Consider the following 72,089-nt stretch of genomic DNA (forward strand, 5'->3'; position numbering starts at 1 on the left):
GCTGTTACTTATTCAAATCTGTGAAAATGGGTGATTTGACCACTTTGATGCCAGTTCTGATGCCCAGAACCCATTTGTGCCAGGCTGGAGAGACATGGATTTCATGTGGGGCATTAGTGGCACAAAGTAATTTAACCCCTTCAATACCATACCTCAGTGCCCACTTTGGTGCCCATTTTTGTGCCAGCCTTCTATTTTTTTTTATCTGTTTTTAAGTTTATTCACTAAAGGACACATGATTACATATTATTATACACTTAGAATGTTTTATTTTTATTGAAAAACCTGAAAAAAAACATAAAATAAAAAATAGACGAATAAGAAACTGCCGAATAAGAAACCAACTTCAGCCCGAATAAGAAACTGAACGAATAAGGAACCAACTTCAGCATCGTGCCCCTGTCATGGCGCCGTGCGGTCCCGGGCTCTCGGTGCACGGGTGCCTGGCTAGCAGTGCCCTTATTGTTTATTATAGGTTTGTGTTGGGCAGAGGACAGCGCCATGGAGGAAATCGTGACAGAGAAGCAGGTGGAGGCCATTCACCGCCTAGACAGTACCAACCTCCTGATCTTCATCCTGCTGCTCACCCTCACCATCTGGCTGTTCAAACACCGCAGGTTTCGCTTCCTCCATGAGACTGGCTTGGCCATGATCTATGGTAGGTGCCAGCCCGGGTGGGGCAGTGCAGGAGGGGGGCGACGATGGAGGGTCAGTCACTGCCACCACTCCTTCCAGGCGTCATGCCCCTGCACTCACACCAGACAATGGAGGTGACGGGCAGTGACTGCACAGTGTAGACCCAGGGGCAAGTGCTGTGCATGGCCTGTGCTACAGATATGTATAGTATGGGAGCAACACCGGGCCCTGACCACATGTCCTCCTGTAATAATACATGCCAGCCACAGGTCCTCCTGTAATAATACACGCCGGCCACAGGTCATCCTGTAATAATACACCCCGGTCACAGGTATCCTGTAATAACACACGCCGGCCACAGGTCCTCCTGTAATAACACACGCCGGCCACAGTTCCTCCTGTAATAATACACGCCGGCCACAGGTCCTCCTGTAATAATACACGCCAGCCACAGGTCCTCCTGTAATAACACACGCCGGCCACAGTTCCTCCTGTAACAATACACGCCGGCCACAGGTCCTCCTGTAATAATACACGCCGGCTACAGGTCCTCCTGTAATAACACACGCCGGCCACAGTTCCTCCTGTAATAACACACGCCGGCCACAGGTCCTCCTGTAATAACACACGCCGGCCACAGGTCCTCCTGTAATAATACACGCCGGCCGCAGTTCCTCCTGTAATAATACACGCCGGCCACAGGTCCTCCTGTAATAATACACGCCGGCCACAGTTCCTCCTGTAATAACACACGCCGGCCACAGTTCCTCCTGTAATAACACACTCCGGCCACAGTTCCTCCTGTAATAACACACTCCGGCCACAGGTCCTCCTGTAATAACACACGCCGGCCACAGGTCCTCCTGTAATAATACACGCCGGTCACAGGTCCTCCTGTAATAACACACGCCGGCCACAGGTATCCTGTAATAACACACGCCGGCCACAGTTCCTCCTGTAATAACACACGCCGGCCACAGGTATCCTGTAATAACACACGCCGGCCACAGGTCCTCCTGTAATAACACACGCCGGCCACAGGTCCTCCTGTAATAACACACGCCGGCCACAGTTCCTCCTGTAATAATACACGCCGGCCACAGGTCCTCCTGTAATAACACACGCCGGCCACAGTTCCTCCTGTAATAACACACGCCGGCCACAGTTCCTCCTGTAATAACACACGCCGGCCACAGTTCCTCCTGTAATAACACACTCCGGCCACAGGTCCTCCTGTAATAACACACGCCGGCCACAGGTCCTCCTGTAATAACACACGCCGGCCACAGTTCCTCCTGTAATAACACACGCCGGCCACAGGTCCTCCTGTAATAACACACGCCGGCCACAGGTCCTCCTGTAATAACACACGCCGGCCACAGGTCCTCCTGTAATAATACACGCCGGTCACAGGTCCTCCTGTAATAACACACGCCGGCCACAGGTATCCTGTAATAACACACGCCGGCCACAGTTCCTCCTGTAATAATACACGCCGGCCACAGGTCCTCCTGTAATAACACACGCCGGTCACAGGTCCTCCTGTAATAACACACGCCGGCCACAGGTCCTCCTGTAATAACACACGCCGGCCACAGTTCCTCCTGTAATAACACACACCGGCCACAGGTCCTCCTGTAATAATACACGCCGGCCACAGGTCCTCCTGTAATAACACACACCGGCCACAGGTCCTCCTGTAATAATACACGCCGGCCACAGGTCCTCCTGTAATAATACACACCGGCCACAGTTGTCGAATTGACACTCCAGGGAGATATAAATTCATTTTCCTCCTGTAACCGCTGCTGGCTACACAAGCTTTCAACCCTATATCTACATGTAAGTAGTGTTTGTGGAGGTGATAAGTTTATTTAAAAGACAAAAAGATTGAAAAAGTTAAGAAGAGGAGCCATGGACGCCGCAGGTAGTAGGAGATCTGCAGGGTTCTGGTCTCGTCACTCTGTCTGGTCAAGCCTGCTGTATTCACCTTCACAGCCACATTATTCCTAAACATCTGAATTGAAAAATTATACAATTTACTCCAGGATCTTCTACATTTCTCACTGTTTTGTCTCTGCAGCTTCTCTGCAGCCAATGCATCTCCGTGGTAACAAAGATATGTCTGCAGTGTCTTCCTGTATACTTCTACTTTCTTCCATTTATCCCTCCTTTGGGCTAATTTAGTAAGCATGCCCAGAAGTAAAAGATCGATAGATGGTAATATAGCTGCAGGATGAGACTGCACAGCTTTTATCTGTTACCATGGAGATCCATCGTTTGCTTTGGAGCTGTGGACACAAAACTGTAAACCCTTATGTGCATTATTTTATACTAGCTGAAGAATCCCGGCGCTGCCCGGGCATAGTAACTAACTACGGTTAGTTATAACAAAATATAATGATTATATATATATATAAAGCTGAGTGTATAGCCCCGCCCACTCTGCATAGCCACATTCACTATAATATCCCACATCATCCCGTCAGCCAGAGCTACCGGACTGCTACCCCTAATATCCCACATCGTCCCGTCAGCCAGAGCCACCGGACTACTACCCCTAATATCCCACATCGTCCCGTCAGCCATAGCCACCGGACAACTGCCACTAATATCCCACATCATCCCGTCACAGCCGCCGGACTACTACCCCTAATATCCCACATCATCCCGTCAGCCAGAGCTACCGGCCTACTACCCCTAATATCCCACATCGTCCCGTCAGCCAGAGCCACCGGACTACTACCCCTAATATCCCACATCGTCCCGTCAGCCAGAGCCATCGGACAACTGCCACTAATATCCCACATCATCCCGTCACAGCCGCCGGACTACTACCCCTAATATCCCACATCATCCCGTCAGCCAGAGCTACCGGACTACTACCCCTAATATCCCACATCGTCCCGTCAGCCAGAGCCATCGGACAACTGCCACTAATATCCCACATCATCCCGTCACAGCCGCCGGACTACTACCCCTAATATCCCACATCATCCCGTCAGCCAGAGCCACCGGACTACTACCCCTAATATCCCACATCGTCCCGTCAGCCAGAGCCACCGGACAACTACCACTAATATCCAACATCATCCCATCACAGCCGCCGGACTACAATTAATATTCCACATCATCCCATCAGAGCCACCGGACTACTACCCCTAATATCACACATCATCCCATCAGCCTGGGGTCAGAACCAGAGTGCTGAGTGGAACGGTCCTAACTTCCATACCGGGGATCCCTTTATGAGAGGCCTGACGTCAGAACCAGAGCTCTGAGTGGATATGCCCTGAGTTCCATACCAATGATCCCTTTAATAGAGGCCTGGGGTGAGAATCAGATCGCTGAGGGATTTGCCCTGACTTCCATACCGGAGATCCCTTTAAGAGGGAAGATGTGCCTATGGGATGGAGGATGTGTGATGGGTATATGGGCACGGGAGGGGGAATTCATTTCTTTCATGTGCTCTCTGCTCCTTTCTGAGGGGCAGACAATGGCTGGGAGCTTATGTTCCCGGGGATGCTAGATTTCTCCCACCCAGTCAGTGTCTGCTGAGGTGTTGTTGAGTGGGAAAGCTGTTGCTCATAGTAACCAATCACAGCTCAGCTTCTTTTAAACAGCTCTGGTGAAACGAAATATGCTTAGTGATTGGATGCAAGGAAAACTGTTGCTCATAGCAACCAATCCCAGCTCAGCTTCTTTTAAACAGCTCTGGTGAAATGAAAGATGTTTCGTGATTGGTTGGTGATACACACAAACACATTCAATTTTATTTATATATATATATAGATAGATAGATAGATATGCAGGAGAGTATGAAAGCGTTTCTGGATGTGTACATGATACATAGCCTTCACACAATCCAGGGCTCTATGTGTGTATGTTAACTTATCTTACAATAAAGGACGTCATTGTTCTCTGACTTAGAGTCAACAGTACAATCTTTTGATAGTTTCCATTTCACGTGTTTCTTGTCAGTCTACTTGTGGGTGAATATTCACGAGAAAGCTGCCTATCAGCCCCCGACGCGTAAAGCTTGTCCCAACTCTGTATCAACCCCCTCAAAAAGAAGCAGCCATAGCCATCAGACCGACGGGAGCACCAGCACACTGCACAGTGGGACCCCCTAACCAGTGGTGGCAAGTGCCGCAGGAAGCACGTACGGCCCAATTCATTACTGCATTTGCACTATTTTTTGTGCAGTTTTTGATGTTTTTCATTTGCACCATATACTTTTCTTTAATTTGTGCCTTTTTAAAAGACTATTTTATGCGTTTGCCTGTTTAATTGTGACCAGGGATTGGGATTTCCACATGATTTGGCTGAGTGGTCAGCTGTGACAGCCCCCCCATCTACTACCCCAGAGTTATCTTATATACGCCTGCATTTTTTGCAAATTTGATGTCATTTAGGGACTTTTTTCTCAAAAAAAGGTTAATGACAAAATACAGAACATTTATTTGGCACATTCATGAAACATTTTTAATAATTTGTCCCCAAAAAGAGGCAACGGATCCCACAAGATATGAAAAAGAAAAATGACCCAAAAAATGTACCATATGTATTGCGCCCTTAGTATTACATAACGGTCATTGAGATGAAGGATGTCTCTGTTCTGCCAGCTCTCGTGGCTCTTAGAAGGTGGGTCTCAAGGAGAGAACCCTGGTAAACCTGGTAAACCCCACCCAAAGAAGTACCAGTTATTTTTTCTATGTGTGATAATTTACTCAAAAGTATGTACCATCTCCCCCCATACACCAGTGTCCAGTGGCTGTGTTCTCTATACCGCTTTGTGAGATTCAGTGTGTCAGGCTACTGGGCCTAAAAAACACCTTTGGTTCAGTGCACAGCATATTAAAGGAAATCTGTCTGCAGGTTTTTGCTACCTCATCTGACAGCAGCATATTGTCAGTGAGCTTTTTATCACAGGAGGGGGCGGAGTCGGACTATTAAGCATGTGCCAGCTAGTCTAGACAATGATAATGTCCTGGTGATAAAATGTTCATTGTAAGTACACCACAGCACACAGCCTGATAAGTGACCCATTGTTGATATCTGTGTTTTAGTCACTACCTCATGCTGTCCTGCTGACAGATTCACTTTAAGTGCTTTAAACATATTTGTGTCTTCAGAAGCTTCGTGCACATATTATAAGTGAAGCCTATGAGCGCGTTAGAAAAGCTGGCATCTGATCTATGTTGTCGGTCTTCTCTATCCCCTGGTGATCAGTTTTTTTCCCTCCATCTGCGCTGTTGTGGGTAAAATGTGGCAATACAAGTGCCAGGTGCGCCAGAGTGGCTTTCATTTTTGATACGTAAAGAGGGATTCCCCCCTAATAGAACATATGGGCGGGAATGATCATTACCCCAATGTAAATACACAATTTATCCTGCCAAACCTGAGCTGCGTTTAATCCTGTAGCCAAACTCATGGAAATCCCCTAAGTTTCCTAATGAAAACAAAATTACTGTACCTCATCAGTGCGATGGCTCAGATTTGTGTTATGGAGACTTTCCAAACTCTCCCAAAGTTTGAAAACTTTGGAAAACTTCTTTAACACATGTACTATTGTTCTTTGTGTTGTCGATAATACACTTAATTAAAGGGGTAAAGAGTTTGTTTCATAAAGCCAACTCCTGTCCACAGAGCTCAGATCTTCTCTCGGGAACACCCTCTATAAGGAAGGACATGCGTCTGACATTAGCGATTCTCATCTCCAGATTAACTCTGTATCTGCTGGTAAATAGCATTTCTGGTCTGGACATGACGCGTTCCCTTTGCAAGGGCAGATGGGGAAAGGCTGCAGAATCAGCAGGTGCCATATTCCCAAGGAGCAGGAAGATTAGCCAAACTAATGCAGGCGAAGAGCACGTACCCGTGCTTCTTGGTCGCAATGTTCATTTTCCAAAATGGTCAAAGAGTGGGAAAATACTTGGAACCTGAGTTGCTTGTTCTTCTGTTGGCAAATTGCCAGAAATCTTGTGGACTTGTGCTTTGCAACAACAGCATTTAGCATCGGAATAGGGTGAACTTTGACAGTACGGCGCTTGTCATGGTCAAAGTGGCCAAGGAGAGAGCCCGCACCTTCCTGTACCAGGACTGAGGTGTTTTCACGGCTCCTCTTCCATCCATTTGGCACCTATAAAGCTTCTCTTGGTACTTAGCACAATTATTCTTATTTTTACCTTCTGACACTGCAGCAGTTTTGGAGCAGGGGCAGCATGCTGTATGGTGGGATTATCAGTGCAGCCGGCCATCAGCGGTACGAGGTGCGGCTTAGAATGAGCAGCGGACCCCCCGACTATAGTTTGTGTCTTGTGGGGGCCTCTATGCCATTCTCTTTTCTCGGGCCGCTCCCGGCACTAGCAGAGTTGCGGATTGCTGGCCTGTGCCGGCGTTCAGTCCTGTCGGCTATATTGGCTGACAACTGATCTCATTGTATTTTGTTAAGTGGTGGAACGCTGTTGTCTGAGTAGAAGTTGTTTTTCCACCTATCCCCTCTTCCAGCGTGGTCACATCTTTTCCAATTCTAACTTTTAAAGTAATTGTGAGTTTTCCTAGAGGTCATTCTCATGTGATTTCCCTAAGGAGCTCACTGTGATGTCTTATTTAGCATTGCCCGACATGTTAGCAGTGGACAACCCGTCCCTATGTGCTAATTTTCAATCTCCTGTAGTTGGGGTCCCTCTGACATTTGTGCCCACAGCTGTTGATCACCACACACCAATACTGTGCAAGAAGTATAGTGTGAACAGTGGCTGTAAGCTCGCCACCGCACTTGGATTGCTAGCATGATCCACATCTGTGCACAGCAAGCTGTCAATCAAAGTGCCGGGCGTGCTCACAGTCTAGTGACCGGTGACTGCACTCGCTCCCCGCACCGGCCCTATGCTCCTTGGGGGAATAAATTAATTTTCTCCCAGTTGCTGCACTTACAGTGATGCACCCATTCAGCGTTGTAACATTATTAACCTACAGACTAACCCTATATCTGCGCACTGATGGCTAGCTATGACAGCTAGGGGTCTGTTGAAGACCTCCATGTTTATCATTATGCAGCTCCCTTAAAACCCATCCTGGGCCCAGTCTTCAAAGGAGTTTGTGATTTATATTATATGCAGCAATAGTATGCTATTGCTGTATATAGCACATGTGATCATACAATTGCAGGTTCAAGTCCCCAAAGGGGACTAATAAATACAGTGAAAGTAAATAAAATGTGCAAAAATATGTAAGTTCAAATCGCCCCATTAAAAATAAAGATAGTTAAAACAAAGTGTGGTATCGCCGTGTTCAGAAAAGTCCCATATATTGAAATATAAAAATAATTACGGTAACCCGATTTGTAAACAGAAAAAAATTCAAAGCTCAAAAATTGTGTTTTTGGGTCACTGCAACAATACAAAAAATGCTGTAAGAAGCGATCAAAAAGTCATATCTATCCCAAAATTGTATCACTAAAAACGTCATTTCGGCCCGCAAAAAATAAGCCATAACACATCTCCATCGACCGAAAAATGAAAACGTTACTGGTCTCGGAAAATAGTGGCACAGGCATTTTTTTTATTTCTGATTTTTTTTTCACCATAAAAGTACTGGACCTGTTTGGTATTGCTGTAATCGTACTGATGAGCAGAATCATACCGCGAGGTCAGTTTTATCACACACAGTATGCCTTAAAAACAATTCCATAAAAAGCAAAGTGATGTCAGGATTGTTTTTTTTTTCTTGTTGCAATTTCATCAAAATCAGAGTTTTTTCCGCTTTTCTATTACACTTTGTGGTAAAATGGACGGCGTTATTAGAAAAATACAACTTGTTGTGCAAAAAGCAAGGCGTCATATGTCTATAGGGACAGAAAAATTAAAAAGTTAAGGCTCGGGGAAGAAGGGGAGGAAAGAATGTATGTGCAATTATTGAAATGGAGAGGGGGGGAGCCCCAAAAACCTAAAAATGTGACTGATGACAAAAGGGGTAATATGGGTCTGTCTGGATCTAGTTAATCCTTGTTTGTTCATGGAATTTTTTCCTCTGTTTTCCAGGTCTGGTTGTCGGGGTGGTGTTGCGATACGGAGTGCACATGACGAGTGACGCCAACAACGTCACCATAAGCTGCGAGCAGCAGACGACCCCGGCCCCACTGCTGGTGAAGGTCAGCGGCACCTTCTACGAGTACACCCTGAAAGGAGAAATCAGCTCCCAGGAGGTTAACAATCTGCAGGACAATGAAATGCTCCGGAAGGTGAGATCCCCACTAACAGCCGGAGTATTGGACAAATTCAATGTCAGAACCTAAATTGCAGATTTATCAGCCACGTGATTCAGGTCATAGAGGAGGAGCTCGCTGTGCCTGCAGCCTGCTCACAGCACCCTCCTCCATGACGTAGCCTGCTCACTCCTAATATACATAGCTGCAGGCTGGAAACTTTTCTGTTGACTTATAATGGAGTCCGTGGGGGGTTCTGTAGTAGTTTCTGTCACTTTTAGGGCAGGAGCAGAACTGCCTGCAGCACCGATCCCTTGCATCGAGTGTCCCAAAGTATAACACAGTTGTAGCCACTGTATTTGTAATGTGATTGGCTAATAGACTGGTTTAAATAATCACTGTAGTTTCGAAAACTTTGCATCAAGAGTGAAACTTTGTGATATCAGAAAAAAATGCCTATTTCTCCACTCGTGAGCCACTTCTTCTCCTCCCTCCTGAATTTACCGTATATATTGAAAGACCGATTCAACTCACTGAGGGATCAGGCTACATGTTGCATATAGAAGGCTCTTGATTGGGATAATAATAATAATAATAATAATCTTTATTTATATAGCGCCAACATATTCCGCAGCGCTTTACAGTTGAACAGTTTCAAACACAACAGTCATAAGTAACAACGTTAACAATACAATAATTAAAGCGAAATAAGACGACCCTGCTCGTGGAGCTTACAATCTACAATGAGGTGGGGGAGATACAAAGCACAGGTTTGTATTTACAATGATGTATTTACAATGACGGTCCAGTCATCTTCAGGGGGTGGGGGTTAGATGGAGATAGTGAATGGGCTACACACACACAAACATAACATGACTTTGATTACTGAATGTGATAGGCCGCTCTGAACAAATGTGTTTTGAGCGAGCGCCTAAAACTATGCAAATTGTGGATGGTCCTAATATCTTGGGGTAGAGCATTCCAGAGGATTGGCGCAGCACGGGAGAAGTCTTGGAGTCGGGAGTGGGAGGTACAGATTAGGACAGAGGTTAGTCGAAAGTCATTTGCAGAGCGCAGCGGTCGGTTAGGCCGATAGACAGAAATGAGGGAGGAGATGTAAGGGGGTGCCGCACTGTGGAGAGCTTTGTGGGTGAGAACAAGTACTTTGAATTGTACCCTGTAATGATAATCCCTGTCATTGGGATGAGGGAAGCAGCTGTATAGAGTGACGCACGCGTGCACACACAGTGATGCTTTCAAGTAAGGGTTTTAAAGGGAATCTGTCAAGGTTTTTGCTATGTAATCTGAGAGCAGCATGATGTACGGCAGAGATCCTGATTCCAGTGATGTGTCACTTACTGGACTGCTTAAATCAGTTTCTATAATATCAGTGTTTTATCAGCAGGAGATTTTCACTAGTGGACTAGTTGTCTCATACAATGTAGTAGTCCTCCTGCTCTATATAACCCTGCCCCACCACTGATTGACAGCTTTCTGCCTATGCACAGTGTACTCATACTCCAAAAGCTTCTAATTAGTGGTGGGTTTATACAGAGCTCAGCTTTCAGGGAACTGGGTCCTGTAATGGTCAGAAATATTGTCACTCCTTGTGTACACACAACTTATTCCGCGCTGTCACCTGAGATGACAGGTAAGCATTCTAGTAAAGCCCCAGCATTATCGAGAGGACGTCTCTACTATTCCCTTGTGGTGAGAGCTGCCCTCCCCGGCCCTCTTATTCAGCCTCACATTGGTCATAGGTGTCATTTAGTGACTGTGTGTAAGTCTTTATTATTAGTAATAAATGTAGTACAGACTGTATATAACTTTACTACTTCTATTATTCTTGCAGGTTACATTTGACCCTGAAGTTTTCTTCAATATTCTTCCTCCAATTATATTTTATGCAGGATACAGCTTAAAAAGAGTAAGTATGTAGCACCGCCGCCCAGCGAGGATGTCACTTCTGCACTCGGCTGCCGATGGCCACTTGTGGTGGATTCGCTATAAGTCGTGTTGATTGAAACGCTCTGTGCTCGACTCGAGTAGCTATCATAATGGAAGTGAATGGCCATTTCCATCATTTTTGTCTCTCTGATTTGAGCACCAACTGATACTCGGCAATGCTCGCCGCTTGATCCTGCGCCCCAATGCTGAGCACACTCGCCCATCACTGGTTTTAAGGCAGTTTGCTTGTAAGACCCCTAATTCTCTATGCACTTTGTGCCTGGAGACCTTACATTTGGTGCATTTGCTTTTAAAAAGATCTTGGCATATTAGCCATATCCATAGGCTTCCTTACCTCTTCCCCTTCATAATACCTTATTGCTGGGACATGGAGGTCCCATCCTTTTCTCCAAAAACATGTTCTGATCTGAGTACATTTCATAGAGCTTTTCCAACATGGCAGAAAACCTTGGAATTTTCGGCACTGATATTGGGGGAGCGCTCATTATCGGCCTTTTCCATCCTCTGATTATTGCCCAATGCGGCAGGATATAGCCAATCCTGGCATAATTCAGTGATAATATCCCGACAAGCTGTAGTATTCTGGTGTATAGCGTCTCTTTTTCTGTCCTGAGGTATGAAGATAACTTCACTTCTCTCTTTTCTGTGTGCACCCATCCTCAGACCCCTGTATAGTGAGAGGTCCTCAGCAGATATTGGGCAGCACAAAGCCTTTACAGTGACAGAAGAGTACTTTAATGGACCCCCCATAGTACATAATGTTGTGGCTATGATATGTCAGCCTTATCTGATGGGTAAATCTCGGCGAGCCCTTTCACCATCACTGTCCGGGGACTGAATCTCCTTCTTCTCCAGCTAGGACTGTGCTGCAGGTCTCCTTACTGCCAGATTAGGAGCCATGTTGGGCAGGATATTGCCAATGCAATGTACAAATCTCCATAATAAATGTGATTGTTTACTTATAGACCATCTCACAACAGCCTCAATGAACCCCGCGCCCTCCGTATTTTTGTCTTCCTTTCTAGAGGCATTTCTTCCGAAACCTGGGCTCAATTCTTGCCTATGCCTTCCTGGGAACAGTGCTTTCCTGTTTTATGATTGGGTATGTATATCTCATCTGCAGACTTGTTTGCATAAATCAGTGAAATGTATATTATAGGGTGTATATTTTTCTGTATCTGAGGCTCTGGAAGACTTAAAGGGGGTCTTCCCATCTCCAAGATCCTATCCCAATATGTAGCAGGTGTTATAGTAATAATATTAGCAAATACCGCTAATTAGAAATGTAGTATAGTTCTTCGGATTCGCTATGTCTCTTTCCTCATGTGCAGGCATTGAAGGACCTTAGGTATCCATGGTTATGACCACTTATATAGTGTCAGCTAGTTGCTAATGGTTATACCTATGGATTCTTAAGGTCCTGCATATAAGGAAAGAAACATTGCAAATCAGAAGAACTATTCTACATTTCTTTTGTAAACTGTACATTTTTATTGATGATACATCAGTTATTGACAAATATAGAAAGGTCACAAACATCTTTTACAATCAAAGACAAAGAAAGTTTAAAGAGAGTCAATATCTCGTCCAACACATTGAAAAATAAACCTAAAGCAGTTTGACAAAGTTGTAACTTTAATATGAACAGACAAAAAGACAGAAGACACATTGTTGGGAAGGAGAAGGGAGGGAGAGGAAAAAGGGGGGAAAGCAAGCACCCGAAGGAGGGAAGGACAATGGTCAGATATCTATCTATTCTGATCTTTGCACCCATAAAGTAGTCCCAAGGAGCTCAGACCGAGTCAAAGGACTCCACCTTTGCATGGAGTATCGCAGTCATATACTCCATCCGTCTAATGTCATTAATTATGTAAAGTAGATGGAGGAAAGGCGGCGAGGAAACCTGCCTCCAATTAAGGGCAATCAAACATCTTGCTGCAGTAAGAATGTGAAGTAACAGCTTTTCCCCATTCCCCTAGGGGTAAGATTTAGCAGATATATAGTCGGATCTAGCCCAACTTCAGCATAAAGCACCTTCAGCATAAATCAATGAACTTACTTCCTTCCAAAAATTCTGAATCTCTGAACACGTCCAGAAAATATGAAATAGTGTACCCCCATTCCAGGCCACAACTCCAACACACATTTGGAATCGCAGGGTTCAGTCTATTCAGAAGATTGGGAGTATGGTACCAAAACATTAATATCTTGCACTAATTCTCTTTATAGAGGGTACACATAGAAGATTTTGCCACCTTTTCCCAAATGATATGCCATTTTGGGGTGAGAGTTCCCTACCCAGAATGGATTCCCATTTGTTCATATAGGGATGCTTTAGCTGACGATCGTCTCGAGGGGAACAGAATATTTTATAGATTTCTGAAATCAAACCTTTAGTCATCGTCACCTTCCTGCAAAGCCTCTCAAAATCAGTTGGGAGGGAGATTCCTGAGGAGCCAAAAAGGGAAGAGGCAAAATGCTTGATTTGTAAATACTGGTAAAATTCTTTTATTAGTAATATAGAATTTAAATTTAACTTCATCAAATGAAAGCAGCCCAGGTATGTCCCCGTCCACCACATCCGCAAATCTAAATAGGCCTGCAGAGGACCAAGGATGGGCCATTGCATGTTCCAGACTGCTTCGTAACAGGGGTCGGAGAATGAAGGAAATCATAGGCGAATTTGGAGAGGCTAAACCAAACTTCATACATGTATGCCATATTTCCCTTGTAAATCGATTCGGGCCCAAAAGGGGCTCCGGAATTATCACAGTCCTTTTGGACCATAGCAAAGAATTAGGATGGATTGGGGCCAACCACAACTTCTCTATTTCTGTCCATTTGTTGTATGCCCAAAACAAGGTCCACGAAGGGATTCTACGAAGATGAGCAGCTCAATAATATTTAGTTACCGTATGTCTGGGACCGATAATCCTCCCTGTGACTTATGGGAGACGAAGACACGCCTAGAGATCCGATGATGACCATCTTTCCAAAGGAACCTAATCATAGCTGCCTGGAGAGATTTGAGCTCACTCATGGGAACCTTGACTGGCAAGGTCTCAAAATAATAGAGTAGTTTTGGGAGGAGGGAGATCTTGAGCGAGGAGATCCTACCCAACAATGATATCGGGAGCGACTTCCATTTATCTAGCAATCTCTTCAACTCAGTCAGGAGTGGCGGGAAATTGGAACTATATAAGTTGTCGTAAGAGGAGGCAAGTTTAACCCCCAAGTATTGAATATTCTCAACTCTCCACCTGAATTTAAAATTCAATTTCAGGTGATCCAGTACATCTGGGGGGATGTTCAATGGGACGACCTCAGTTTTTGACACGTTCAACTTATACCACGACAAATCGCCATTTTTTTTAAGATCATCCAAAAGATTAGTCAACGTAACATGAAAATTAGTCAGAGTCAAAAGAACATCATCAGCAAATAAGGAGATCTTAAACATCTTATCCTGAACCTCTATCCCTGAAATGTTCGGATTTTGCCTGATCATAGCCGCAGGCGGCTCAATACATAAAGCATATAATGAGGGCAATAGAGGGCAACCCAGACAGGTCCCATTTGATACTTTAAATGGGGATGACGTATGGAAGGGGAGCTTGATTGAGGCAATGGGAGCATTGTACAGTACTCTTAAAGCTGCTAGGAAGGGGGGCTCGAGAACCAAAGTCATTTAAGGCTTCAAAGATGAAGGATCAATTAAGGCGGTCAAATGCCTTTTCCGCATCTAGACTCAATATCAGAGACTGTAGTTAATTTTTGTTAGCTACATCAATTAAGGGTACCGTTACACCTAGCGATGCACCAGCGATCCCGACCAGCGATATGACGCGGTCAGGATCGCTGGTGCATCGCTAAGTGGTCGCTAGTGAGCTGCCACACAGGCAGATCTCACCAGCGACATTGCTGGGGACGGGGATCGCTACTTACCTGTCAGACGCGGCGATCCTGCGTCCTCCCGCCCGGCTGCACGCCTCGCTCGTCGGCGCCACAGGAAGCCCAGCAGGAAGTGACCGACGAGGAATGGTCCAGGAGCTTCTCGCGCGATCAGCGATAATCAGCGGGGGAGCTGGTCGGAGGTAAGTATCATATGCAGCGATATTGCTGCAACGTCACAAAATCGGTGACTTTACAGCGATATTGGTAGCGATATCGCAGTGTGTAACAGGGGCTTAAGTCTATCGCCCTTCTAGTGTTGTCTCCCCCCTGCCAGTTAGGAACAACACCCATCTGATCCTTGTTGGTGACCTGAGGGAGTCAACAGTTCAACCTATTAGCCAACAAGTGAGTTAACACCTTAAAATCAGAGTTCAACAGCGCTATTGGCCAGTAGTTCGAACACTCCAGGGGATCCTTCCCCCTTCTTTGGGATAAGAACCAAGTAGGAATGGGCCAATGTTTCCGGCATGGGGGAGCCCTCCAAGAAAGAGTTATAGAGATTGACCATGTGAGGGGAGAGTTCTTCTGCAAAGGTTTTGTAGTACAAATATGTCAGCCCGTCAGGACCAGGAGTCTTGCCCGAGTAGAGGTCAGCTAGCATGTTGACAATCTCCTCCCGCGTCACACTCTGGTTAAGAGAATCCAAAGCTACCGAGGGAAGAGTTGGTAGAGTTAAGCATGAAAGAAATTGGTGCAGCATACCCCCTTCTATCAGATTTGTTTGGGTATATAGTATCTTGTAAGTTGCATAATTTGCTATAGAAAGTATAGCACAGATCCGAAATTACAGCAGGATCATAGTGGATCGTACCATCAGAACCCCTCAAGGCCTGAGGATGGGAACTTAGGACTCTATCCTTTAACATCCTGGCTAAAAGAATGTGTGCTTTGTTACCCTTTTCATAATACTTTTCTTTAGAGTAGAGGAGTTTTTCGATCCTGTGCGATGTTATATCTTTCAATTTATCTCTGAGCGCCACAACTCTATTCAAGGCCCCAACTGATGGTGAGGTTACCAGCCTTCCTTTATGCAGTGCCCCCTCATAACTGCATTATGAGCTTCCCATAAAACTGCTGGAGAAGAAACCGAACCCTCCTTCAGACGGAAAAAGTCAGAGAGATGGTTCAACAGGGTCCTCCGAATTGTCGGATCCTTAAAGGGAATCTGTCACCCTTTTTTTGCCCTTTCACCTGCTGGCATAGACATCGGGGGCTTATCTACAGCATTCTGTAATGCTGTAAATAAGCCTCCGATGTAACCTGAAAGAGAAGAAAAACACGTTATATTATACTCACGGAGGTGGGCAGTCTGGCCCGATGGGTGTCACCGTCCCGTGTGGCGCTTCCCTTCTTCATGCGATGACGTCCTCTTCTCCCGTCCTGTAATGGCTCCGGCGCACTGCTCTGCCCTGTTGAGGGCAGAGCAGAGTCCTGCAGTGCGCAGGCGTTGGGAGAGGTCTGGCGCCTGCGCACTGCAGAATTCTGCTCTGCCCTCAATAGGGCAGAGCAATGCGCCGGAGCCATTTCAGGACGGGAGAAGAGGACGTCATCGCACGAAGAAGGGAGGCGCCGGACGGGACGGCGACACCCATCGGACCGGACCGCCCACCTCCGTGAGTATAATATAACGTGTTTTTCTTCTCTTTCAGGTTACATCGGAGGCTTATTTACAGCATTACAGAATGCTGTAGATAAGCCCCCGATGTCTATGCCGGCAGCTAATAGGGAAAAAAAGGGTGACAGATTCCCTTTAATTAAAACCTCGTTCAACCGCCATTGATATTTCCTGAAAATCGGATGAGAGGACTTAAGGTCCAAGATCACAGGAGCGTGATCAGACCAAGTAATGTGACCCATCTCCGACTTCGCCATCATCCTGAGAATCGGAGTATTCGCAAAAAAATAATCTATTCTACAGTGGGTGCAATGAGGGGGAGAGTAAAAAGAAAAGGTTCTGTCCCTGAGGTGGTCTATTCTCCATAAGTCAAACAGAGAAATAACCCTGATAAACTTTCTGAATTGTCTCGTTAAATTGATCAGACTTTGTGAGGGGGTTTAACATTAATAGAGAAACTGTCAAATTGTTCAGAGAAGGGGATGTTACAGTCTCCCCCCAACAACAGAGCAGCTGGCAGAAGTTTTTGGATTAGGGAAAGAACTTTTCTCAAAAATTTGATCTGTCCCGAATTTCGGCCTCCAAAATGATGTATCTACCCCCCGGAGTCCAAATGTGCCTTTTGAACCTGCAGAGGACAACCTGAAGAGATCAAGATAGCTACTCCCCCTCTCATTATTTGAGAACGCAGAGTATAGGCCCCGTCACACACAGCGATATCGCCAGCGAGATCGCTGATTTTGTGACGCCACAGCGATCTCACCAGCGAGATCGCTGTGTGTGACATGGACCAGCGACCGCCCCCCCCGCCGAGTATTGCTGATCGTGCAGGACCGTCCTGGGCCGTTTTTTGATCGTTGGTCTCCCGCTGGCCAAAACAAAAGGGAATGGGGAAGACAGACAACAAAACGCAAAAAGAAAAAAAAAACAGACAATTGAAGAAAATATAACATCAATTTTCCCAGGATCTAGAAAAAACCTGGATTGTGGCTGGTACTGTGGAACAAAAAAGGAAACAAACCCACAGGTTTGGAAACCCCCAACAGCCACAATAGTTAGGTAGTCGTGGCCCACCTCCAAAACTACCAAAATTAGAGAGCAAATTCAAACAAAGCTCCCCCAGACAAACATCTAGTTACAGAACCCCCTTAAAAGAAGGTAAAATGAGAAACGGCTATTAAGCTATAGGATAATACAGATATGAGCCTGCATCGGCAAATGCAAATAAAGAGTCAAAATCGTTAATTAGAACCAAGTTCTGCACCAATCCCCCCCTTTATGCAGGGAGGGGCGGAAAAAGAAAAGAGTTCTGTCCGTGAAGTCAACGGAGACCCAATATTCCCCTCTCCACTCCACCGCCTCTCTGTCGGCTATTCTTCCTCTTCTGGGTCCAGTTGAGGGTGGAGGCTGTCCCGGTGGATCCAGGGTGTCCCAATCAGGAATCTTGGGGGTCCGGAGATCCAGTTTCTAGCAGAAAGGAGGCAAATCAGCAATGGAACCCAGAGTCGCAGACACTCCATCTCTCCGGGCAATCAGGGCGAAGGGGAACCCACACCTGTAGGGGATGTTGAGGTCCTTAAGAATAGACAACATGGGCTAGAGAAGTTTCCTCTTTTGTAGTGTTATACGAGAGAGGACAGGGAACAATTGGATGGCTGTGTCTTGATACAAAATCTCCTTCATAGTCCTGGCCTTTTTCATAATCCGTTCTTTAATTTCAAAATCGTGAAGGAGCAAATAATGTCTCTTGGGAAGGGGGAAGATCCCTTAGGCTGTAGGGCCCGATGCGCTAAATCTAGCCTAAAGGGGTTGGAGGCTGGGTCATCCAGGACAGAAGTGAATATCTCCTGAAGAATTGATTTAACATTTTCCTGACCGTCTGACTTAGGAACCCCCCTTACTCTAATATTATACCTCCAGCCCCTATTATCCAGATCCTCCACTTGAGCTTGTAGGTCGCTAACTATCTTCAGCTGCATATTAGTAGATGACTGGTACAAGGTAGCCACATGGGATCTAGTCTCATCATGCTATCCCTCTAAAGAATCAATTCTGCATGCCAGAAGCTGGAGGTCCTGTCGCACACATGCAATTTCCAATCTACAAGCATCCTTGACTTCTGAAATTAATGCCTTGAAGTCATCTCTTGAAGGAAAGTGGGAGAGAAACTTCAGTCACTGAGGGGGCAAATGGTCCTCTGGGGAGCCCCCCTCCTCCTCAGAGAGCCTCCCTATGCAATCTGACCCTTCATCCACACATGGGTAGCCAGGGGTTAACTTAGCAGAGTTCCCTTTTGAAGCACAGTCCTCTGGGTTTATACAGTGAGACTGATATGACAGGGCTGCAGCCTGGGAGAGATCAGGTGAGAGAAGGTGAAGGCTATTCCTCCCCATGTGTTGCACACCGCCTGAGGATGCCCCCTGATGACTAGTAGACAAGGGCTTATGTGGTGATCCAGCAGGGGAGCACAGGATAGTGGCTAGGGTGATGACAATTTTAAAAATTTTGCAAAACAAAAATGAAACCCCTTATATTGGAGGAACAATTGCATTCAAATGACATTAGTATCATCAAATTTGTAAAATATTCAAAAAAGTTCCCCCTCTTTTTCAAAAGATTTTTCATCTTTTAATTTTAATCTTTAAAGAAAATATCTTACTACGTTGTAACAAAAAGTGGTATTTTATTCACATCTAGAACATTCTGGAATATTTTAAAATATTTTGGAACTTAGTATTATCTTTTCTTTTTCAGTGCAAAGCTTCAAGTTTTACGATCAAGAAGTGCATTCAGAAAATGTCTTCTAGAAATTCCAGCAACAGTGTAAAAGCAAACAGGTCTACCTGGACGAGGAATCTGCCCTCCTATTGTCAACATAAAAGATAATAATGCAAAATTGCATGTCCTTTTTTGGCGGAAAAATACCATTTTTGCCTTATTTCATTTGAATGAAAGGGGGAACTTTTTTTAAAAAACAAAAAAAAGCAATACTTATTCTTAAATAACCCATAAAAGTTCCTCCATTGCACATGGTTTCATAAAATTTTTTTTTTGTCATTACACTGTGGCGTCCCCCTGATGTGGCCCCAGCATCAGGAGACCTGGCTGCTGCCTGGCCCGAGGGCCCCTCACCGCACCGCTTGGCTTCCTCTCCAGCACTCCTCACACACTCCCCAGCCAGCGTCCTCCGCGTTGCAAGATGGTGCCCCGACTCCCACGGCGCCCTGGTCCCGGTGAAGGAAGACATCAAGGACCGTCGCAGGATCCGCGGACGCCGTTCCCGACTGCACCAGGCTTTTGTGCTTTCTGGACCCCATCCGGTGAGTAGATAAAGCGCTGGTGCAGGGTGCTTTGGCTGCTATAGTAAAGGGCCCGGCGGTAGCTCCTACGCAGCGCATCCTCTCAGAACGGCATCAAGCCACGCTCCCCACTATACTACATTTCTAATTGAAGGTACTTGCTAATATTATTGTACCTCCTACATATTGGGATAGGAACTTGGAGGTTCTTTAAAAGTCTTTAAGTCTTTAACTTGAAGTCTTTAAAAGAGCCTCCGGGTCGCCCTATAATTTCAGGGAAAAACCCTTTGACTTAACCACTTTCACAATACTTGGACTGGCTACTAAAACCTTTACTAAAAGCTGTGCCATCCTTTGTAAAAGACTCGGGAGATTTATTGAAAAAATTGAAAGATTTTCATTGGCAACCACATCTCTCCCTTGCATCTATTGATGTTGAAAGTCTATATACCCGTATCCCCCATGATAAAGGCATAGCAGCAATAAAGGAGATTTTACATAACACAAACAAATCACAGGATTTTATTTCCTTTATTATCGAGTCACTCGATTATGTTTTGACACATAATGCCTTTAAACTTCTGGATAAGTGGTATATACAAAGAGTGGGCACAGCAATGGGCACGTCAGTCTCTTGTGTTTCTTCAAATCGTGCTAGAAATAAATTTGCATAGTTTTATAAAAAACAGCCCTAAATCCATACCTAAAACATTTACAAGCATATTTTCGCTTTGTGTATGATATTTTTATCTGGGGGGGGTTCTCAGGAAGAATTTGCAGATTTTGTAAAATACCTGAACAATGTGAACAGTGACAACATGCGCTTCACATTTTCATTTGGGGGAAACAATAGATTTTCTTGATGTCAAATTTAAAATAAAAAATGGCTCTTTAAAAACAGAAGTGTTTAGAAAAGAAACCGCAACAAATAATTACTTACATTATAAGAGCGCGCACCCATTACACACTAAAAAGGGATTTCCATATAGTCAAATGCTAAGAGCTACTTTCACACATCAGGCGCGATCCGGCGTCGTGCCGGAATGCCGGATCCGGCAAATGTTTTGTAAAACCTGATGTGCCGGATCCGGTTTTCTGCCGGATCCGTCTTGTTCTTGACAGACAAAACCGGATCCGTCTCATCCGGTTCATCCGTTTTTCTATCCGTTTTTCGACGGATTACGCCGGATCTGGTTTTTAAAATTGACCCTTGTGGCCTTCCGAACGGGATTGGCTACTGGAAAACTATATATAGCATGTTCCTACAGCCCTTCTTTGACAGGTTGTAGAGGAGAAAGTGCAGGTTGGAGAGAAGAGCAAGTTACTGGCGAAGATGGATGTTGTCATTGGAAATATTACCACTAGAAGTTCTGTGACGGTTTCAGTAATGAGGGACAATTTTGCACTATACTTTATGTCACCTCAAGGCAGAGTACACTGGCAGGATGACAGAGTGTGAAAGATTTGTGCCCAAACTTGTGTACCTTCTGGACCAACAGTATATACCTTTGCCAACCAAAGTTGGCTATCTTGTCATGGTCTTACTATTTTTAGCTTTATGCCACAGGTGTGTACCTGGTTGTGTTTTATGCAAAGTATTTCACCTTTTAACAAAAGTTGTGTACATTGTTAGGAAATCACCAACAATAAACACAACTTTTCAGGTGAAATACTTTGCTTCAAACACAACCAGGAACACAACTGTGGCAAAAAGCTAAAATTTACCCACAGTTATATACCTGGTTTTGAATACCTTTTTACCTTTTAAATACCCTGTATTTAACCTTTTTTTTAAACATATTTTGCCGCAGAAAGAAATGACAGACAACCAGTGTAAACAATAATTTAACTTTTATTTAAAATATTTTTTTTTGTGTAAACTGTTTTTAAAGTTAAAAAAACTTTTTTAATAAAGGTTTGAAACCAACCAAATGGGCATTTTTATTACAAAAAAAACATTATAACTCGGTGTAGTGTGGGGTGGAAATACTGCTGGAGGGGCTGCGGGACACTTCGACAATGGGAGTGTGGAGAGAGGACTGGGATCGTGGTGGGGAAGGAACAGTTAGAGGTGATGGTGTGGAAAAAGATACAGAATGGGTGGACATGTGGGAGGCAGAAGAGGTGGTGGGCGGTGGAGTGGAGGGTTGGGCAGGGACTGTAGGAGCAGATGATGTTGATGGAAAGTTGTATGGGGAAGGAGTTTGGTACGGGGAAGGAGTTTGGTACGGGGAAGGAGTTTGGTACGGGGAAGGAGTTTGGTACGGGGAAGGAGTTTGGTACGGGGAAGGAGTTTGGTACGGGGAAGGAGTTTGGTACGGGGAAGGAGTTTGGTACGGGGAAGGAGTTTGGTACGGGGAAGGAGTTTGGTACGGGGAAGGAGTTTGGTACGGGGAAGGAGTTTGGTACGGGGAAGGAGTTTGGTACGGGGAAGGAGTTTGGTACGGGGAAGGAGTTTGGTACGGGGAAGGAGTTTGGTACGGGGAAGGAGTTTGGTACGGGGAAGGAGTTTGGTACGGGGAAGGAGTTTGGTACGGGGAAGGAGTTTGGTACGGGGAAGGAGTTTGGTACGGGGAAGGAGTTTGGTACGGGGAAGGAGTTTGGTACGGGGAAGGAGTTTGGTACGGGGAAGGAGTTTGGTACGGGGAAGGAGTTTGGTACGGGGAAGGAGTTTGGTACGGGGAAGGAGTTTGGTACGGGGAAGGAGTTTGGTACGGGGAAGGAGTTTGGTACGGGGAAGGAGTTTGGTACGGGGCAGGTTGCTGGAAGTGGGGAGATGTCTGGTACTGGGGAGGTTGCTGGTACTGGGAAGGTTGCTGGTACTGGGAAGGTTGCTGGTACTGGGAAGGTTGCTGGTACTGGGAAGGTTGCTGGTACTGGGAAGGTTGCTGGTACTGGGAAGGTTGCTGGTACTGGGAAGGTTGCTGGTACTGGTGAGGTTGCTGGTATGTAATAGGAGGGGGAGGATGGAAAGTGGCTGGAGGGGGTGCAGATGTAATAGGAGGGGGAGGATGGAAAGTGGCTGGAGGGGGTGCAGATGTAATAGGAGGGGGAGGATGGAAAGTGGCTGGAGGGGGTGCAGATGTAATAGGAGGGGGAGGATGGAAAGTGGCTGGAGGGGGTGCAGATGTAATAGGAGGGGGAGGATGGAAAGTGGCTGGAGGGGGTGCAGATGTAATAGGAGGGGGAGGATGGAAAGTGGCTGGAGGGGGTGCAGGTGGAGGAACTACAGTGGTGGGAGGTGGAGGTTGGGAGGTAACCTGCTGTAGAGCACCGTGGCACGAATGCATTACATGCATCTGCTGGGTAGGAGATAGTGTTGCCATGCGCTCCACAACAGACCTGAAAAAGGTGTGGTTTGGCGAAGATCTTGCTTCTGAATGCATGGTTTGCAGAAGTATCTTCACCTCCAGAATGCTGGAGTTGATCTGCTGAAAGCCTGCGGAGATTTGCTCTGACAAGACTTTTAGACAGTTCTGGAAAGATGCATTCAGATGCAAGAACTCTGGCGCATAACTCTTTTCCTGACCCCTCTGCCGCTGCCGCCCAGTACCCGCAGGTGTACTAGAGGTGGCAGGGGCAGAAGGGTGGGGTAAAGGGAAAGCGATCTCCTCACCAGCAGCTTCATGTAATGTAGGCGGCCACGATGCTCCTGTGCTGGTGGATGGGACAGATGGGTCGAATGTGTGGGAAGGCTGGGAAGGTGCAGATGTACCGGGGCGGTCGAAGTGTCCCTCGGTGCCGGTCTCCTCAGGGATCGCCTCAGAAGGGTCCAATCGTGCAGGCTCCCGAGTGCTGCTCACCGTGCTGTGGAATAAAGAGAAAAAAAAACAATTAAAATACTGACATGGTATGGCCCTGGCTGAAAAAAAAAAAGTTACATCTAACATTTTTTTTCACATGTGGTGTGTAATATTTACCTTCTAGTGACCATTGTTTCCCGGAGGAACGACAGGGCTTGTGTGTACTTGTACTTGCTCCTGCGTCCTCCAGATCCACTCGGGGCCCGCATCTCTTTATTGAACTCCTTCTTGAAACGATCCCTCACAGACCGCCACCGATTCACAATTCTGTTCCCTGAAACGAGAAAGGAGTGGTTACTTAGTATACAACATCAGTGTTTCCCAAACTCCAGTCCTCATGGTCCCCAGGGGTCATGTTTTCAGGATTTCCATAGTAAATAGAAATCCTGAACACATGATCCGTGGGGACCACGAGGACTGGAGTTCGGGAAACACTGGTTTACATCAAGCAACCGGTACTGTATATACTTACGCTCTTTAATCTGGGCCCGAACATCGAGGTCCTCCCAGCGGCCCACAAGGAGCGAACAGATTTCCTCCCAGAGTCGTCGGGTAACGATAAGGTCAGCGTGGCGGCGGTCAGCCATATTCCAGAGCGGCTCCCTTTCTCTGACGAGATCGATGAGGTGGTCCACATCGAGTCCTCCATCCTCACCGTCAGAGTCGGGAGCACGCTGTGAAGGCTGTTAAAGAAAAAGACAAAAATAACATAATTAGCCTCCACAAAAGAAATGAAATAAAAAGTGCAAAAAAACAAAGCAAAAATATTTATACTTACACGCTGGTGACCGCCGCGTTGCTGTCGCCGACGACCCTGGAAGGCACTGCGAGGACCTCTTGGCCGAGCACCAGATTGGGAAGACTAGAGAAGAAAACAAAAAATGTTATATCTTTGGATGTAGGCATTTGTTTGCTGTGTGTGGTCTGCAGAACATTGTTTTCTATGTGTTGTGTGTAGTGTGATGTTGTGTTTCTGCGTTTGATGCAAAAAACTTACCAATTGTGAGCCCACTCCAGGTGTCTGTCCACCCCTTCCTTCTTCTTCTGGGAGCTCCTCTTCATCTTGTGAATCCAGTTTTGAAATAAAAGGCAATGAATAGACATATATTACAGAGATGATGGATTTTGGAAATAAAAACTTACCGTCAAACGCTGACGATGCGAGGGAGGGCTCCCAGAAGATGATGTGCTGTCTTCCTGGTGGCCACACTCCATGCCTGTGGGTGGTGTTCCACCTGCTGCCATTGCTGCTGCTGCATCTATTGGGTGGCTGTTGAATAAAGAGAAACAAAGGGCCAATGAATATCTTGATATTCAATAGCCCTAGTTTGGAGGAATGGGGGATTTGATAATTACCGTCTCTCATCTGCTGCTGGCCTCCCCTCCTCAGCATGTTCCATTTGCTGCTCCATTTGGGGTGGTGGTGGTGCTGCAGTGGTCTCCTGCCTTCTCCTGCTGCGCTTGGTTGCTTTCTTGGGTGGCATGTTGGGTGTGGCTGTGGGTCCCACTGTCTTGCTTTTATATATGTCTTGTGGGCAGAGCTACTGAGCATGCTCAGACCAAAAAAACCGGATCCGGCTTTCGCCGGATCAGGCGCATTGCGGAGCTCATAGGCTTTCATTGTGTGAAAAAGACAGACGCGCCGGATCCGGCGTGTCCGGCTTTTTCGCCGGAGACAAAAAACGTTACAGTAGCCGTTTTTTCCAGACGCCGGATCGCGACACATTGCCGGATCCGGCGAAAACCGGATGAAACGCATGGCCATCCGGCGCGATCCGGCGCAAATGCAAGTCAATGGGGGGGAAACCGGATCCGGCATTGCATTTCGCCGGATCCGGTTTCTGTCAAAAGCGCCGGATCGCGCCTGACGGCGAAAACCTGATGTGTGAAAGAGGCCTAAGAAAGCTGAATAACGATGAAACCATTTTTAATGAACAAATTTCTGAGCTGAAACAATGTTTTTTGCAAAGGGGATATCCTATGACTTTATTAAATGAAGCATATGAAAGGGTAAAAAAATTCTCTCAGATGGATTTATTAAAGGAAAGGACTAAAAAATTAAATAGTGTAGTCAAACCTCCAAAAAAAAAATTAAATTTTTGTTTCAAACATAGTGCAATGGATAGAGCAATACATGCAGCAGTGAGAAAACACTGGCATCTCATTGATGCAGAAAAAACCTTACACAAATGGTAAATTAGTACCGCAATTTGCATACAAAAGGGCACATAATATAGGTGATTTATTAGTACATCATAGACTTCGTCCCCCTCAAAAAAATTGGCTACGATATTTTTCCATAAAAGGAAATTATAAATGTGGTCACTGCAAATACTGTCATTCATCTGACAGGGAATTCTATACATTTTGGCTCTATTGAACATAAGGTACAAAACTACATTTCTTGTCAAACTAAATTCGTGATTTATATTATTTTTTGTCCATGTGATTATTTTTATATTGGAAAAACTATACGACCACTTACGATACGTTTTGGTGAACATTATAGATCTATTACATCAGGATAGGGCTCACTGCGATTAATCAAGCATATTCAAGATGTGCATAAAGCTAACCCAGAAATTTTGAGTTTTGCAGGGATTGAAAAGGTCAATTTTCCACCTCAAGGAGGCAACCATGACAGAGCTTTATTGCAACAAGAAGCAAAATGGATCCTGAAAGCGAACGCACAAGGTCCTTTGGGACTAAATGACCGGATCGATCTATCAGTATTTTTATAAAAAATGTTATATAAAAAATTGTATGTAAAGTTATTTAGATTATAATCAATGTCCGATTTGTTTGTGACAAAAATGAAATAGTTACCAAGACATTGGCAGTAAAAGACACCAAAGCTCATCACACCAGTGAGTTTCTCCAGGTCTTGGTGGAAAAGGTTCTGCAAGACTATGAACTTAAAAAAGAGCAAGTTCTTTCTGTCGTAACTGACAATGCTTCAAATATGATAAGTAGTATTAAGCTAATGAATGAGAGTAATGATGGTGACCAGCAGCTAGAAGAACATTCTGGGTCCACAGACACAGAAATGTTTGAAATAGAGGAACACAGTATTGTAACTGAGGAGCAAACTGAAGTTGCTTCAGATGAACAGCAACATGACAGTTTAGATCAGGGGTCCCCAACCGCCGGTCCGCGGCCCAGCACCGGGCCGTTGCAGTGCCCTTGCCGGTCCGCGGACACAAGGGGAGCCGGGGGGCGGTGCAGCAGCTGATACTCACCCTGCAACCCGCGGCGGCTTCATCCCGCGGCGGCTTCATCCAGCGCTGAGCGGTCACGTGCTACCGCTCATTTAAGGTCATGAATATGGACGCCACTCATCTCCCATAGGCGTGGCGTCCATATTCATGGACCTTAATGAGCGGTATCACGTGACCGCTCCGCACAGGAAGAAGCTGAAGCGCCGCGAGATGCAGGGACGTGCAGCGACGGGAAGGAAGTTCAGCGACGTGAGGGTAAGTATGATGGGGAGGATGGGGGAGCCGAGCGGAGCCATAAGGGAGGGAGAATGGGAGCGGAGCCATATACACAGGGGAGGGAGAGTGGGAGCGGAGCCATATACACAGGGGAGGGAGAATGGGAGCGGAGTCATATATACTGGGGAGGGAGAGTGGGAGCGGAGCCATATATACAAGGGAGGGAGAGTGGGAGCGGAGCCATATATACAGGGGAGGGAGATTGGGAGCGGAGCCATATATACAAGGGAGGGAGAGTGGGAGCGGAGCCATATATACTGGGGAGGGAGATTGGGAGCGGAGCCATATATACAGGGGAGGGAGAGTGGGAGCAGAGCCATATATACAAGGGAGGGAGAGTGGGAGCGGAGCCATATATACAAGGGAGGGAGAGTGGGAGCAGAGCCATATATACAAGGGAGGGAGAGTGGGAGCGGAGCCATATATACAGGGGAGGGAGAGTGGGAACGGAGCCATATATACAAGGGAGGGAGAGTGGGAGCAGAGCCATGTATACAGGATGGGACAGGGGAGCCATGCATACAACAGGGGGAGCCACACAGAGCTGGATGGGGGGGACCACACATACATTTTCTGATGATTAGAAAATAATCAGCATGTACAGTACTCCAGTACAATTGTTCTTAAGTGCTCAATGCTCCATTTCCTTGTAGGTTCCAATCATCATTAGCAGTGACGGTCATCAGTAGAAGTAGCCCAGTGCTCCCACTGAAACAGAGAAACAAGCCAGGTGCTCCCACTCATTCAAAACCTATGGTGAATTTAGTCACATTAAAAATGTTATAATTAAATGATAAATATGCACTGCTAAACTACAACCGCGTCCATAGCCCCGCCCCCTTATGACCAAAGCCCCGCCCCTGTCACACCTCCATCCCCGCCCTGCCGGGCCATGGAAGAATGGTCTTGGTTCAAGCCGGTCCCTGGTGCAAAAAAGGTTGGGGACCACTGGTTTAGATGATCTTGTTGAAACTGTGTCAATATGTTCTTTCATTCATCACATGCGCTGTGTTGTGCATACGCTACAGCTGGCTATAAGAGACAGTCTGCAAGAAGGACATGCTGCTGCACTGATTGGCAAGGTAAGAAAATTGGCTACTGGTGCCAGAACCCCTAAAGTTGACTCAATTTTGAAGAGACGTGCTGGAAAAGGGGCAATTATTGATCAAGCCACACGATGGGGCAGTACTTACTTAATGATTCAGCGCTTGGTTGAACTGAAAACCTTTCTTGTAGACATGGCTAACCCTCAACTGACGCTAAATGAAAGTCAGTGGAATCAGGTGACTGAGCTGGAAAAATTGCTAGAGCACCCATTTACAGTGACTAAAAAATTACAAGCAGAGGACTTAACTCCAGGTATTTTCTTAAAGGAGTGGAAGAACCTGATGTTTCGCCTGTCCCAAAGAGGAGGGTTAATTGCAAGTGGCATTGCTACATCAATGAAACTGAGAGAGGAGCTACTATTACAAAATAACATTCTTTTGGCAGCTGTTTTTGTAGACCCAATGCATCAGATTCTTCTAGATGATCAACAGCTAAGTAAAGGAAAAGAAGCTCTGTTTGAAATAGCAGTAAGGATGAAAGGGTTGCAGAACAGTCAGGAGGAACAAGAAGAATTTGGTCATCCTGCCACATCTTCACCCTCATCATCAACTGATGAAGAATTTAATTTAAAAAAATATTTGGATCACAAGGACCGTGCAAAGCGTTCCCGCATAGAAGAGTCATCCCCATCAAGGAAAACAGCCAGTACATTTCAGCAGAATTTTTCATGTGCACTAAAAGAAATTGAGAAATTTGACCGTTCATCAAAAATAACAGTGCAACAAGCGATTCCTCTGTATCCTGACATTGTCAGAGATGTTGCCCGAGTGGTTACTGCTTTGCCACCAACACAAGTTAGTGTAGAGAGGTTGTTCTCTGCTCTCAAAATAATTAGAGCAGATTTGAGGGCATCCATGAAGGAGGATCTGACAGAGGCAATACTTTTTCTGAGGACAAATTTATAGATTTCTTCTTATTAACTGCATAAAAGTGTTTATTGCATATTTACTTACAGTTTAGAAAAGTTTATAAAAGTTATTTGCTATATTCTAATTGTATTCTAATAAATGTAGTTTTTGCTCTAAGTGGTCTGATTACTTATATGATGGTGAGAAACTGAATAAGCACGATGTTTAATATTTTACAACAGTAAATTTGTTATTATGAATTGGCCATTTATGAAGGAGTCGGAGTCTGATAAAATCCAGGAGTCGGAGTCGCAACTGTGGCTTACCGACTCCACAGCCCTGGTTATAATATATGGCCCTGTTGGCAAATAGATCCAAATCCCATTTTGCAAGAGGGTGGGGTAGTTTGGATGCAAGCCCTGATGGGACCAATAGATGTGGACAAAACCGGTGTGTGAAAAGGCCCTAATAACTGCGACCAGGCTCTAACTCATGGATTTCAATGGGGGTTTGAGAAAACAGCAGGGCTTAGCCGTTCTAGGCCGCTGCTGTAGTGGTCAGAGCCTGGATAGAATCATTCTTGTCTCAGCCATGAAAGGCTTAGATGGGAAAAGCCTTTTAACCTCTTCCCGACCGCCCACAGTAGATAAACGTTGGCGCTTGCTGGGCTTTGTGCAGCGCCGACGTTTATCTACTGTCGGCGGTTTTGTGCCCCCCGGGACCCCCACGTACCTTATAATGCAGGGATCCCGGCGCAAAATGCATGCTGGGACCCCTGACATCATCGAGACCTGATTGGTTCAGGTCCTGATGACGTCAGATCACAGCAGCCAATGAGAGAGCTCGCTGGGAAAAGTTTGTTGTAGCAACAAACTTTCCCAGCGATCTGCCTTATAAAAATGCTGTTTCTCCTCAGATCTCCTGTCAGTGAGAGATTTGAGGAGAAACAGCGTTACAAGTGCTGCTGGCAACAGCTGTGCCAGGCAGTAATTGTGCTATAAAGTAAAAAAAACAATAAAAAACCCAGATAAGGCAGGTTAGGGCTAGTAACAGTTAGGGTTACTGTTAGGTTAAAGTTAGGGTTACGTCAGTCCCGTGACGTCAGTCAGTCACGACACGACACGTCAGTCAGTCACAACACGTCAGTCAGTCACGTCACGTCAGTCAGTCACGACACGTCAGTCACGTCAGTCAGTCAGTCACGTCAGTCACGACACGTCAGTCACGACACGTCAGTCACGACACGTCAGTCACGTCACGTCAGTCACGACACGTCAGTCACGTCAGTCACGACACGTCAGTCAGTCACGACACGTCAGTCAGTCACGACACGTCAGTCAGTCACGTGACGTCAGTCAGTCACGTGACGTCAGTCAGTCACGTGACGTCAGTCACGACACGTCAGTCACGACACGTCAGTCACGTGACGTCAGTCACGACACGTCAGTCACGTGACGTCAGTCACGACACGTCAGTCACGACACGTCAGTCACGACACGTCAGTCACGACACGCCAGTCAGTCACGTCCGTCACGTCACGTCCGTCAAGTCACGTCAGTCAAGTCACGTCAGTCACGTGACTGACGTGACGTGACTGACGTGACGTGACTGACGTGACTGACGTGACGTGAGTGACGTGACTGACGTGACGTGACCTGACGTGACTGACGTGAGTGACGTGACTGACGTGACGGACGTGAGTGACGTGACGTGAGTGACGTGACTGACGTGACGTGACTGACGTGACTTGACTGACGTGACTGACGTGACGTGACGGGACTGACGTGTCGTGACTGACTGACGTCACGTGACTGACTGACGTAACCCTAACTTTAACCTAACAGTAACCCTAACTGTTACTAGCCCTAACCTGCCTTATCTGGGTTTTTTATTGTTTTTTTTACTTTATAGCACAATTGCTGCCTGGCACAGCTGTTGCCAGCAGCACTTGTAACGCTGTTTCTCCTCAAATCTCTCACTGACAGGAGATCTGAGGAGAAACAGCATTTTTATAAGGCAGATCGCTGGGAAAGTTTGTTGCTACAACAAACTTTTCCCAGCGAGCTCTCTCATTGGCTGCTGTGATCTGACGTCATCAGGACCTGAACCAATCAGGTCTCAATGATGTCAGGGGTCCCAGCATGCATTTTGTGCCGGGATCCCTGCATTATAAGGTACGTGGGGGTCCCGGGGGGGCACAAAACCGCCGACAGTAGATAAACGTCGGCGCTGCACAAAGCCCAGCAAGCGCCAACGTTTATCTACTGTGGGCGGTCGGGAAGAGGTTAAAAGGCTTTTCCCATCTAAGCCTTTCATGGTTGAGACAAGAATGATTCTATCCAGGCTCTGACCACTACAGCAGCGGCCTAGAACGGCTAAGCCCTGCTGTTTTCTCAAACCCCCATTGAAATCCATGAGTTAGAGCCTGGTCGCAGTTATTAGGGCCTTTTCACACACCGGTTTTGTCCACATCTATTGGTCCCATCAGGGCTTGCATCCAAACTACCCCACCCTCTTGCAAAATGGGATTTGGATCTATTTGCCAACAGGGCCATATATTATAACCAGGGCTGTGGAGTCGGTAAGCCACAGTTGCGACTCCGACTCCTGGATTTTATCAGACTCCGACTCCTTCATAAATGGCCAATTCATAATAACAAATTTACTGTTGTAAAATATTAAACATCGTGCTTATTCAGTTTTTCACCATCATATAAGTAATCAGACCACTTAGAGCAAAAACTACATTTATTAGAATACTATTAGAATATAGCAAATAACTTTTATAAACTTTTCTAAACTGTAAGTAAATATGCAATAAACACTTTTATGCAGTTAATAAGAAGAAATCTATAAATTTGTCCTCAGAAAAAGTATTGCCTCTGTCAGATCCTCCTTCATGGATGCCCTCAAATCTGCTCTAATTATTTTGAGAGCAGAGAACAACCTCTCTACACTAACTTGTGTTGGTGGCAAAGCAGTAACCACTCGGGCAACATCTCTGACAATGTCAGGATACAGAGGAATCGCTTGTTGCACTGTTATTTTTGATGAACGGTCAAATTTCTCAATTTCTTTTAGTGCACATGAAAAATTCTGCTGAAATGTACTGGCTGTTTTCCTTGATGGGGATGACTCTTCTATGCGGGAACGCTTTGCACGGTCCTTGTGATCCAAATGTTTTTTTAAATTAAATTCTTCATCAGTTGATGATGAGGGTGAAGATGTGGCAGGACGACCAAATTCTTCTTGTTCCTCCTGACTGTTCTGCAACCCTTTCATCCTTACTGCTATTTCAAACAGAGCTTCTTTTCCTTTACTTAGCTGTTGATCATCTAGAAGAATCCGATGCATTGGGTCTACAAAAACAGCTGCCAAAAGAATGTTATTTTGTAATAGTAGCTCCTCTCTCCGTTTCATTGATGTAGCAATGCCACTTGCAATTAACCCTCCTCTTTGGGACAGGCGAAACATCAGGTTCTTCCACTCCTTTAAGAAAATACCTGGAGTTAAGTCCTCTGCTTGTAATTTTTTAGTCACTGTAAATGGGTGCTCTAGCAATTTTTCCAGCTCAGTCACCTGATTCCACTGACTTTCATTTAGCGTCAGTTGAGGGTTAGCCATGTCTACAAGAAAGGTTTTCAGTTCAACCAAGCGCTGAATCATTAAGTAAGTACTGCCCCATCGTGTGGCTTGATCAATAATTGCCCCTTTTCCAGCACGTCTCTTCAAAATTGAGTCAACTTTAGGGGTTCTGGCAACAGTAGCCAATTTTCTTACCTTGCCAATCAGTGCAGCAGCATGTCCTTCTTGCAGACTGTCTCTTATAGCCAGCTGTAGCGTATGCACAACACAGCGCATGTGATGAATGAAAGAACATATTGACACAGTTTCAACAAGATCATCTAAACTATCATGTTGCTGTTCATCTGAAGCAACTTCAGTTTGCTCCTCAGTTACAATACTGTGTTCCTCTATTTCAAACATTTCTGTGTCTGTGGACCCAGAATGTTCTTCTAGCTGCTGGTCACCATCATTACTCTCATTCATTAGCTTAATACTACTTATCATATTTGAAGCATTGTCAGTTACGACAGAAAGAACTTGCTCTTTTTTAAGTTCATAGTCTTGCAGAACCTTTTCCACCAAGACCTGGAGAAACTCACTGGTGTGATGAGCTTTGGTGTCTTTTACTGCCAATGTCTTGGTAACTATTTCATTTTTGTCACAAACAAATCGGACATTGATTATAATCTAAATAACTTTACATACAATTTTTTATATAACATTTTTTATAAAAATACTGATAGATCGATCCGGTCATTTAGTCCCAAAGGACCTTGTGCGTTCGCTTTCAGGATCCATTTTGCTTCTTGTTGCAATAAAGCTCTGTCATGGTTGCCTCCTTGAGGTGGAAAATTGACCTTTTCAATCCCTGCAAAACTCAAAATTTCTGGGTTAGCTTTATGCACATCTTGAATATGCTTGATTAATCGCAGTGAGCCCTATCCTGATGTAATAGATCTATAATGTTCACCAAAACGTATCGTAAGTGGTCGTATAGTTTTTCCAATATAAAAATAATCACATGGACAAAAAATAATATAAATCACGAATTTAGTTTGACAAGAAATGTAGTTTTGTACCTTATGTTCAATAGAGCCAAAATGTATAGAATTCCCTGTCAGATGAATGACAGTATTTGCAGTGACCACATTTATAATTTCCTTTTATGGAAAAATATCGTAGCCAATTTTTTTGAGGGGGACGAAGTCTATGATGTACTAATAAATCACCTATATTATGTGCCCTTTTGTATGCAAATTGCGGTACTAATTTACCATTTGTGTAAGGTTTTTTCTGCATCAATGAGATGCCAGTGTTTTCTCACTGCTGCATGTATTGCTCTATCCATTGCACTATGTTTGAAACAAAAATTTAATTTTTTTTTTGGAGGTTTGACTACACTATTTAATTTTTTAGTCCTTTCCTTTAATAAATCCAACTGAGAGAATTTTTTTACCCTTTCATATGCTTCATTTAATAAAGTCATAGGATATCCCCTTTGCAAAAAACATTGTTTCAGCTCAGAAATTTGTTCATTAAAAATGGTTTCATCGTTATTCAGCTTTCTTAGGCCTCTTTCACACATCAGGTTTTCGCCGTCAGGCGCGATCCGGCGCTTTTGACAGAAACCGGATCCGGCGAAATGCAATGCCGGATCCGGTTTCCCCCCCATTGACTTGCATTTGCGCCGGATGGCCATGCGTTTCATCCGGTTTTCGCCGGATCCGGCAATGTGTCGCGATCCGGCGTCTGGAAAAAACGGCTACTGTAACGTTTTTTGTCTCCGGCGAAAAAGCCGGACACGCCGGATCCGGCGCGTCCGTCTTTTTCACACAATGAAAGCCTATGAGCTCCGCAATGCGCCTGATCCGGCGAAAGCCGGATCCGGTTTTTTTGGTCTGAGCATGCTCAGTAGCTCTGCCCACAAGACATATATAAAAGCAAGACAGTGGGACCCACAGCCACACCCAACATGCCACCCAAGAAAGCAACCAAGCGCAGCAGGAGAAGGCAGGAGACCACTGCAGCACCATCAGCACCACCACCACCCCAAATGGAGCAGCAAATGGAACATGCTGAGGAGGGGAGGCCAGCAGCAGATGAGAGACGGTAATTATCAAATCCCCCATTCCTCCAAACTAGGGCTATTGAATATCAAGATATTCATTGGCCCTTTGTTTCTCTTTATTCAACAGCCACCCAATAGATGCAGCAGCAGCAATGGCAGCAGGTGGAACACCACCCACAGGCATGGAGTGTGGCCACCAGGAAGACAGCACATCATCTTCTGGGAGCCCTCCCTCGCATCGTCAGCGTTTGACGGTAAGTTTTTATTTCCAAAATCCATCATCTCTGTAATATATGTCTATTCATTGCCTTTTATTTCAAAACTGGATTCACAAGATGAAGAGGAGCTCCCAGAAGAAGAAGGAAGGGGTGGACAGACACCTGGAGTGGGCTCACAATTGGTAAGTTTTTTGCATCAAACGCAGAAACACAACATCACACTACACACAACACATAGAAAACAATGTTCTGCAGACCACACACAGCAAACAAATGCCTACATCCAAAGATATAACATTTTTTGTTTTCTTCTCTAGTCTTCCCAATCTGGTGCTCGGCCAAGAGGTCCTCGCAGTGCCTTCCAGGGTCGTCGGCGACAGCAACGCGGCGGTCACCAGCGTGTAAGTATAAATATTTTTGCTTTGTTTTTTTGCACTTTTTATTTCATTTCTTTTGTGGAGGCTAATTATGTTATTTTTGTCTTTTTCTTTAACAGCCTTCACAGCGTGCTCCCGACTCTGACGGTGAGGATGGAGGACTCGATGTGGACCACCTCATCGATCTCGTCAGAGAAAGGGAGCCGCTCTGGAATATGGCTGACCGCCGCCACGCTGACCTTATCGTTACCCGACGACTCTGGGAGGAAATCTGTTCGCTCCTTGTGGGCCGCTGGGAGGACCTCGATGTTCGGGCCCAGATTAAAGAGCGTAAGTATATACAGTACCGGTTGCTTGATGTAAACCAGTGTTTCCCGAACTCCAGTCCTCGTGGTCCCCACGGATCATGTGTTCAGGATTTCTATTTACTATTCACGTCAGTCACGTCACGTCACGTGACTGACGTGACGTGACTGACGTGACGTGACTGACGTGACGTGACTGACTTGACGTGACTGACTTGACGTGACTGACTTGACGTGACTGACTTGACGTGACTGACTTGACGTGACTGACTGACGTGACTGACTGACGTGACTGACTGACGTGACTGACTGACGTGACTGACTGACGTGACTGACTGACGTGACTGACTGACGTGACTGACTGACGTGACTGACTGACGTGACTGACTGACGTGACTGACTGACGTGACTGACTGACGTGACTGACTGACGTGACTGACTGACGTGACTGACTGACGTGACTGACTGACGTGACTGACTGACGTGACTGACTGACGTGACTGACTGACGTGACTGACTGACGTGACTGACTGACGTGACTGACTGACGTGACTGACTGACGTGACTGACTGACGTGACTGACTGACGTGACTGACTGACGTGACTGACTGACGTGACTGACTGACGTGACTGACTGACGTGACTGACTGACGTGACTGACTGACGTGACTGACTGACGTGACTGACTGACGTGACTGACTGACGTGACTGACTGACGTGACTGACTGACGTGACTGACTGACGTGACTGACTGACGTGACTGACTGACGTGACTGACTGACGTGACTGACTGACGTGACTGACTGACGTGACTGACTGACGTGACTGACTGACGTGACTGACTGACGTGACTGACTGACGTGACTGACTGACGTGACTGACTGACGTGACTGACTGACGTGACTGACTGACGTGACTGACTGACGTGACTGACTGACGTGACTGACTGACGTGACTGACTGACGTGACTGACTGACGTGACTGACTGACGTGACTGACTGACGTGACTGACTGACGTGACTGACTGACGTGACTGACTGACGTGACTGACTGACGTGACTGACTGACGTGACTGACTGACGTGACTGACTGACGTGACTGACTGACGTGACTGACTGACGTGACTGACTGACGTGACTGACTGACGTGACTGACTGACGTGACTGACTGACGTGACTGACTGACGTGACTGACTGACGTGACTGACTGACGTGACTGACTGACGTGACTGACTGACGTGACTGACTGACGTGACTGACTGACGTGACTGACTGACGTGACTGACTGACGTGACTGACTGACGTGACTGACTGACGTGACTGACTGACGTGACTGACTGACGTGACTGACTGACGTGACTGACTGACGTGACTGACTGACGTGACTGACTGACGTGACTGACTGACGTGACTGACTGACGTGACTGACTGACGTGACTGACTGACGTGACTGACTGACGTGACTGACTGACGTGACTGACTGACGTGACTGACTGACGTGACTGACTGACGTGACTGACTGACGTGACTGACTGACGTGACTGACTGACGTGACTGACTGACGTGACTGACTGACGTGACTGACTGACGTGACTGACTGACGTGACTGACTGACGTGACTGACTGACGTGACTGACTGACGTGACTGACTGACGTGACTGACTGACGTGACTGACTGACGTGACTGACTGACGTGACTGACTGACGTGACTGACTGACGTGACTGACTGACGTGACTGACTGACGTGACTGACTGACGTGACTGACTGACGTGACTGACTGACGTGACTGACTGACGTGACTGACTGACGTGACTGACTGACGTGACTGACTGACGTGACTGACTGACGTGACTGACTGACGTGACTGACTGACGTGACTGACTGACGTGACTGACTGACGTGACTGACTGACGTGACTGACTGACGTGACTGACTGACGTGACTGACTGACGTGACTGACTGACGTGACTGACTGACGTGACTGACTGACGTGACTGACTGACGTGACTGACTGACGTGACTGACTGACGTGACTGACTGACGTGACTGACTGACGTGACTGACTGACGTGACTGACTGACGTGACTGACTGACGTGACTGACTGACGTGACTGACTGACGTGACTGACTGACGTGACTGACTGACGTGACTGACTGACGTGACTGACTGACGTGACTGACTGACGTGACTGACTGACGTGACTGACTGACGTGACTGACTGACGTGACTGACTGACGTGACTGACTGACGTGACTGACTGACGTGACTGACTGACGTGACTGACTGACGTGACTGACTGACGTGACTGACTGACGTGACTGACTGACGTGACTGACTGACGTGACTGACTGACGTGACTGACTGACGTGACTGACTGACGTGACTGACTGACGTGACTGACTGACGTGACTGACTGACGTGACTGACTGACGTGACTGACTGACGTGACTGACTGACGTGACTGACTGACGTGACTGACTGACGTGACTGACTGACGTGACTGACTGACGTGACTGACTGACGTGACTGACTGACGTGACTGACTGACGTGACTGACTGACGTGACTGACTGACGTGACTGACTGACGTGACTGACTGACGTGACTGACTGACGTGACTGACTGACGTGACTGACTGACGTGACTGACTGACGTGACTGACTGACGTGACTGACTGACGTGACTGACTGACGTGACTGACTGACGTGACTGACTGACGTGACTGACTGACGTGACTGACTGACGTGACTGACTGACGTGACTGACTGACGTGACTGACTGACGTGACTGACTGACGTGACTGACTGACGTGACTGACTGACGTGACTGACTGACGTGACTGACTGACGTGACTGACTGACGTGACTGACTGACGTGACTGACTGACGTGACTGACTGACGTGACTGACTGACGTGACTGACTGACGTGACTGACTGACGTGACTGACTGACGTGACTGACTGACGTGACTGACTGACGTGACTGACTGACGTGACTGACTGACGTGACTGACTGACGTGACTGACTGACGTGACTGACTGACGTGACTGACTGACGTGACTGACTGACGTGACTGACTGACGTGACTGACTGACGTGACTGACTGACGTGACTGACTGACGTGACTGACTGACGTGACTGACTGACGTGACTGACTGACGTGACTGACTGACGTGACTGACTGACGTGACTGACTGACGTGACTGACTGACGTGACTGACTGACGTGACTGACTGACGTGACTGACTGACGTGACTGACTGACGTGACTGACTGACGTGACTGACTGACGTGACTGACTGACGTGACTGACTGACGTGACTGACTGACGTGACTGACTGACGTGACTGACTGACGTGACTGACTGACGTGACTGACTGACGTGACTGACTGACGTGACTGACTGACGTGACTGACTGACGTGACTGACTGACGTGACTGACTGACGTGACTGACTGACGTGACTGACTGACGTGACTGACTGACGTGACTGACTGACGTGACTGACTGACGTGACTGACTGACGTGACTGACTGACGTGACTGACTGACGTGACTGACTGACGTGACTGACTGACGTGACTGACTGACGTGACTGACTGACGTGACTGACTGACGTGACTGACTGACGTGACTGACTGACGTGACTGACTGACGTGACTGACTGACGTGACTGACTGACGTGACTGACTGACGTGACTGACTGACGTGACTGACTGACGTGACTGACTGACGTGACTGACTGACGTGACTGACTGACGTGACTGACTGACGTGACTGACTGACGTGACTGACTGACGTGACTGACTGACGTGACTGACTGACGTGACTGACTGACGTGACTGACTGACGTGACTGACTGACGTGACTGACTGACGTGACTGACTGACGTGACTGACTGACGTGACTGACTGACGTGACTGACTGACGTGACTGACTGACGTGACTGACTGACGTGACTGACTGACGTGACTGACTGACGTGACTGACTGACGTGACTGACTGACGTGACTGACTGACGTGACTGACTGACGTGACTGACTGACGTGACTGACTGACGTGACTGACTGACGTGACTGACTGACGTGACTGACTGACGTGACTGACTGACGTGACTGACTGACGTGACTGACTGACGTGACTGACTGACGTGACTGACTGACGTGACTGACTGACGTGACTGACTGACGTGACTGACTGACGTGACTGACTGACGTGACTGACTGACGTGACTGACTGACGTGACTGACTGACGTGACTGACTGACGTGACTGACTGACGTGACTGACTGACGTGACTGACTGACGTGACTGACTGACGTGACTGACTGACGTGACTGACTGACGTGACTGACTGACGTGACTGACTGACGTGACTGACTGACGTGACTGACTGACGTGACTGACTGACGTGACTGACTGACGTGACTGACTGACGTGACTGACTGACGTGACTGACTGACGTGACTGACTGACGTGACTGACTGACGTGACTGACTGACGTGACTGACTGACGTGACTGACTGACGTGACTGACTGACGTGACTGACTGACGTGACTGACTGACGTGACTGACTGACGTGACTGACTGACGTGACTGACTGACGTGACTGACTGACGTGACTGACTGACGTGACTGACTGACGTGACTGACTGACGTGACTGACTGACGTGACTGACTGACGTGACTGACTGACGTGACTGACTGACGTGACTGACTGACGTGACTGACTGACGTGACTGACTGACGTGACTGACTGACGTGACTGACTGACGTGACTGACTGACGTGACTGACTGACGTGACTGACTGACGTGACTGACTGACGTGACTGACTGACGTGACTGACTGACGTGACGTGACAAATAGCGCTTCTGGAGAAACGTCTCCAACTCAGGGAACAATGCCCAGTACTAGCGCTGTCCCTAGTGCTCGTGAATTGGCACACGTCAGTGTCCAAGGGGCTTTGCCTCTTGATGTAGCATTTCCCAGATGGGAGGCTTCGGATTCGGCTACTCCATTCATCCCAAATTTTAATGCCATTCCTGGTATAAATGTGGAGGTGGAAAATTTTGGACCAATTAATTTTTTTAATTTGTTTATGACAGATAGCTTGCTAGAGCATATTGTCCTACAAACAAATTTATATGCGTCCCAATTCATCAGCCAGAATCCACGATCCTATTATGCTAGGTCAAATTTATGGACACCAACTAATGTCTTAGAAATGAAAAAATTTTTAGGACTTACATTCGCTATGGGGATTGTAAAAAAAACGAGCATTCGGTCCTATTGGTCCAACCGCCCTGTTCAAGCCACCCATATGTTTTCTGCAGTTCTTCCTAGGACCCGTTATGAAATGCTCATGAGGTTTTGGCATTTTAACGACAATAGTCAATCCCTGCCCAGAGATGCCTCAGAACATGACAGACTATTCAAAATCAGACCCATCATCAAAGACTTAACAGAAAAGTTCTTGAGGCTCTACACCCCAACAGAAAACATTTCCATTGATGAGTCCCTTGTAAAATTCAAAGGAAGACTGCACCTCAAGCAATTTATTCCTTCTAAGAGAGCAAGGTTCGGAATAAAGCTCTATAAAATGTGCGAGAGTTCAACCGGATACACAGCTGCTTTTCGCATTTATGAGGGGAAAGATAGCCAACTAAACCCACCAGGATGCCCTACTTATCTGGGGACATCTGGAAAAATTGTTTGGGAGCTGATAACTTCATTTTTACAAAAAGGCTATAATCTGTATGTTGACAACTACTACACCAGCATACCCCTATTTAAAAGTCTGGTTGACCATAACATAGGGGCTTGTGGGACCATTCGCAAAAACCGTCAGGGGTTTCCACAATCGTTGGTCAACGAAAAGTTCCGAAAGGGGCAGTCAGGGGCTTTACGCAATGGAGAGCTGCTTGCCCTTAAGTATAAGGATAAAAAAGATATTTTTATCCTGAGCTCGATCCACACAGATGCCACAAAGGCCATTGCAGACCATCAGGGATCCACTACTCCAAAACCTGTGTCTGTCATTGACGTCACGTCAGTCAGTCACGTCAGTCAGTCACGTCAGTCAGTCACGTCAGTCAGTCACGTCAGTCAGTCACGTCAGTCAGTCACGTCAGTCAGTCACGTCAGTCAGTCACGTCAGTCAGTCACGTCAGTCAGTCACGTCAGTCAGTCACGTCAGTCAGTCACGTCAGTCAGTCACGTCAGTCAGTCACGTCAGTCAGTCACGTCAGTCAGTCACGTCAGTCAGTCACGTCAGTCAGTCACGTCAGTCAGTCACGTCAGTCAGTCACGTCAGTCAGTCACGTCAGTCAGTCACGTCAGTCAGTCACGTCAGTCAGTCACGTCAGTCAGTCACGTCAGTCAGTCACGTCAGTCAGTCACGTCAGTCAGTCACGTCAGTCAGTCACGTCAGTCAGTCACGTCAGTCAGTCACGTCAGTCAGTCACGTCAGTCAGTCACGTCAGTCAGTCACGTCAGTCAGTCACGTCAGTCAGTCACGTCAGTCAGTCACGTCAGTCAGTCACGTCAGTCAGTCACGTCAGTCAGTCACGTCAGTCAGTCACGTCAGTCAGTCACGTCAGTCAGTCACGTCAGTCAGTCACGTCAGTCAGTCACGTCAGTCAGTCACGTCAGTCAGTCACGTCAGTCAGTCACGTCAGTCAGTCACGTCAGTCAGTCACGTCAGTCAGTCACGTCAGTCAGTCACGTCAGTCAGTCACGTCAGTCAGTCACGTCAGTCAGTCACGTCAGTCAGTCACGTCAGTCAGTCACGTCAGTCAGTCACGTCAGTCAGTCACGTCAGTCAGTCACGTCAGTCAGTCACGTCAGTCAGTCACGTCAGTCAGTCACGTCAGTCAGTCACGTCAGTCAGTCACGTCAGTCAGTCACGTCAGTCAGTCACGTCAGTCAGTCACGTCAGTCAGTCACGTCAGTCAGTCACGTCAGTCAGTCACGTCAGTCAGTCACGTCAGTCAGTCACGTCAGTCAGTCACGTCAGTCAGTCACGTCAGTCAGTCACGTCAGTCAGTCACGTCAGTCAGTCACGTCAGTCAGTCACGTCAGTCAGTCACGTCAGTCAGTCACGTCAGTCAGTCACGTCAGTCAGTCACGTCAGTCAGTCACGTCAGTCAGTCACGTCAGTCAGTCACGTCAGTCAGTCACGTCAGTCAGTCACGTCAGTCAGTCACGTCAGTCAGTCACGTCAGTCAGTCACGTCAGTCAGTCACGTCAGTCAGTCACGTCAGTCAGTCACGTCAGTCAGTCACGTCAGTCAGTCACGTCAGTCAGTCACGTCAGTCAGTCACGTCAGTCAGTCACGTCAGTCAGTCACGTCAGTCAGTCACGTCAGTCAGTCACGTCAGTCAGTCACGTCAGTCAGTCACGTCAGTCAGTCACGTCAGTCAGTCACGTCAGTCAGTCACGTCAGTCAGTCACGTCAGTCAGTCACGTCAGTCAGTCACGTCAGTCAGTCACGTCAGTCAGTCACGTCAGTCAGTCACGTCAGTCAGTCACGTCAGTCAGTCACGTCAGTCAGTCACGTCAGTCAGTCACGTCAGTCAGTCACGTCAGTCAGTCACGTCAGTCAGTCACGTCAGTCAGTCACGTCAGTCAGTCACGTCAGTCAGTCACGTCAGTCAGTCACGTCAGTCAGTCACGTCAGTCAGTCACGTCAGTCAGTCACGTCAGTCAGTCACGTCAGTCAGTCACGTCAGTCAGTCACGTCAGTCAGTCACGTCAGTCAGTCACGTCAGTCAGTCACGTCAGTCAGTCACGTCAGTCAGTCACGTCAGTCAGTCACGTCAGTCAGTCACGTCAGTCAGTCACGTCAGTCAGTCACGTCAGTCAGTCACGTCAGTCAGTCACGTCAGTCAGTCACGTCAGTCAGTCACGTCAGTCAGTCACGTCAGTCAGTCACGTCAGTCAGTCACGTCAGTCAGTCACGTCAGTCAGTCACGTCAGTCAGTCACGTCAGTCAGTCACGTCAGTCAGTCACGTCAGTCAGTCACGTCAGTCAGTCACGTCAGTCAGTCACGTCAGTCAGTCACGTCAGTCAGTCACGTCAGTCAGTCACGTCAGTCAGTCACGTCAGTCAGTCACGTCAGTCAGTCACGTCAGTCAGTCACGTCAGTCAGTCACGTCAGTCAGTCACGTCAGTCAGTCACGTCAGTCAGTCACGTCAGTCAGTCACGTCAGTCAGTCACGTCAGTCAGTCACGTCAGTCAGTCACGTCAGTCAGTCACGTCAGTCAGTCACGTCAGTCAGTCACGTCAGTCAGTCACGTCAGTCAGTCACGTCAGTCAGTCACGTCAGTCAGTCACGTCAGTCAGTCACGTCAGTCAGTCACGTCAGTCAGTCACGTCAGTCAGTCACGTCAGTCAGTCACGTCAGTCAGTCACGTCAGTCAGTCACGTCAGTCAGTCACGTCAGTCAGTCACGTCAGTCAGTCACGTCAGTCAGTCACGTCAGTCAGTCACTGACGTGACTGACTGACGTGACTGACTGACGTGACTGACTGACGTGACGTGACAAATAGCGCTTCTGGAGAAACGTCTCCAACTCAGGGAACAATGCCCAGTACTAGCGCTGTCCCTAGTGCTCGTGAATTGGCACACGTCAGTGTCCAAGGGGCTTTGCCTCTTGATGTAGCATTTCCCAGATGGGAGGCTTCGGATTCGGCTACTCCATTCATCCCAAATTTTAATGCCATTCCTGGTATAAATGTGGAGGTGGAAAATTTTGGACCAATTAATTTTTTTAATTTGTTTATGACAGATAGCTTGCTAGAGCATATTGTCCTACAAACAAATTTATATGCGTCCCAATTCATCAGCCAGAATCCACGATCCTATTATGCTAGGTCAAATTTATGGACACCAACTAATGTCTTAGAAATGAAAAAATTTTTAGGACTTACATTCGCTATGGGGATTGTAAAAAAAACGAGCATTCGGTCCTATTGGTCCAACCGCCCTGTTCAAGCCACCCATATGTTTTCTGCAGTTCTTCCTAGGACCCGTTATGAAATGCTCATGAGGTTTTGGCATTTTAACGACAATAGTCAATCCCTGCCCAGAGATGCCTCAGAACATGACAGACTATTCAAAATCAGACCCATCATCAAAGACTTAACAGAAAAGTTCTTGAGGCTCTACACCCCAACAGAAAACATTTCCATTGATGAGTCCCTTGTAAAATTCAAAGGAAGACTGCACCTCAAGCAATTTATTCCTTCTAAGAGAGCAAGGTTCGGAATAAAGCTCTATAAAATGTGCGAGAGTTCAACCGGATACACAGCTGCTTTTCGCATTTATGAGGGGAAAGATAGCCAACTAAACCCACCAGGATGCCCTACTTATCTGGGGACATCTGGAAAAATTGTTTGGGAGCTGATAACTTCATTTTTACAAAAAGGCTATAATCTGTATGTTGACAACTACTACACCAGCATACCCCTATTTAAAAGTCTGGTTGACCATAACATAGGGGCTTGTGGGACCATTCGCAAAAACCGTCAGGGGTTTCCACAATCGTTGGTCAACGAAAAGTTCCGAAAGGGGCAGTCAGGGGCTTTACGCAATGGAGAGCTGCTTGCCCTTAAGTATAAGGATAAAAAAGATATTTTTATCCTGAGCTCGATCCACACAGATGCCACAAAGGCCATTGCAGACCATCAGGGATCCACTACTCCAAAACCTGTGTCTGTCATTGACTACAACAAATATATGGGGGGTGTGGACCTTGCAGATCAGGTTCTACAGCCATACCAGGTATCAAGAAAATCATATACCTGGTATAAGAAGTTAGTCATTTATTTGTTTCAGGTGGCCACATATAATTCCTTTGTGTTGTACAGAAAAGCCGGAAATACAGATACTTTCCTTGATTATCAGGAAAAGGTCATTGAACATCTTGTTTTTGAAAATTTTGTCCCCGCCAATCCTTTAGAATCTGAAGATGTTAGAAGACTCACTGAGCGACATTTTATTGCACTCATTCCAGCAACTGAAACAAGAAAGAACCCCCAGAGAAGATGTCGTGTATGTTCCAAGAGAGGAATGAGGCATGATACCCGCTATTATTGCCCACAATGCCCATCATTGCCAGCCTTATGCCTCCATGACTGCTTTAAAATCTTCCATACAGAACCACGTTTTTAAACTTTTTTGACATTCAATGCAGTCACTTTTGGGGGCTTATGCTGTTCTGGCACCTCAGGGGCTCTGACAATGTGACATGACATCCTCAAAACATTCCAGCAAAATCTGAACTCCAATATGGCGCTCCTTCCCTTCCAAGCTCTGACATGCGCCCAAACAGTGGTTTATCCCCACATATGGGGTGTCATCATACTCATGACAAATTGCACAACAACTGTTGGGGTCTAATTTCTCTGGTTACCCTTTGGAAAAAAAATTGAGGGTGAAAAGGTAATTTTTTGTGGAAAAAATATGATTTTTTTTATTTTCACGGTTCTTCGTTATTAACTTCTGTGTAGCACTTGGGCGTTCAAAGTGCCCACTACGCATCTAGATAAGTTCCATGGGGGGGTCAAGGTTCCAAAATGGGGTCACTTATTGGGGGTTTCCACTGTTTAGGCACGTCAAGGGCTCTGACAATGTGACAGGTCACCCACAAACAATTCCAGCAAAATCTGCTCTCCAATATGGCACTCCTCCCCTTCCAAGCTCTGCCGTGCGCCCAAACAGTAGTATTCTCCCACATATGGGGTATCGGCATGCTCAGGAGAAATTGCCCAACAAATTGTATGGAGCAATTTCTCATGTTACCCTTATGAAAATGCAAAATATGAAGCTAAAACAATTTGTGAAAAATGTTGCTTTTTTTTATTTCCACGGCTCTATGTTATAAACTTCTGTGAAGCACCTGTGGATTCAAGGTGCTCAATACACATCTAGATAAGTTCCCTAAGGGGTCTAGTTTCCAAAATGGGGTCACTTATTGGGGGTTTCCACTGTTTAGGCACGTCAAGGGCTCTGACAATGTGACAGGTCACCCACAAACAATTCCAGCAAAATCTGCTCTCCAATATGGCACTCCTCCCCTTCCAAGCTCTGCCATGCGCCCAAACAGTAGTATTCTCCCACATATGGGGTATCGGCATGCTCAGGAGAAATTGCTCAACAAATTGTATGGAGCAATTTCTCCTGTTACCCTTATAAAAATGCAAAATATGAAGCTAAAACAATTTATATGTGAAAAATGTTGCTTTTTTTTATTTCCACGGCTCTATGTTATAAACTTCTGTGAAGCACCTGTGGGTTCAAGGTGCTCAATACACATCTAGATAAGTTCCCTAAGGGGTCTAGTTTCCAAAATGGGGTCACTTGTTGGGGGTTTCCACTATTTAGGCATGTCAGGGGCTCTCCAAACGCAACATGGTGTCCGCTATCGATTCCAGGTAATTTTGCATTCCAAAAGTCAAGTGGTGCTCCTTCCCTTTCAAGCCCTGCCATGCGCCCAAACAGTATTATTCTCCCACATATGGGGTATCGGCATGCTCAGGAGAAATTACTCAACAAATTGTATGGAGCAATTTCTCCTGTTACCCTTATGAAAATGCAAAATATGAAGCTAAAACAATTTATTTGTGAAAAATGTTGCTTTTTTTTATTTCCACGGCTCTATGTTATAAACTTCTGTGAAGCACCTGTGGGTTCAAGGTGCTCAATACACATCTAGATAAGTTCCCTAAGGGGTCTAGTTTCCAAAATGGGGTCACTTATTGGGGGTTTCCACTGTTTAGGCATGTCAGGGGCTCTCCAAATGCAACATGGTGTCCGCTATCGATTCCAGCCAATTTTGCATTCCAAAAGTCAAGTGGTGCTCCTTACCTTTTAATCTCTGCTGTGCGCCCAAACAGTATTATTCTCTCACATATGGGGTATCGGCATGCTCAGGAGAAATTGAAAAGCAAAATGTATAGACCATTTTCTTCTGTTACCCTTGCGAAAGTAAAGAAAAAAAAGTCTAAAGGAAAATTTTTGTGAAAGAAAAGGAAATGTTTATTTTTCCCTCCACATTCCATTCATTCCTGTGAAGCACCTGAAGGGTTAATAAACTTCTTGAATGTGGTTTTGAGTACCTTGAGGGGTGCAGTTTTTAGAATGGTGTCACTTTTGGGTATTTTCTGTCATATTGACCCCCCAAACTCACTTCAAGTGTGAGGTGGTCCGTAAAAAAAATGGTTTTGCTAATTTTGTTGTAAAAATGAGAAATCGCTGGTCAACTTTTAACTCTTATAACTTCCTAACAAAAAAAAATTTTGATTCCAAAATTGTGCAGATGTAAAGTAGACATGTGGGAAATATTATGTATTAACTATTTTGTGCGATATAACTCTCTGATCTAAGGGCATAAAAATTTGAAAATTGCAAAATTTTCACCAAATTTGCATATTTTTAACAAATAAACGCAAGTCATAGCAAAGAAATTTTACCACTGTCATGAAGTACAATATATCACGAGAAAACAATGTCAGAATCAGCAGGATCCGTTGAAGCGTTCTAAAGTTATGACCTCATAAAGTGACACTGGTCAGAATTGATAAAATTGGCCCGGTCACGAAGGCAAAAACAGGCTCGGGTGCGAAGGGGTTAATGCTAATTATGAAAAGTTTTTATGACAAAACAAGATTTTTAAAACCCACTAATCTCCCTAGCACTACTGTTTCTATGGAAATCCATTATCTGCTCTTCCAATGTTCTTTCTATTCCTGTGGTGTGCAGGGTACATCTGCCCCCCTATTAACCCTATGCTATATTCCAATACAGCCTGCCCTGAGAGAAGACAAGTCAGGGTACGGGCAGGAATCAGCACTCCAGTGCATGTCCTGATTGTAGAGGATCGAGTAGCAAGGAGGAAATCCTCCAATATTCTCTTATCACAGCGAGTATGTAAAATAAATCGCCCGACAATCGGAAACTGGAGCCAATTACTTAGCTGGGACTTACATCTATCGGTAATGTTTCATCTTTTTCAGTCAGGCTCATGTAGGAATGATCTAAAAAGTAAACCAGAATGGACAAATGAGTCTCTCAGGAATGGTAATACCCACCACCCATGGACATCAGCCTGCCATCCGCCAGCTATGAGGACCACTGTATAATTCACAGAGGAAATGGCTTTTTTTTTATCCTGAAGTCACAACAGTCCTTCAGAAATGCTTATAAAGTTGTGAGGGTCCTGAGACCCCCCACGGATCGCTCAAAAACACCTTCTGAGCACGAGCTTTGTAGATTTTTTTCTAGAGCTTCTCCTCAGCCGGGCGCTTTGACAAGGAGTTTCAAGCAATCGGTGGGTGGGGGTCTCAGGACACAGACCCCCACACATCTAGGGCATTTCTGAAGGACTATTATTATTCGAATTAAAAATATTACACTCTCTGTTTAATCTGGATTTACTGTAGATAAATTATATATTGATCTTCTACCGATCGTGAGTTACAAAGTGTGTTATACTCCAGAGCTGCATTCATAATTCTTCAGGCTTCCATGCAGAATCAACATCTGCCATTGTTGCTAAAAAAAATGAAAAAAATACAGACCCATTAAAGTCAATGGGACTGACTGGTAATGGAGCTAGGATTGCTGCCATCTGCACAGTCAAATGAAACTTGTGTGAACAGAGAGCACATTGTAAATGAGCAGATGCAGCTCGTGTCCCATCGCTATGTGCACCAGACTGGACTGTACTCCCTCCATACTGACAGTGTTCCGCCACTAAGGTGTACTCCTATTTACAGACTGTACATCTGTCCAGGAACAGTGGAGGAGTAACAAAATCTGTACAGGTCCCACCTACTATGTGCATTTATCAATGGTGTCTTTCTATGTGACCCGCTGATCTACAGGTCTCGTCTGGTACTAGACTACAGTATGGCTGCTGCCCCTACAGCACTCCTCCCAGAATATGGCAGTGTTATAGGCCTCTACATGGCACTAGTAGACACTGCATAATTAAAAAAACTAAATCTGTAGAGGAAGCCATTTCATTCTATAATAGTTTGTACAACACCCTAAAGCCCCCTTCACACATAGTGAGATCGCTAGCGATATCGCTAAAGCGTCACCGATTTTGTGATGCAACAGCGATATCGCTACATGTGACACTTACCTCCGACCCGGCTCCCCGCTGGATATCGCTGATCGCGCGAGATCGGCCTGGTCCATTTCTCGTTGCCGGCTTCCTGCTGGTGCCGACGAGCGACTCCATGGACGCGGGCCGAAGACGTCACCCTCGCTGCGTGTGACAGATAAGCATCGACCGCCGCTGCATCGCTGGTGAGATCTGCCTGGTTGGCAGCTCACTAGCGACCATTTAGCGATGCACCAGAGATCCTGACCGGGTCGTATCGTGGTCAGGATTGCTGGTGCATCGCTAAGTGTAACGGGATCTTTACACTTTTTTTTATTAACACAACATCTGCAGGCATATGTAGCGGAGGGACTATCTTAAACACCCAGCAGGGTGCGCTGTGTTACAGTTTATGTGCAGGTACGTTTCTCTGAGTGACCTCCAAATTGTATATGTATAAGTTTCTTTCTGTAATCCTCCACATTGAAGATGACGCACATAACAGTCACTGTATGTCGCAAGTAGACAGTTCATTCTCCCATAATGTATGGGTGCTAAAGGCTGAAATCAAAAGCAGTTTCCAATTATTCAATATCCAAAATCTCTGCTTGCTGTCAGTGAATGGAAACATTTAATAATTACATCCAAATCACTGCCTCCATCATACGAAACTGATACCTGTGCACTGCTTGTTACAAGTGCCCTGATACAGCTTCATGGAATACTCACATCTTATTGGTCACCTGCCTCAAGATGTGGTAATTGGAGGGGGGGCGTCAACTTAAAATTGAAAAAAATATACATATATTTTTTACATCAATGTAAAAGTAGTGGGCAACCTCTTTAGGAACAAAGGGACCAGAACACTGATTTTTTGCTGTATACTCTGACAGTTTCTCTGGAGAACCCCCTCTAATTAAAGCTGCTTCACTGATTCTGTAACAGTATTTTTTTGTTGTTCGTCTGTTCTAATGTTCTGTCATTAGGAAACAAAGAAGCAAATTTTCCTTTCAACCAAATGAGCATATACCGCAAATCTGCTCTCTGGGCCCGACAGTGCGCGTTACTGGGCAGATACCACAGATCTGCTCTCTGGGCCCGACAGCGCGCGTTACTGGGCAGATACCACAGATCTGCTCTCTGGGCCCGACAATGCGCGTTACTGGGCAGATACCACAGATCTGCTCTCTGGGCCCGACAGCGCGCGTTACTGAGCAGATACCACAGATCTGCTCTCTGGGCCCGACAATGCGCGTTACTGAGCAGATACCACAGATCTGCTCTCTGGGCCCGACAGCGCGCGTTACTGGGCAGATACCACAGATCTGCTCTCTGGGTCCGACAATGCGCGTTACTGAGCAGATACCACAGATGTGCTCTCTGGGCCCAACCGCGCGTTAGTGGGCAGGTACCACAGATCTCTCTGGTCCCAGCTGCGCGTTACTGGGCGGATGCCACAGATCTGCTCTCTGGGCCCTGGTTCAAATCCCACCAAGGACAACATCTGCAAGGAGTTTGTATGTTCTCCCCGTGTTTGCGTGGGTTTCCTCCCATATTCCAAAGACATACTGATAGGGAATCTAGATTGTGAACCCCAATGAGGATAGAGAAGATTATGTGTGCAAAACTGTAAAGCGCTGTGGAATGTGTTAGTGCTATGTAAAAGATTATTATTATTCCACAGCTCTCCTCTCCGAGCCCAGACGCATGTTACTGGGGTATACCACAGATCTTCTCTCTGGGTTCAGAGAGTTGTTGATTTGCCAGCATCACAGGAGTAAAAGGTGTAATACGCTCACAATTAAAGGGGTTTCAACTTCTAGGACAACCCCTTCTTAAACTAAATGTTCGGCCCCGATAAAAATAAACCTATACTCCCCTCCCGTGCCATTCCAGCGGTGTTGGCACTCGCGGTCCAGGGGCTGTGATGCAGTGAAATGACACGTGGTGCCCAGCGCCCAATCAGCGCTGGCGTCACTGACCCTGCCTCCTGCAGACATGAAGAGGAAGTCTGAGATCAGCCGCAGCCCGGGCTTCCTCTTCACGTTCAGTTCGTACGAAGTGCTGGTTGGGCGCCAGGCATCATGTGTCATTTCACCGCATCACAGCCCACGCTAGTGCAGACGGGGGGGATTAGAGGTTTATGTTATCAGGGCCGAACATTTAGTTTAAGTTGTTGTCCTAGTAGAGGACAATCCCTGTACAGGGGAATCACTTTAGAATGAAGGTCACAGAATCAGTGCAGCGGCACGACATGGAGGATTCGGGGAACATGCGCTTTACTCCCCACTGGGTTCCATTAACTGACAGCAAGCAGAGGTCTTAAAGATGGATGAAACGAATAACAGACTAGGAGCCCCATGGATTTCCATGTTATTGTGCAGTGGGTACAAGGGTCAGAGGTCAGCACTGCACATTAACACGTTCATTGCCAGAGCAGTGCTGACCTACATTACGCAGCACGTCTGCTATACCAGTGGTCCCCAACCTTTTTTGCACCAGGGACCGGTTTCAAGCAAGACCATTCTTCCATGGCCCGGCAGGGCGGGGATGGAGGTGTGGCAGGGGCGGGGCTTTGGTCATAAGGGGGCGGGGCTATGGACACGGTTGTAGTGTAGCAGTGCATACTTATAATTAAATAACATTTATAATGTGACTCAACTCACCATAGGTTTTGAATAAGTGCTCCATCACCCCCTTCTCCCCATCATTGCCTTCACCCCATCACTCCCTTCTCCCCATCATTGCCTTCACCCCATCACTCCCGTCTCCCCATCATTGCCTTCACCCCATCACTCCCCTCTCCCCATCATTGCCTTCACCCCATCACTGCTGTCTCCCCATCATTGCCTTCACCCCATCACTCCCCTCTCCCCATCATTGCCTTCACCCCATCACTCCCTTCTCCCCATCATTGCCTTCACCCCATCACTGCCATCTCTCCATCATTGCCTTCACCCCATCACTGCCATCTCTCCATCATTGCCTTCACCCCATCACTCCCCTCTCCCCATCATTGCCTTCACCCCATCACTGCCATCTCTCCATCATTGCCTTCACCCCATCACTGCCATCTCTCCATCATTGCCTTCACCCCATCACTCCCCTCTCCCCATCATTGCCTTCACCCCATCACTCCCCTCTCCCCATCATTGCCTTCACCCCATCACTCCCCTCTCCCCATCATTGCCTTCACCCCATCACTCCCTTCTCCCCATCATTGCCTTCACCCCATCACTCCCTTCTCCCCATCATTGCCTTCAGCCCATCACTCCCCTCTCCCCATCATTGCCTTCACCCCATCACTGCCGTCTCTCCATCACTCCCCTCATGGCCTTCTCCTCATGTCCCCATCTCCTCCAGGGCCAGGCTACACAAACACAGACCAACACACACACACACATACATGTACACACACAGACAGACATACATACATACACACACACACACACACACACACACACACACATACATACACACACATTAGACAGACAGACATACAGACAGACATACACACACACACAGACAGACACATACACACACACAGACAGACATACATACATACATACATACATACACACACACAGACATACATACATACATACACACACACACATACATGTACACACACAGACAGACATACATACACACACACACACACACACACACACACACACACACACACACACACACATACATACACACACATTAGACAGACAGACATACAGACAGACATACACACACACACAGACAGACACATACACACACACAGACAGACATACATACATACATACATACACACACACACAGACAGACATACATACACACACACACATACATGTACACACACAGACAGACATACATACATACACACACACACACACACATACATACACACACATTAGACAGACAGACATACAGACAGACACACACACACACAGACATACATACATACATACACACACACAGACAGACATACACACACACAGACACATACATACACACACACAGACATACATACAGACATACATACACACACACAGACAGACATACACACACACACACATTAGACAGACAGACATACAGACACACACACACACACACACACAGACAGACAGACAGACACACACACAGACAGACATACATACACACACACACACACACACACACACAGACAGACATACATACACACATACATACACACACAGACAGACACCACCTCTCTCCTCTCACCTGCCCGCCGCCCGCGCTTCCTCGCTCTGACACAGCAGTGGCCGCGCTCTCCTCTCTGTGTCAGTCAGAGACAGGAAGCGCGGGCGGCGGGCAGGAAGCTGGACGGGTCCTTGCAGCTCCGCTCCTGCTATTCCCTCTTGCAGGCAGCGGAGCTGCTTGGATCGCTCCCTGGCCGCCGCTAAGAACTGCTGTGCGCCGCCCCAGCCCCCGCTACGCCACTGACCGCCCCTGGCTCCCCTTGTGTCCGCGGCCCGGCAAGGGCACTGCAGCGGCCCGGTGCTGGGCCGCGGACCGGCGGTTGGGGACCCCTGTGCTATACCACACCTGTCAGTGACAACAGCTGTGCTCCCCTCCCCCCAGTCCCCCATCCTCGTTCTCCTAGCCCATGACTTACGTTGAGCCGCTGAGAAAGCAGCGTGTGCCAAAGCGAAGAGACCGACGCCGACCAGCCCTTTCCGGATTGAAGATGTCATGTCTCCGGAGCGCCTCCACTTCCAGATACTACTACAGCGAATAGCCGGCGGTCGCTGGGAGTGACGTCACACCTGCTGAGCCGGCGTACGATTACACGGCGACGTCATGCCGCCGGCCAATCACCTACGTGCGCAGCTGACTAGGCGCCATGTTGTGGCTGGCATATTTCTGACTAACGGCCAAAATGAAGATTTCACTGTGAAATTAAATGATATGACTGATTCAGTGTATATGTGATGAAATGTCAGACATGTTCCTTATACACCGTGCTCACCAAAGATAAAGTGGTGTTTTAGTGACGATAGTAAGGGCTTTATTTAATATCAACTTAGTGTAGTTCTAATGCATTACATATTTAAAGGAATTCTCCGGGAATAAGAAAAAAGAAAGAAAATGTCATTATGAACACACGTCTAAATACACTCTATAAGCGAATCACGATAGATGTGTCTGGGGAGGTCATCACTATGGAAATAAGATGGCCGCCGCCTTGTTCCTGACAGAGTCTTGTCCTAGATTGTGAGGACAGGACTGGGCACATGTGCAGTCGTAAGCTCCACCACTGAGGCCGGGAGATAACGTCATACACCGACAGTCCTGTCCTTACCTTCTACCACAACTTTGTGATTACCTCCTCGTATCACTGAGCTGCATGGCCTATCTAGATAAAGTACAACTTTATTTACAATATTAAAATTATTCTTATAATTGAGTTCCACTGCGCTGTGTGTAAGCCTATCCGGCTGCAACGCGTTTCGCCCTCCCATGTGTGAAGGGGCGGGTACATCTGGCAACTGATGTAAACACTGTATTTGAACACTAGAGTATTTGATGAAAACTCGCAGGCCATGATATGGCGGCTCTAGTGTTCAAATACATTGTTTACATCAGTCTCTAGACGTGCCCCTTGACAAATGGGAGGGTGAAACTCGTTGTAGCCAAATAGGCTTACACACAGCATGATGGAACTGAATTATAAGAATAATTTTAATATTATAAATAAAAGTTATATTATATCTAGATAGTTCACTTAAGTCAGGGATATGTTTTAATTTGTCAGCTCCTCATTCTTGGATATCGATGACCTCCACAGACACAACTATTGTGATTTGCTAATAAAAAGTATTGAGGAATTTATGATTACCTTTTTATTTTTTTCTATTTCCGGAGAATCTCTTCAAGCTACCCATACACCCTATAGAAAATGTTCATCCTAACACCATACCTCCTAACTCTCAAAAACAGACAAGAGAGACAACTATTGCGGCTCATGGATGATGTCCCCATAGTGCCTCCCTTACACATTATGAAACCCCACTTTGCCCCTCCACACAATGATGTCCTCATAGTACCCCCACACAGCATGAAGTTCCACAACTGTATAGTGCCCTCAATCCACTTCCCACACCTTGAATTCACTACATGCAGTATGATGTCCCCACAGCCCCCCCACTCACAGTATAATGCCCTCTCACTGCATTATTTTTCACTTGACCCCACAGAACATCACCTCCACACAGCATGATGTCCCCCCCACAACTGTATGATACCCACCAGTGCCCTTCCTACACAGTGTATCCCTCACACACAATATTATCCCCCTAGATGGTATTATGCACCCCAAAAAAGCCCTCACAATATCCCCTTCCATCCCACACCTGCAAATAAAAGTAAAAAAATACTCATCTAGTCCCATTCCATCCTGATCCATGTAGCTCCCTTATTCTCTACTCATCACATCTTCATCACTGAGCCTTGGGTGGCATAGGTGAATGGTGGGGCTCAAGCTCCCTGCTCCATTTTCATATAAATCTGCAACCTAAAGACACAGATAAAGTTAAAAGTGGAACAGGTAGTGGCCTCTCAAAAAAGTGCCCAAAATCCGGAACTGTCTCGCCAGATCTGTGATGGCTGGGAGGCACACATATCACTTCCCATACACTCAGCTCGTCTGAGTGAGTCACTGTGTTCCATGGGAAGAGGAAAAAAACCTGTTGGCAGATAGCTCTGGAGGAGGCTTATTTCTCTTGAGAACAAAGGATTGTGCATGTTGAAATTCACCTTGCCTGACTCTTCCTTTCCCCCAACATCTGCTCTTGTAGGGGAGAGTTGAAACACCACCATGCATGTGGCAAAATCAGCAAGTGTGGCTGACATGTAAGAAACTGCCATATATAGTCTGGTTCACGTCTGTGCACTCATTGCCCATCTTAAATACTTGTTTCATGTTTTGACCACAGACTGTTTTCTCACTACTTTTGTGTCATCTGATTTTGTACCTTTACTGCTCTCCTGGTTCTTACCCAGCTACCAGTACACTGCTACCAGCCTGCACCACCGGCCAGCAGCTGACCCCAAGCCATGCAGGGGATAAAGGGCGAAGGCCAGTTCTACCTCTGAGATCTGGTAAATGGAGTGGCTTGTGCCAAGTCTGTCCATGGTAGCTATTTTTAGAGCCACCAGGTGACTACTGACAGCCTAATATCAGAAATTTTGCTTTTTTTATTTTTACAAATGTGGCGCCCCCAGAGTTATGGTTGCCACGCTGGCATTGCATTCCTCCAGGGAGGGTGATGTCAGGCTTGGAAGCAATGAGGGGTCTCTCTAGCAGTTAACCATGTCATGCAACATGGTTCCCACTCCAGGCCAGCAGAGGGAGCTCTGAGCCAGAATTGGGGGAGGAGTGCTCTCTGAGGGCCAGGAAGGGAAATTAGTTAGTTAGTGTGAGGAGGGCACCTGGAGGTTGAGCTGAGGATAGAGAGCCTCCCTCCCAGTGATAGCGCATGATCTGGAGCCTGGTCTCCAAGGTCGTATGGATACTGACGGTCCTGCAACAGAAACCAGAGGAATAGGAAGCTGTAAATGCTCTATTCCCATCTAAGACTCGGAGGCACCACAGCGACGTGTGAGCCAAAGGAGAGAGAAGGCTACAGCTGTCTGCCATATGAGGGAGTTCTAAAGAGAATAAGCAAGTGGAACTTCAGTGTAACACCGTACTGCAAGTACCTAAAAGTAAGCGCTAGAGAGGAGACCACACAACCCGTCTGACAGAGAGATTCCTATGGTGCTTCCAGGCTAATCAGCTCCTGTGCCATCTGTAATCTGGACCCTGGACTGCACTTACAAAGTAAAGGTAAAGAAACTACATTCCGCTGTGTCCTTGCCTTCTTTCTGCAACTTCTCCAGCACTGCTACATCTCTGTGCCAGACACTGCACCCTCTTCCACAACCCCTATTCTCTTCATCTACTCTGCCCTGCGACTACAGCCCTACCTGTGGAGGGCTATAACATCACTACTGCACCTCACCATCTGTCCCAGAGGATCTGTCTGCAGCGTCGGCTTAACACCTCCCTTGCCGAACACCACAGGTGGTGTCACGAATCACTCAAACTTTATTCCACCGCTCAACCCCTTTTACATGGGCCACGGACTGGGTCACCGCTGCTGTCACACCTGCCTCTGAGAGACCGGCCCGCTACCGAGTACCCCACAGCCCTGGGAGGGCGACCCACAAACACTGGCAAAATACACAACTCCCTGTTCCTTATCAATTGCTAACTCTTAGTTTAATCCAGAATTATGGACAAAGAGGTTCTGGTTGAAGAGGGTGTATACCTTGTCACAATACACCCTGACATGATATATACCTTAACATTATACACCATGTCACAATAATAACATACCCTATGACTTTATACAATGTATACCCTGTCACTGTACACCCTGACATGATACACTAAATACCCTAACATTATACACCATGTCACAATATAATATACCCCGTGACATGATACTGTGTACCCCGTCTCTATACACCCTGACATAGTAGACTATATACCCTATTATTACACATCATGTCACAATATAATATGCCCTGTGACATTAACTGGGTGCAGAGGTGGTTTTTCCCCCGCATGGCTGTCAACCAGGATGTTATACAGAGTTGATAAAATCCGGGATGAAGTGGTGGAACAGCTGGTAGTGCCATAGACGTACCGTCGGGCAGTGCAAGAGATGGCACACACACATGCTGGGAGGGCACTTAAGGGTAAAGAAAACCCAAGAACGTATTCTGCAGCGGTTCTTTTGGCCTGGGATTTATGCCTAAGTGCAGAGGTATTGTGAGTCATGTCCCCAGTGTCAACTTACCACACCCACTGCAAATTTCCAGAGTTCATTGGTACCTCTACCTATTACAGTTACCATTTGAGCAGATAGCAATGGATCTGGAGGGGCCTATAGTCAAGTCTGCCCGTGGCCCCCAACATATTCTGGTCGTAGTGGATTATGCCACTCGTTACCCAGAGGCAATACCACTTTGTCACACTTCAGCAAAACTTATCGCCTTGGGCTACCTTGGGCTACCAAAGGAGATACTTGCAAAGATCAGGTGACTCCTTTTATGTCCAAGGTGACAAGGGAGCTATTTAAGCTGCTCCGGATTAAACAGTTGCGCACATCGGTGTACCAATTGGATGGTGGAAAGATTTAATAAGACCCTTAAATCTATGCTCAAAAAGGTGGTCTCCAAGAACGGGAGGGATTGGGACATGTTACTGCCCTATTTGATGCTCGCTGTCCACGAAGTAACACAGGCTTCCATGGGTTTCTGCCCTTTTGAGCTATTGTACGGCAGGTATCCTAGGAGGTTGCTGGACATGGCTAAGGAGATGTGGGAACAGGAGCCAACACCGCATAGGAGTGTAATCGAGCACGTGGCAAGTATGCAGGACAGGTTTGCGTTATTCCTGCCCATAGTAAAAGAGAAGCTAATGGATGCCCAGGCAGCACAGAAACGCACATATAATAAAAGAGCTACGGTCAGGTCCATTAAAGAAGGGGATCAGGTATTAAGTGCTAGTGCCCACTGCAGAGAGTAAATTCATGGCCAAGTGACAAGGGCTATATGAGATTCAGGAAAAGGTGGGGGAAGTGAATTACAGAGTGTACCAGCCCGGAAAGAGAAAACCAGAACAACTGTATCATGTAAACCTGCTAAAAGCCTGGAAGGACCGGGAATATTTGATTAAGGAGGCGACTCTGGTCGTAGCATCAGAGAACCCTCTGTCTCCGGCCAAGATAAATGACATTTTCACGAAACAGCAGCGACGGGAGGCTCGGTTTTTGGTGCAGCGGAATACGGACGTATTCTCAGAACTACCCGGGCTAGACCTCGGTGATCCATCATGACATTGTCACTGAGCCCCGTGTAAGGATACGGATGAAACGGTACCAAGGTGCCAGAAGCCCGAAGGTAAGTCATTGCGGCTGAAGTAAAGCAAATGCTTCAGTTGGGAGTCATCGAGGAATCCCAGAGTGAGTGGGCTAGCCCCACTGTATTAATTCCGAAGCCAGACGGGTCATTACAATTTTGTAATGACTTCCTGAATTTGAATGAGGTGTCAAAATTTTACCTTTATCCAATGCCCCGACGAGCTAATTGAGAGACTGGGGGAAGCCCAGTACTTCACCACGCTCGATTTTATCAAGGGGTACTGGCACGTGCCACTGACAGAATTGGCAAAAGAAAAGACCACCTTTATAACACCAGGAGGTCTCGATCGCTATGTTGTCTTGCCTTTTGGAGTATATGCGGCTCCGGCCACATTTCAGAGGCTGATGGACAAACTGTTAGAGCCTCATCAGAAGTATGCATCGGCATAATTAGATGATATCATCTTCAGTAACGATTGGCATACCCACATGTCCCAGGTACAAGCTGTGTTGGATTCGCTCAGAATCGCGAGGTTAACAGACAACCCAAGAATATGTGCGCTGGGACTCAGGGAAGCCCGCTACTTACGATACATGATTGGCCGCAGGGTTATCAAACCCCAAATAAATAAGATTGAGGTGTAACAATTATGTGGGTACCATGGAATCTGATTGCAGGGGATAAAACGAATCTGAAACCAAAGCTGAGCCAAACAAGTGTGCCAAGTGTTACAGAACCACTCAGCACCCAGAATATGTTGTGCAGTTATATGTATGTATAATAGGTTCTATGTGAGATGCATGTCCCTAATGCATCAGCCCACAGGCTGCGCCCCTGGGCAGAGGGGACACGATTTTCTCCTTTTGTCCGCCCTCCCCCCACCTTTGTAATTCCCACAGTAAACATCGGCAGGCTCCGGCCACCAGCGGCTTTTGTAATGCATGTATGGCCTTCCGCTTTTCTATTGGCCTGCCCTCTGTGTCTGTGTGATATATTCTTTGTCCTGTGAGTAAAGTGTGTTCAGACTGGAAATACGTGGAGAAGCAGTGATCTTTTATATGCGCCCATGTAACCAAGGAATTCCAGCCAGCCTCATTCATTCAGACTCCAGCCAACGCAGAGCGGACCTCCAAAAACACGGGGTGGTACTGAAAGAGGTACCCCAGCTTGGGTAGACCCCGTTACAAAGTGTATTTAACAAAGTAAGAAGTGGAAACAAAACTAACAAATCTTCCTGCAATTGTAACAAAGTGCACAGCACAATATAGTGTAAGATAGTGCTTGCTGTTTGTGTTGGGGGACAATCGGCAGCGCGTTTTAAGGCATACAGGGACACTTTCCACTTAAACAGTCTATGCGGTTTATACAACAGCATTATACAAAAAAGCGTCTTCTGGCCAGTGTGTTTCGCCGGGGTCCGTGCCTGGCTGCTTCACTGGGACAGTGCAGAATAGTATAGTAGACTGCATTATTCCACACAATATGATATTAAGCCCTGTTCACACTGCGCTTCTGTAGTGCGTCCGGGGGCTCTGCCTGAATCCCTTTAAAATAGGATTCACATAAATCCCCAAACGGGGCCACAGACTGCACTGACACCAGCAAAGGTCAAATGAATTTTTTTTTTCTGAAACTGACTGATTTATTTTCTTAGGCCAGGTACACACAATCAGGAACTGGCAGCGCTTTGGACGCAGCACATGTCTGGAAGCGGCTATTGAACACAGGTGACTCCACATGTGATCATTGAACCGTGCAGATTCACCGCATCCAATACCTTGTACGGGTGAGAGTTATCGCGTCTCTGCAACATAGACATGTTGCGATCTGGAAAGATGCGCCACATGTCCGTCTCTACGGGTGAGCCGCGGGCATCTGTGGATGCATAGTGGGCATGGGATCTCTTGAGATCCCATCCAATATGCTGTAACATCTGGACACTGCACAAGTACACAGCGTCCAACCCGCAGTGATTACTGATCGTGTGCACCTACCCTCCGAGTCTGTTTTTTTCGTCTAAAAAAGTGTCCACTTTTCTGTGGCTGTAGGAACACACGGACATGTTCTGAAAAAAAAAAAAAAACATCACATGCGGAATTCATGTGAACTCTATTCCCATCATTGCAGTCTATGGCTCTATACAGGATTCAAGCAGAACCCACCGGGTGCAGTAAAGACAGTGTGAACAGGCCCTAATGTAAAACACAGGTATTAGACATTAACTGCTGATCCCCATTATGGCGACACTACAATTACAGAACGATATATGCAGATATACACTATACATATGCACACATGTATTTTATAAATACAGAAACACTACATATTATATATACACAGTATATAGACACACTGTGTACAAGGACAAATAAGGTACATACACACAAACATTCAGTTTTATACAGTATGCTCATACACTTTATACATGTATTTTACAATATACTGCACACATGCAGTATACATAAATAATATACACAGACACATACTATATACTGTATGAACATGCATATATGCTGTACACCCTCTGGGCACTTCATCAAGGGGCTGCAGACACAGGGGGCCCCCTTTGTGGGTGGAGGCCCCAGGCAGCTGCCTTGTCTGCCTGTTGCAAGTGCCCTGATTAGCAGATTCCTGTTGCCCTTAAGGGTTTCACAGGTCTCTGTTTCCCAGTTAATATCAGGGTAGTTAAAGTCCCCCATAAAAAGGACCTCATTATGGGTTGCAGCTTCATCTATCTGCCGAGGGAGTAGACTTTCCATGATTTCTGTTATATTTGCGGGTTTGTAGCAGACCCCAATGAGAATTTTGTTACTATTTTTCCCTCCATGAATTTTGACCCATATGGACTCGACATCCTCATTTCCTTCACTGATATGCTCCCTTAAAGTAGACTTTAGACAAGACTTTACATAAAGATAAACCCCTCCTCCTCTCCGGTTTTTACAATCCTTTCTAAACAGACTGTAACCCTATAAGTTAACTGTCCAGTCATAGCTTTCACCTAACCATGCCTCGGTTATTCCCACCATGTCATAGGGAGGCTAGGTTCACATTTGCGTTTAAGTCCAGAGCATATCATCCGCATGTGCAAACGCATGCAAAACTACATGCAAACATGCATATGCAGCATTTATCAGCATCATCTTATGCAGGACGGCAAAAAAACGCTGTGAGTGCATGCGTTTGCATTATTTATGCGCATGCGATTGACATTTCCGCTGTTTTGCAGTAGCTTTTCCTTGACATCAGACACCCAATGGGCGTGCCTCATGGGATTTTTATATATATATTATATATACACACACACACACACACACACACACTGCACTGGGGAAAGCCTCGTCTGTGGCTGCTGTATCCAGCTGCAGGATGGATCTTGACATGGAGAGCTATGATAATCTGGATTTACAATTGAAATTGGCTGTTGCCTTTGCTTGTCAATAAGAAGACAAAGACTGAGAAGATGTCGTCATCACTTCTGGCAACACCCCATCCTTGAACTCAGAGAGAGCCATGGAGCATACCACTCTTTGTACACCGAGCTGCGTGCAAACCCTCAGAAGTTTTTTGACTACACGAGGATGTCTGAACAAAGTTTCGATGACTTGCTGTAGCGTGTCCGAGGATCCATCACCAGGCATGACACATAACTCCGTCGAACAATTCCTGCTGAGGAACGTCTGTTGGTGACCCTGAGGTACGTAATTGTGAAAAACAGACACATGTTCATAGTATTATTGTTAGAAAACCCATGTATTAATTTTTTTTTTTTTCATTTTCTGTTCAGCAGATTCCTGGATACCGGAGAGACCTTATCTCTCCATTTCCAGCTCTAGATTGGAGTGTCAACCCTTTCTGGGATTGTTGGAGACACCTGCAGGGTTTTATGTGATGTTCTGGTTCAAGAATTCCTCCCACAACTGTACTCTGGCTAAGAAATTCAAGGACATTTGTGATTTTCCTAACTGTGTGGAGACTGTGGACGGCTAACACATTTGGATTATGAAGCTTGCTGGAAGTGGAACCGAGTATTTTAATTACAAAAAATACTTTCACTGTTCTCATGGCAATTACTGAAAGTCGATTTGTCGCCGTGGACTTTGGCTCATTTGGACAGGTAAATGACTCAGACTTTCAAAAACTCTGACATGGGCCAACGTTTACATAATAATTTCAATTTTCCACAGCCACTTCCCAACACTGAGGGACCGCCAATGCCATTTGTTGTGCCAACCTTCTAAAACCTTACTCAAGTAGTGACTTAAATCACATCAAATGGATTTTCAACTACCGACTGACAAGGGCATGAAGAACTGTGTAGTGTGTCTTTGGCTTGCCGGTATCTGAAATAGAATTAGACTTACCGGTAATTCGGTTTCTAGGAACCTTCCACGACAGCCACCTTGGAGGTTGTCTCCCCGCCCTAATAGGGGACAGGAACACAAAGAGGTTAAATAACCCTCCCCTTCCTGCTACCTCAGTGTTTTTTCTGAACGTACTAGGCATGAATAGTTACCGCCAGTAGAGCAGGAATTTTCAGGTAAACATATTATATAGGGAGGGAAATTAGTGCTGTCGTGGAAGGTTCCTAGAAACCGAATTACCGGTAAGTCTAATTCTATTTTCTCTAGTCACTTTCCACGACAGCCACCTTGGAGTCATGCCAATGCTAATTTTTTTTAGGGAGGGACTACGGCTTGCAAGACGTATCTGCCGAACGTCAGATCCATATTGAAATCCAGTCTATAGTGGCCGCTTTGCATATCTGCTCCGAAGACGTACAGTATTTCCTCATGCTGCCCAGGAAGTAGCGACTGATCGAGTGGAGTGGGCTTTTAACGATCCGGGAGGAGAGAGATGTCTTGAAGAATATGCCAGGGAGATGGACTGCTTGATCCAACCCGCTATCGTGTTCTCTGCCACTTTCTTCCCCTTATTTCTTCCCGAATACTGAAGGAACAGGTTCTGATCGATTCTCCAATCCTTCATTGCCTCGAGGTAGCGGAGAACTACCCTACGGACATCCAAGGTATGAAATTTTCTTCCTTTGGATTAGAAGGATTTGGGCAAAATGAGGGCAACACGATATCTTGACTTCTATGAAAGTCTGACACCACTTTGGGCATAAAGGAGGGGGTCTAGACGCAGTACTATACTGTCTGCATTGAGTAGGAGGTAAGGTTCCTGAACTGAAAGGGCCTGTAGCTCCCCCACCCGTCTAGCCGATGTGATTGCGACCAGAAACACCGTTTTAAGTGTGAGAATTTTTTATGGGATTTCTGACAGGGGTGCAAACGGGGCCTGTGTTAGGCTATTGAGCACTAAATTAAGATCCCAGGGAGGAACCAGATTAGGGAGCGAAGGGCGAATTCTGCCTGCCGCTGTCATGAACCACTTGACCCAGCGGTGTTTAGCTAGGTCTTGGTCAAAAAAAGAACTAAGGGCAGATGCCTGTACTTTCAATGTACTTGGAGTAAGCCCTAGATATAACCCTTTCTGCAGGAAGTCTAGTATTTGGGCAATATTTGGGTGGGTGGGGTCAGGGGCCCCCGGAAGGCACAAGGAGGAAAATTTTTTCCATACTTTGCCGTAAATTGCATTTGTTACCGGCTTTTTACTTTTTTGAAGAGACCGGATTACCTCATCCGACAACCCTTTGGCCCTCAGAATGTTGGCCTCAATAACCAAGCTGCTAGACAACTTGGTTGGGTTCGGGTGTAGTAATGGACCCTGGAAAAAGTCGGTCGGTCTTCTGGGGTAGAAGCAAGGGACCTTCCTGGGCCATGTCCAACAGAGCCCTGTACCAGCTTCGTCCTGCCCACATGGGAGCCACCAGGATTGTCGTGACCCCATCCGCTCTGATCTTTCGTAACGTTTTTGACTTCAACCACAAGGCCAAACATCTCATCCTGGACTGAAAGCCTGACCTCCTCCTCCTCCTCCTCCAACCCCATGGTATTTCTTACCATGGAGACTAACTCCTCCATATCCTCTGAGGAGAAATTATTAGTATTTTTTTGCATCATGACTGGAGGCGGACGTGGAGCCCTCATTTTCCCAAATATCCTCCGATCCCGAGGAACGGACTTCTCCTGAGTCGGCTTCCATAGGAGCCTTTTTCCTCTTTTTCGGGGCTGGGCCCTGGGCCACCGGGGTTTGGGCTGCTATGGAGGTTTGAACCTCCTGCCTAATGAGAGTTTTTATGCTGTCAAACAGGGAGAGTTGCACGGTACGCAGGATATTTTGCGTACAAGGTTAGCATAACTTCTTTTTCTAGTCAGAAGGAAACCTGGCACCACATATACCACACTTGCGGGGGTTTTTAGGGACAGAGGCCTTGTCTTCCTGCAAGAAGAAGAAAAAGGCTTACTCAGACCTGTGCCACCAACTATTTGACAGGCAAGGGACCGGCCTTGCTACTCACTGCAGGAGGGGGAACACTGGGCTCCGCAGATGCTGCAGTTGAGGGCTTCTCACCATCTATGTCTGCACACACCACAGACACACTGCGCTTACCTGGAGCTGCTGCACCCTTTTAAAGGATGATGCTGCGTTCATTTGCTGGGTGCTCCTCCCTCCTCCCCCGTCCCTGGGGAGGATACCGCTCGACCCCCACCGCCATTGGATTCATATCCCGGGTCCCCCGGGTGCCGGCGCGCGTTTCCCCCTCACAGGACACTGGAGGCTGCAAACCGGAAGTGCGCATCACCGCTACTTCCAGTCGATTGCCCGCCCCCTCTGACACGCGCACACTGCTCCAATGCGGCGCTGGGAGGAAGGAGGAAGCCGGGGAGCTATGCAGGACCCCGGCGGCAGGCACCATACCGCCCCGCTTTACCCCGGAGGGGCGGCAGAAGTCCCGAGTCACACCGCGGTGGAGACGGGAGCAGGAGAGGCGAACCCCCCCGACCTCGGCTGCCCAGCTCGGTGAGTACATAGGGGCTCTGCTCCCTGGCCACGGCAGCCCCTTGTGACCTCTTCATGCCCCGATAGGGGATAGGAAAAACACTGAGGTAGCAGGAAGGGGAGGGTTATTTAACCTCTTTGTGTTCCTGTCCCCTCTTAGGGCGGGGAGACAACCTCCAAGATGGCTGTCGTGGAAGGTGACTAGAGAAATGGTGCATTTTGGGAACAGCCATAAATCTCAAAATTGAGACAATTGATGAGGTTGTGAAAGCATGTGTTGTTATGCACAATTTCATTCTTGCAAAAGAGCGACCCAACTTAGAACCTGAGAAACCTGTTAAATTGCATGATTACCAAGAACACCCTCTGAGAACTACAGTGGAAGTTGCCCAGATGAGGGATAAGCTTGCTGCATACTTTCTGATAATGGACGTGTGGCATGGCAAGACAGAATGGTTTAAGCCGCTAAGTAATATGTACCTGTAATGTTTGCAGAATTAAATAAAATACCTGTAGTAAAAACACCTGTTACAAGGTCCCTCAACAATACAATACACACGTATGTGTTTGCAGCGGCGCTTAAATAAACAAAGAAACACAGATATTGCAAAGTAAATACCGTAAAAAATTTATTTAATAAAAAAATAATTGGGTTTAGGATCGGGGTCTGAGTGTGAGGTGGGTGGACCTTGGGGGGGTGTAGAGCTGTGAGGATTGGGTGGTAGTTGATGAGGAAGGGGTTACAGGGGAAGGGGCAACAAATTGAAGGATTGGATCATGGATGGAATCATGGGAATGGATAGACAAACTGGAAGATACACACAAGGGAAGGTAGTGACAAATTTGACAACAGGGACACATTGCTAGGAGAAGGTGGAGGTGGTGGGTCCAATTTTGGCAGGTTTTTTTGCCTCTGGGTCTTTGTCCTGGTGGTAATCTGTTTTTTTGGCCTTTGTTTTCGTGGCCTCTGTAGCAGTCTTCTGGCGTGCTGCTGGACTGGGCAACGTGGTGGATGCTGCTGGCTGCAGGGATGATGAATTTGCGAGCATGGTGGATGCTGCTGGCTGCAGGGATGATGAATTCGGCAGCAGTGGTGGCGGAGGATAGCTCGGTGCTGTGGGAGTTGTAAAGTATTTGTTTGGCTGCTGGTAATATCCTCCAGCCTGTGGATTTCTAGCTTTGGAACTGCTGCTGCTGCAATGCGTGGCTGTAAGCAGCCTGGCAGGCCTGCATGACGTTGAGCTGGAATTGAGATGTAAGGTTTTCTGACACTTCGTGCTCTATTGCTGAAAAAAAAAGGTGTGCCGGTCTCCCAAGGGCGGCTTCCAGGCAGTCAAGGAGTTTGTTAACATCCTGTATAAGTGTGTTCACATGGTTGAACCCACTCTTCTGTCTGTCACCAAGCACCTTAATCCCATCCTGGAAGACCGAGCTTAAGTCATAAACTTGGGCATGAGTGACCTCTCCCAGGCCCTCTGCCGCTGACAAGAAGACCCAGAGAGCTGGGAGAAGAGAAAACCTGAAGGACCGTTGGCTGCCTGTTCCTCAGCCCGTGAGGCCTGACAGGTTGCTACAGTGCTGGTGAATGATTGGGACGGCGTCTGTTCGTTGTCTGGTCGATGAAGGGCCGCTTCAACAGAAGATGATCCAAGTTGAGTTGTGCTGCAACAGGTTCTGTGGTGAAAATAAAAGAAAACATTGGTAAAAAAAAAAAAAGTTAAATAGTAAGACAGAACAAAAGATATTCACGTTTGTTGAGCAAGCGCAGGCCTCAGAAATGCGGTGGTATTTGTATTTTCTTATCCTCAGCACCACTATTAACCTGGTTAAACCTTACTCTCTTCACTGTGAAGGGGAAAAAAAAAAAAAAAAAAAAAAAAAAAGGAAAAATATAATTGTAAAACAATGCACATATATTTAGTTTCAATGGCACATCACACAACATTGCAATACTTACCAAATCATGCAACAGTGATCGCGCCCCAGGTCGAAGGTGGACCCTCCGCGCCCCAGGTCGAAGGTGGACCCTCCGCGCCCCAGGTCGAAGGTGGACCCTCCGCGCCCCAGGTCGAAGGTGGACCCTCCGCGCCCCAGGTCGAAGGTGGACCCTCCGCGCCCCAGGTCGAAGGTGGACCCTCCGCGCCCCAGGTCGAAGGTGGACCCTCCGCGCCCCAGGTCGAAGGTGGACCCTCCGCGCCCCAGGTCGAAGGTGGACCCTCCGCGCCCCAGGTCGAAGGTGGACCCTCCGCGCCCCAGGTCGAAGGTGGACCCTCCGCGCCCCAGGTCGAAGGTGGACCCTCCGCGCCCCAGGTCGAAGGTGGACCCTCCGCGCCCCAGGTCGAAGGTGGACCCTCCGCGCCCCAGGTCGAAGGTGGACCCTCCGCGCCCCAGGTCGAAGGTGGACCCTCCGCGCCCCAGGTCGAAGGTGGACCCTCCGCGCCCCAGGTCGAAGGTGGACCCTCCGCGCCCCAGGTCGAAGGTGGACCCTCCGCGCCCCAGGTCGAAGGTGGACCCTCCGCGCCCCAGGTCGAAGGTGGACCCTCCGCGCCCCAGGTCGAAGGTGGACCCTCCGCGCCCCAGGTCGCGCGATGTTAAGTGGCCTGTTTCTTTTTACTATTTAGAGAGGAAATATAACAAACATTAACATTAAACATTATCCTTAGGACTTATAGTATACCACAAATGTGAGCTGTGATTTTTTTCTCCCAAATGTCAGTGGCTCAATAGTGTTACAAAGTCTCAGGTGTAATTTGAGAGCAGTTGTGTTAAATTTGGTGTTGTCTCTCTCACAATCTCTTATACTGTTCTCTGTAAGTTCAATATGGCACCTCATGTCAAAGAAGTCTCCGAGGATCTGATAAAAAGAATTGTTGCTCTACATAAGGATGCCCTAGGCTATAAGACGTTTGCTAACATTCTGAAACTGAGCTGCAGCAGTTTAACAAGACAGGTTCCCTTCAGAACTGGCCTCACCATGGTCAAAGAAGTTGCACGTGCTTAACATCATATCCTCAGGTTGTTTTTCTCAATATAGAGGTGCAAATTCTGCCAGCTTTGCTTCAGAAGTTTAAGTGGTTGGGGGGCGAGGGGGTCAGCATGTCAGTGCTCAGGCCATATACTGCATCAAATTTTTCTGCATGGTTGTTGTCCTTGAAAGAAGCTTCTTCTAAAGATGATGCACAAGAAAGCCTGCAAACACTTTGCTGAAAACAAGCCAACTATGGAAATGGATTACTGGAACCGTTTCCTGAGATCTGATGAAACCAAGATATGCGTGACTCCGTCTGGACCAAACAAGTTTGTGTCGGAGACCAGGTAAGGCCTGGATCACACTTCTGTTTTTTAAAATCCGTTGTTTTCCGTTAAAAAAAACGGATCCGCCATTTTTTTGGAGGATCCGTTTTTTGTCCCATAGACTTCCATTAGCGGCTACCGCGGATCCATAAAACAAAGATCCGTTTGCAGCATAACAGATCCGTTTTTTCACACTTTGCCGGATGCCAAAAATCAGATGTGTGAAACAGGCCTAAGGAATGAAAAGAGAAGCGTGTTTTGCCTACAGTCAAGCATGGTGGCGGGAGTGTCATGGTTTGGAGTTGCATGAATGCTGCCGATCTATATGCCCAAGGGAGTTAAGGCAGTGCTTGAAAATAACAGTGGCCACACAAAATATTTATACTTTAGGCACAATTTGGACAATTTCACTTAGTGCTGTGCTCACCTTTGTTGCCAACAGTTTAGACATTAACAGCTGTATTGAGTTATTTAGAGGGCACACCAAATTTACACTGTTATACAAGCTGTGCTCTACTTTATATTGTATCAAAGTGTCTTATCTCCAGTATTGTGCCATGAAACAATATAAAATATTAGCAAAAAAATGTGAGGGGTGTACTCATTTGTGTGATATACTGTATCCCCAAAAGAATCAGAAAATAGGACAATTAAAATTAAGGTTTATGATACCTATTAGTAAGGGTAATAATTGTAGCACAAAAAAAAAAAAAAAAAAAAATAAGGTGCCCGCACGGACAAATAAACAAAAACAGTGAGTAATTAATAAAAGATAAATTACATATTAGACCAAAATGTACAGTAATATAAATAAGATGATAAATGTAACTATTAATAAGAGCACTGTAATAAAGATCAACATGGTAACAGACCAGGTTTTACATTCAATTAAAGCATTGCAATGTAGATAATTTTTTCATATTATGAAAAACCTGAAAAAAAAAAAAAAAAAAAAAAAAAAAAACAGGGAGGGGGGGGGGGGGAGAAGGGTAATATTTGTACAAACAATGTAAGAGACACTAATATAGTATAATAAGTTACAAATATGAGCAAAAAAAAAAAAAAAATACCAAAAATTGATACCATCAAGGGTGACCCAAACGGTCACACAATAAGGTGCAAGTGCAAACAGTGAAAACAGAGAGCAATAGCAGCACTGTTTTAACAAAACTGTGCATAAAAAATATATTATTGAAAAATAATGCTGACAATTATAAGTTTAGCACTGTAAACATGTCTCAAAATAAAGTGCAAGTGCAAAAAGGGAGGGGGAGTGAATAATTGTTTTCAATAGGTAGTCTACTTTCTGGGCAAGGGTGTTCTAGAACCCTCACATGCAGTATAGTCAATGGTAGAGCAAATCACACACCACATCTTTATTGCTTTGCTGTCTAAGATGCCCATTTTTGTCACCACTTTTATTTGTAAGAGGATTTTCAATAAAAAAAAAAAAAAAAAAAAAATTAAAATTTTTCCTGTGTGTTGAGCTGATTCCACCCCTATTTTCCTCATTCAACTACAGCGCTGTACAGCAGCGGGGACGCCATGCTCCTCCCGGATTCGAATACATCTCGGGGGTGAGCTGAATTTTTTCCTTATTATTCCCAGCCAGTTGACCATCTATTGCAAACAAACGTTTATTTTTCCTCCCCCCCTTTCCTCCCCCCTCCCTTTTTAAACTTACTCTTTATTTTGAGACATGTCTAAAGAACCTTATTGTGTGATAATTTTTTATCAATTTGCGCTATATTTATTATACTATATTAGGGTCTCATACATTGTACAAATATTACCCTCCCCCCCCCCTTCCTCTTCCCCTCCCCTCCTTTTTTTCTAGTCTATTTTTTATCTTATCTACATTGCAATGCTTTAATTTATTTATTGAAGACATAACCTGGGATGTTGGTTTCCACATTCATCTCTTATTAATATTTACATTTATCATCTTATTTATACCATTGTACATTTTGGGCTAATATTGAGTATTTCTCTTTTATTAAGAAATCCCTTTTTTAATTATGTATTGTCCATTGATGCAGTAATTGATGCAAAAGGAGCCCCGACCAAGTATTGAACGCATTTACTGAACACACATTTCAGATTATAAAAGTCATTTTTTCAAGCTGGTGTTATAACGTTTTCTAAGTTACTGAGAGAATGACTTTTGGGTTTTCATTGGCTGTAAGCCATAATCATCAAACACATGAAATAGATCACTGTGAGTAATGACTCTAATATACGAGTTTCACTTTTTGTATTGAAGAACTGGAATAAAATTACCTTTTGGATAATATTCTAATTGTGTGAGATGCACCTGTATACTACATATATACATACACACAATATATACTACATATACTTAGAACTGTGTTCTCAGCCATGTC

The 72,089-nt window shown here is 46.4% G+C and overlaps 1 protein-coding gene across 1 annotated transcript; it reads right to left on the minus strand.

Moving 5' to 3' along the window:
• Positions 1–15,131: 15,131 nt before the first annotated feature.
• LOC141069541 (uncharacterized) lies at positions 15,132–54,365 on the minus strand. Its single transcript, XM_073559194.1, has 5 exons — positions 54,209–54,365; positions 23,602–23,758; positions 22,145–23,488; positions 15,579–15,706; positions 15,132–15,415 (listed from the first exon to the last, which is right to left on the minus strand). The coding sequence occupies exons 1-5, from the start codon at positions 54,285–54,287 to the stop codon at positions 15,132–15,134; spliced, it is 1,992 nt and encodes a 663-aa protein (XP_073415295.1). The 5' UTR covers positions 54,288–54,365.
• Between the last annotated feature and the right edge of the window lie 17,724 nt (positions 54,366–72,089).

The sequence above is a fragment of the Dendrobates tinctorius genome, unplaced genomic scaffold (genome assembly GCF_039654945.1).
Source record: "Dendrobates tinctorius isolate UK_male_01 unplaced genomic scaffold, ASM3965494v1 ptg000265l, whole genome shotgun sequence".
Lineage (NCBI taxonomy): Eukaryota > Metazoa > Chordata > Amphibia > Anura > Dendrobatidae > Dendrobates > Dendrobates tinctorius.

Coding starts and splice junctions, on each gene's coding strand:
- LOC141069541 (XM_073559194.1), bottom strand. CDS start 54,287: ATGACATCTTCAATCCGGAAAGGGCTGGTCGGCGTCGGTCTCTTCGCT. Junction 23,759..54,208: donor TGCTTTCTCAGCGGCTCAAC/GTAAGTCATGGG, acceptor TTCTCGTTTCAG/GGAACAGAATTGTGAATCGG. Junction 15,707..22,144: donor CCGTACCAAACTCCTTCCCC/GTACCAAACTCC, acceptor AACATCGCACAG/GATCGAAAAACTCCTCTACT.